Genomic DNA, 72,089 nt, shown 5'->3' with positions numbered 1-72,089 from the left:
TTATACTTATAGCACACAGTTTGTTGCATTAATGGAATTATAAAGCAACAAAAAGAAAAAAAAATAACTTTTTATTGCTGTTTTTACCTGTTATAACAAAGGAAAACCTCAAACTCTTATGAAGAGGAGAATAAATACTGGCTGTGTAGACCTATTTTTAAATAAAACACAAAAGAGGAGACAAAACACTGGTGTCTGTAGAACGACTTTGAAATAAAACCCTGAACTATTCAGGTATATTTGAGTCCTTCCCTTATTTGTGGAACATTTATAAAATAAAAAGTAGTCTACTTTGAAAAAACACTACCATGTGTAGACCTACTTTGAAATAAAACACAGAAAAGAAGAAAAAACACTGGCATCTGTAGACCTACTTTGAAATAAAACCCTGAACTATGAAGCTCTATTTGAGTCTTTCCCTTATTTGTGGAAAATCTATAAAATAAAAAGTAAAATTTCGCACCACATATCAGGCATACAGGTAAGCCTGCATTGTTAGTCGTGAAAGCAAATTAATCTGTCCACGCTGAATTAAACCCTCTATTTTCCTCAGACTTTCCTTTTTTTGGATTTATCCATGGTTAGCTTACTGGGGGGTCGGAAACTCAATATTAGCCACTTGCAGACGGCAGGGAGAGGCACGGGGTGTGACATACTGTATATTTTAGTTGATGAAATATTTTTCTTAACTAAATATTTTAGTTGATGAAATATTTTTTCATTTCAGTGTCACAGTATGACATCGATCTCCAAAATAAGAGAAAAAAAAAGTAAAAAATTTGAATAAAAAAAAGGTTTTGGGCCAGGGAGCCGCAGCTGATTGGCTAAAGAGCCGCATGCGGCTCCGGAGCCGCAGGTTGCCGACCCTTGCCCCAGGCCATCAGAACACTGAACACTGATCTCTCCACACACAAGCACACATGAACACACACACACACACACACACACACACACACACACACACACACACCACACATCCTGCACTCTCTCACACACAAACACACTACAGGTCACTTTAGGAAAAAGTAAAGGTCACTTTAAAAAACCTAACTGTATTTTTGTATAGTATAGTTACAGCATAACTGTATATTGTAGTGTGTATATAGGACTCATTACCTTTTAATTTGTAAGCTTAGCATTGTATTGTATTTTATCTTAGTACCTTTTATCATGTCTATTATTATCTATTCTATTTTATTCTATTATTGTATATTTTCTTTTTTGCACAATCAAGAGTCACTTTATTGTCCCATCAGCTGGGAAATGTGTCTTGGGCTTACACCCACTACAGCCACAGACGCATACATACATACAGACATGACACAACACAACTGACTCCAAACAGAGGATATACACAATATAAAATATACAGTAAAGTACCTGCACAGCAGGATGTCTGGCAACACCACATCAGAATAGTATACCCAAATATACTAGTATAATATACCCCAACAAAAAATATATATATATATCGGATATCGATAATATAACAACCAAATATCAGTTATTCGATAGTTGCCCTTTATCTGGCACTATTTAAAAGTTTAACTGAGATCGGGATAAAGGAGTTTTTAAACCTATTTAGTCTAGAGCGTGGAACTCTAAACCTCCTCCCAGAGGGCAGTAGCTCATACTCTGCATGTAAGACATGGGAGGGGTCCGAGACTATTCTATTGGCTGGCCTTACAGTAGCCTGTTAAAAAATAGACTGCAGGGATGGGTGACCTTTCACCCCTATGATCTTCCATGCAGTCTGCATCAGATGGACCAGTTTGGACTTTAATTGTACAGACAGGTTACCAAACCAAGCTGTAATACCGTATCTGATGAGACTCTCTAATACAGATTGGTAGAAAAGTAACAAATTTTTTATCTACACCATGCACTCGAAGGCGACGTAGAAAGTGCAGTCGTTGTTGTAGTCTGCTACACAGATTATCTACATGGGTGTTCCAGGTTAGTGTGTTATCGACAAAAATCCCAAGATATTTATATGAAGAGACCTGCGAGATGGACTGTGTGTGGATGATCACAGGCCTGTGGTCCCCAACACCTCTGGGGTCAAACACCATCTCCTCAGTCTTTTTAACATTTAAAACCAGACAGTTATTGTCGCACCAGTTTACAAACCTCTGGATTTCCGAATAATAGTCAGCTAGGTCACTGTCATTCTTAATTAGAGCTAAAATGGCAGTGTCATCAGAACATTTTATGAAGCGGTTGTTAGGATAGATGCTTCTGCACTCGTTTGTATATAAGGTAAAAAGCACAGGTGAGCTCCAGTGCTCAGGGTTCTAGATTCTGAAAGAGTGCCGTTAACACTGACCCGCTGTGTACGGTTAGTTAAAAAGGAATGATACCATTTTATAATGAGAGGGTGGACATTAAGCCCATTCAGCTTCTCAATTAAAAGGTGCGGCTCATTTCACTACATGTCTCGTAGTGACTAATAAATCTCTTGAATCTTGAATCTAACTATGAATGAAGACTACGACTAATTATGAATGAAGACTACGACTAACTATGAATGAAGACTATGACTAACTATGAATGAAGACTACGGCTAACTATGAAATCAAAACTACTATGATTAGGTCTATGAATGAAGACTGACTACCTATGAATGAAGACTACAATGAGCTCTATGAATGAAGACTATGACTAACTCTGAATGAAGACCATGATTGAATATTATGACTAACTCTAAGATTGAACTTTTAAGTTTAACAGCAAACGCCACACATTTTGTTGGCTATAGGGCAGATCTCGCTCTCACTCTCTCATAAGAAGTAGTGTAATTATCCTGGCCAAAAAGTTAAATTTCATATATATTCTGTGACTATATGAATAAGTCGGAGCTGTTCAGTGTCATACTCTGTACCCCGGATTGTACAATATTAGATAAATGATGGCCCCATAGCAAATTGCCTGTTGTATGTTTGTATGAAAAAGATTACTGCCATAAGATTAAAGACCCCTTGTTCAAATCAACTATGGCCACTTTGGTCCGTGTGAACCAAATTGAAATAACTCTGTATCCATAGTAAACTAGACAAGCTTCTCAAAAAATGCCCTTTTAATAATGATAATATTACATAATATATTTTACTCATATGCCAATGGTGATGGAGTAGATTTCAAATGGTATGAAGTGAATCTTTTGTAACAAACCTTTTTTTATTTTTATTTTGTATATAATTTTGTCTGACGACGAAAGTTAATCCACCATGTTTGTGACCTTCTCGTTTTAGTTACAATGTTGGATGCACAAAGCGCATGGGCCTCTTCCCAAACCGCAAAATCACTGTGGAGAACCTGAAGAAACGTAAAGAGTGGAAGGATGGAAACCACAGAAACTCAAGTTTAGAGTCTAAAAAGAAGGTGAGACAGCAGTCATGTTGCCATTTCTCATGATTAATGTCTTTAGGTTAATGGTTGGTCTTTTCACCTGGGCTCAGTGTAAGGGGACCGTAACTTAGCTTTTCTTTCCTTCCAGAATTTCTTTAACAGCTCAGCTAAAAGTTTGAAGTCTGATTGTCTGAAAAAGACAAATCTACTTCCAAATTTGCAAGTCGACTATGAAGGTTTTGATAGAAGAATGGACTATCCCTTCTAACTACTCTTATATTTTTAAAACCCCACATCCAGTGTTTAGCTGAGGAATGGCAATCAAATTCCACCACGACCCACTCTCCTTCGTCTGGCCTGGGTGGGTTTCACTCATCTTTCTTACCAACTATATGCTAGGAAAGTTACTCCATCATCAAACATTAATTTGGTCAAACTGTCAAATCGCCAATATGTGACCCATCATATTTCAGAATCTGCCATCTGCCATGAATGTATATGATCAGAACTTCAAAATGTGGAAATCAGTTGAGGTTGAGCAAATATTTTGCCTAATGCACATTTATGAGATTAATGCCTTGTCTCCACTGGCCAGGGTTTGGTCTGTCTCTCCATTATCTTTAGAACCTGGACAAACCGGTGAGATGGCTACCTTTCTCAACCTGGACAGACCTGGCCAAAACCGGCAGGGACTGTTGTATATCATGGTTTAGCTTGTGTACCACAGTTTGTGGTGTGAATTTTGAAAGGTTGCCTAGCAACCGGAGAATTTACAAGAAACAATGGAGACACAAACCTAACCATACCATACTAGACCATGGCTATGGAGACATGGCATTAGTTGATTGTCTGCCTGGGAGACCAATCTGTGTCATCTTTTAGTCTAAACTGTGCCTACGCCAGAACGTAGTTTGCAAAGAAAATCTTATTTTTGTAGCTAAAATAACATGGAGAAGAGAGATGCTCATTTTGGTATTGATCCTATTGATGCTGTTCACAGTATTGTTGAATGAGGCCCATTGAGCATCCTGATGGCCTGGGTATAGAAGCTCCTTCTCAGTACTGGCCATGAGACTCCGGTAGCGCTTGCCTGACCGCAGCAGTGCAAAGAGGCTTGTTTTGGTGACTAGAGTCTTTTCCACATTCTTTAATCCTGTGGTCCCACTCAGATAAGAAACCTTTCAGGAATGGCAGAATTGTGCCGGGAAGTTACGAGTTAAGAAGAAATTCTTGTGCGTTCGAGAATGAGGTCCAATGTTGGTTCACTTTGTTTCAAAGAAGCATCCTCTAATTTAATTTCTTCTCAAAACTACCTGGCACAGCTTTAACATATACATTGTTTGTTCCAGACTCCTGTCCAAAAGCCTGCTGCTGGCTCGGTGTCTTCAGACCACTCTGCCCACCCTGCTCAGGGCAACGTCAGCCAGTGTTCAGACATGTCCAGCTATGATGGACCCCCCTCGCCTCTGTCTGCCGCCAGCTCTGGCATCTCGCAGGATCATGAGGGCAGAGACCCGGAGCTCTCTGACTTGTCCCTGCTAGCTCACAGCTTCCTACCCAGCGACCCCGCCAAGTGGAACGTAGAGGACGTGTACGAGTTCATTTGCTCTTTGCCAGGTGGGGCACTGCCAGTTGCCAGAAAAAGAAAAACATGCGACAAAAGAGCATGCATAACAGCATGCATAATAAAATAGTTTAAAGTTGCGGTAAGTGGTATGTGTTTGTTAAAATAGGTGGTCTACATTCCGACAGCCATCACTGATATAGAGTGTTTGGTCAGTAACATGGGTCTCCCAGTCCCTCCGCTCTGCAGTAAACCATTCCCACTTTATGATTCAGGAGAGGGAACTCCACACTGCAAACATTTTCTGAAAAAAACTAGTTTTAAGCAAATATATGAATAAAATGTATTTCATTACTGCAGAGCGGAGAGGAACTAGGAGACCCATGTTACTGACCAAACATTATATAACAGTGATGGCTGTCGGAATGTAGAGCTATCTAACACTTATTTTAACAAAAAGAATACCACTTACTGCAACTTTATTACATTTAAAGGTTCATTATTAGGTTATTAATCTAATAATTACATTTGATGCATAGTACATTCAATACAAGTATAAGAAAATTGTTCCAAACATGTCATGAATTTTTTTTTTGTGTCCAAGTGTCTTAATCCACATTGGATCTATTTTGATTGGTATGTAGTGATTTAAATATAGCAGACTTAGGCTATGTGTCCACTCAAAGCCTTCTTTTTCAAGGCGGACCGCTTTGAAAAAAGAAGAAAAAAAAGCTTCTAGCGTTTTTCTGGGTCTCCCCAGAGCTTGCGCCAGCCGCGGCTCCGCCCCTTCCTCGATGAGTTACATTGATGAGCGCGCTCCTTTCCAAAAAAGTTGAATTCGTTTCGACTTTATGAGCTGGGAGCGCTCCGCCAAAAACGCTGCCGTCGAGAGCTCATAAAACGCGAGGCGCGGCTCTGGGAAGAGGAGCGCGCCTGACGCTTCTCCAGCATAGAAATTAATGACAGAAAGGAGCTGACAACTCATAAAACGTCAGCTATGGACACAAGCCCTTATAGTTTATATGGTACTTTTCTTTTTTATACCTTTGGAGCAGAAGTAATGCTACTACTAATGTGACTCAGAGCATCCATACAGAGAGCGTTATGCCATTGATATAACTGTGGCTTCAAAAGGTTAAAATAAACCCTGATTAAATCTTCAATATGCTCTCAAAGGAACATGCCAATTATGGGAAATGCGCTTACCATCTTCTCCAGAAAGCGATCTGGCTGTGAGCTAGCCTAGCTTGGCACAAATGAATGGAAGCGGATATGGATACCTGTTCCTTTTAAGCACACCTGTGATTATCATTGTTTTGTGACTAATTTAGTTCCAGTGAGATAAATATACAGCGCCACTGGGTCCTGCCAGTAAACGGACCCCAAGCATTAGATTTGGACGTGAGTTGGCCGTTAAAGTTAGCTAAAGGCCAAGAGGTATCAAGATTGAATGAGTGTCTTATAAAAAAGGAAATACAAGTTCAGCACAGATGTAATATTTAATAGAACCAACACAAAGTCCTGTGAGACTAAATCTGTTCCAGCCGTGACTAAATACAGTATATGACAGGGATCCCAAGTAACAGGTCCTCTGGTGTGACCGTGCTGCTGTGGCCTTGTCATCTCTGCAGGCTGCTTGGTGATCGCCGAGGAGTTTCGTTCGCAGGAGATCGACGGACAGGCACTGCTGCTCCTGAAGGAGGACCACCTGATGGGAACTATGAACATCAAACTGGGGCCCGCGCTCAAAATCTTTGCCCAGATCAGCATATTGAAAGACTCCTGAAAGACACTCACTGCCTTTACACCACTCACACACACTTCTGAAATACTTCCCTTTAATCCACAGATCACATACATCATACATACATGGAATAAAAATATTAACAGAGGTTTCATATGCAAGTGAGGACATCTTCTGCATGTAGAAAACATAATCTTGCCACTGCATGCACGCACACACACACACACACACACACAAAACCCTTACTCTAAGGCAGCTGTACTGTGAACTAATGGGGAGGCTTAGGACTCCCCGCTGCCTTGACCTCAGACGGTGGTTCCCAGCCATGTGGGAGTTTGACAGACTTATTTTTTAATGGCCTACTAACCACTAGGCCATCAGACCATTTTAGCTTCAGCTCACAGACTACCCTGATAAGAGCCAAAACAAGACTATCCTGTGTGAGACACACTACTTACCAGATAGCCATGTATTTTTAACTAGAATCGAGGTGCTAGTTAGGCTACGACACGATTGAGTGTCACATATGTATTACATGTTTGTATGCCGGTAAATTACACTGTCTCAGTGTTTGCATTGAGATGCTTTTATGTGATTGGTTGATTTCACTGGCACTACGTGTTCACAGGGGAGCCATGTTGAGGGTTCATGTCAGAGCTGCTCAGTTCACTTCATGGTACTTTAAGGACGAGCCTTTATGAAATGATCAGATGATTGATTGTGTTAAAGGATGCTCCAATTAATCAGCCACTGATCAAAATCATCCAATACTCAATTTGAATAGACCTCTCATGTGCCCGGTGCACTAACCCAGGGGGGCAGAAATTAACAATATTTTCCCTTCCCTAATTGTGTCCATGGTACTTCATGTGGGGTTAATGTGCGTTTCACCTAATTATTTTATGTTTTGTTAACGTTTCAATTTTTAAAAGCCAAATTGCTAACCCTAAATGACCTATCTGCAAAGCTAGCTTTGGCTAGTTTAGCATTAAACTGCTGCTTAAAATTCGGGAAAATACAGAAAATACCTCACCCGTGAGAGAGTCCATTCTTAGATCTGTTTCTAGTAGCTGATCAGAAGAATCGATCTGGTGTTGCAAAACATGTTGAAATATGGCTGAAATGTTTTCCTTCTATTCACTCACTTTGTGTACTAGACCCACTAGCATTGCTCCCACAGGTGGGACCAAGTCACTCCACACCAAGCTAAGGTCAAGTCTAGTTCTAAGGTAGTTCTTAGCTACTGTTACAATACTAATAAAATAGTTATATACTCTTTGAATAATGTATTATGGTTAAAGGGGCACTTCATCAAAAAACAATGCTCGCTTATTTTGCACATAATCTGACAAACATCCAAAAACTCTTTGCACACATTCGACAGTTATTGAGAGTGAATGAGTTTGAATATGGCTACCAGCGATGTCATCTGGGACATTAAATCCTTGTGTTGTGCTATGAAATGCTGTAGATGAAAAAATAGCAATACCTTATTTTATAGGGACTGCTACCATATCATTTCATGGAGCTGCAATCAACACAACACAAGGATTCAATGTCTCCGATGACATCACTGCTGGCCATATTCAAACAAATGTACTCGCAATAACTGCAAAATGGTTTTCAGAGTTTTTGGATGTGTGTCCGATCATGTGTGAAATAAATCTGCATAGTTTCGCCTGCTTTTAGTCAGTCTACAGTGTCTTTTTAGAAGTTGTCTGCACAGTCTCATAGGTTGGTATTGGAATTGGCTGATTCTGTTTTCATGAGATACTGTAGGCAGTTGGTATTGGCCCCCAAAATCTAGATCGGAGCATCCACAGTGTTACCGTAATAAAAAAATATTGTTGTCTCTTTTTTTTTTTTTTTTGTGATATTGTATAAAATTGGCTTTCCACAAGAAGAAACGTTCATAATGTGATAATCTTCGACCGTGTTTTTTTAAGGGTGGATATCAACCTTGTAGAGGAGTTTGATTGCAAGAACAGAATAATTTTTTTTTAAATCACCATTAGCTAGTTCTTCCTAGCGGCGAGAGGTCTATTGCTTGCATAACATGGGGCTGAGGACCACCCCGATAAACTATCTAATGGTGACAGACTGGAGGCTGAGGACCACCCGGATAAACTTGTTAGGTGTGGGGTGTGGAGATGGTGAAAGGACCCAGTAGCGGACAGAACAGTGAAGAAGCAGGCAGGACACGGCGTTACTGATTTAACACTTTCTGTGCCAACCCCGAGATTTCTCGGGTTATCTCGCCAGCGGTTGACCGCCAACACCCGGGTTTTCATAGTTTTTTCTTTTATTCGATTTTTTTTATTCTATGTAGTCTCACGGACCTCAGTGTATCATTGGGACTCATTCTGAGACGCCGAGAGTGCAATACCTTCCATATCCGTATACACAGACTAATGACAACCGAGACACATGAGGGTTGATTGGCAATGAGACACACCTGGGCCCCGTTCCCCGTACCTGGATAACTGAGTTAGCCGGATAACCTTCGGTCAAGCCTGACTTAAGCCGGACCTTCCCATTCCCCGACGCGCGATTGTCTAAATCACCATGACAACAGATCAAAAAGTTTGAGCCTGGTCGAGAGCAGGGTTAAGTTCAAGTTAGCCGGATGAACCATGGCCACGCCCCCGCAAAGAAGTGACAGCTCGTTTCCTGAAATGATTCTCACAGTCTAGGATCTGCATTATACCATTCTGAATTACGTTTTTGTGCTCCATTCTTCCAGAGGGGGCTTTTGAAATGTAAAATAGACCCAAAATGCTGATACTAAATTCACTTTGTCCTAAATAATGCACGTTATATATACCGTGGCGCTCGCTAGGTGCGATGTACACATGTGGTTATTTTAACAACGCGCAGCATTGCAAATGTGAATCCCGCGGGGATATCCTTAATGATTGAAACCTATCGCTCGTTTGGCTCTGATTCCTTTCATATTCTCGGCTGTGGATGAGGAGCGAGGAAGGAGAGGAGCGCCTGGATTTTGTTTCATTCAAGCATAAAATTGAAGTGTCTATGCGTGGATTGTGGATTTTGTGTGATATTGTAACTGGGATTAAAATGTCTGATGAGATGCGCTGTTTGACGGATTTGAGAAATTGAATGAGCCGTTGACATCACATTAATGCATTTAAGAATAAAGAGATAAAACTTCATTCAAAAGAAAAAATATTCTAAACACGGGTCTCTCGTTCATTAATGTATAAACAATGAATTTATCCCATCTGGCACAGTGGCGCAGCGGTAGTGCTCAAACCGGGCGACCGGTGTTCGAAACCCCGCGTTTCCAATATAGTTTTTTGGAATATAATATTAATGATTATACGCAAATGTAGCCTAGTTTTAAGTTAAAATATTATAAATCTACATGCATTGAGGATGTCATTCTTTATATAGCTCTCAACGTGCACCAAATTGAATTATTCCTACATTGCAAAAAGAAGCAAAAGACTAGGATTCGAACCCCGGTCGTCTGCGTGAAAGTCAAAAGAAGAAACCGTTACACCACAGTGCAGATAAGTAAAAGATCCACCATACATCAATCAATGGGTAAGAGAGCCGTATCCTTATTCTGTATAAGAGTTTAACTAATTATTTTCGCTAGCAAGATCTCATTTGATTATTCAATCCATAAACCTACTGCCAGCAGGCAAGTTTAAAGAAATATAATCTGATTGATTGAGGTAATGAGGGACTTAAAATTAGCCTATAGATAACGCATTTAACTTGTCGGCGAGGCGATTGAGCCGTACTGCAATCTGATAATAAAGTTTTAAATCAATTAATCAATCAATGCCGTTAGAAAATCAGGATCTCTGCTATCGATAAGTGCTGGCTTTTCAACTGAAGCGGCCGCGCGCACTTATCCTGGGTCTCAAGTCTGGTTCGAGTTAACGAGACTGAATCCACCTTCGAGGAACAGGAAAATCCCGGCTTCAAACATCGGGTTAACTGAATCTGGATAATGGGACTCTTGATCGACTTAGTTGAACCAGGTACGGGGAATAGGGCCCTGGGAGGGGATACAGAGTGGCAGACTAAAGTGACGCTAAATACAAGACAAGACTGAACACTAGACAAGAGTAACACTTGAAACATAACATCAACACAAGGAATCTAACACACTAGGACCATAACACTAACAGGGGAACATGAAGGGCGGGAGACACAGCAAAAGGGGGAGAACACAGGAAGACAGAAACACTAAAGATGCACCAGGAAGGTATGATCAAGTGAGGGTAATTGTCCAAGAGGAGGTGAAGGGAATTGTCCAGCAGGTGGAGGAAGAGGACCATGAATGAGTGTGGGATGATGTGGATGAACAGGAGGAGCAGGTACAGGAGGGACATAACAAAACGATCTAATGGTGACAGACTGGAGGCTGAGGATGCCAACTGACGAGCCCTGTGCATTTATTTCCCCACCTATGGCAGAAGTATTTTCTTTGACTGTTTAACTGTCATTTTGTCCTTGATACTGCATGTGGGGTTAATGGGGCAATTGCGTTTCACAATTTTTTATGGTTTATGTTTAGTTAACATTACAATTTAAAAACCAAATTATTAACCCTAAATGACGAGCTGTTACAGAGAATGCACTGGCGCTGGTGACGTCAGGTGACCTGATCTGCAATGCTAATTAGTTTTGACTTGCGATTTTTCCCTTTTTTTAAACTGCCACAAAAAAAATCTAAATCCCCTGCCTTATCCTTTATCAGAGAGAAATATATATTAGAAATCTGGTAATCCGGAGGTTCCTTGCTAGCATCATAATGCAACATTCTCCCAGCTTGCTAGCATCATAATGCAATGTTCCCCCCAGTTTTTTTTATATCCCTCTGATAACGGTGTGCTGGCGCACCATCCGTCGTTCACAGGCCCCAGTAGGCTAATTCTGTAAGGTAGCATGAAGCTAGTGATATTGTATGAAGCTAGAGATTGTGAGGAATCCATAGGTACCAACCACATCATGCAAGCGGAACTTTGGTAAATATTGCTCCAAAGTTAAATTAAATGGGAATAACTGGACTGCAAGTGCTGTACAGATCTCAGGACACATCTCAGGTTAATATTAAACTCTTAAGTGGCCCACTGTCTCCAAACTAATTATTGTAGTGTTCCTCATCTTTTGTAGTGTCCCACTGGCCTTAAGGCTGAATTAGACTTTTACGTGGGCTGTCACGTAAAGACCATTCTCTGACCATAATAGCCTACCTGTCTGCGTCACCCGAGGCACAGTTAAATTTTTGTCCAGCTGCCTGTAGGTTCCTTGGCTTTGGGTGCTATTGACACTACTCTCAGCCAAGCAATGCCGTAAATTTGATGCACAAGTTTAACTTGAGCTTTAGGTTTGCTCCTACGGGATGTGGTGGACTCCTGCCTGAAACGCATCTGGATATTATAATAAAGAGAGTTAAAGAGTTGATAGTGAAAATGCAGTGCAATTGACTTAGACTACACAAATCTTTAATTCCAATGCAAATCCATAGCTAATGTGGTGAAAATAATTGTTTCCAGATACCAGATATCCCAATAACAAGACATGTGATACGTTGAAGCTCAGCGGTTAAAGAGGACATAATGCATATTTTCAAAAATCTTATACGACTTCCTTGAATCTGAAGTTTATATATTTTTTAACTAGTCAGACTAAATCTAATTTTCCAGCACCTCTTTCCTGTCTTATAATATATTTGGTGAGTGTATCACAGACTTTATTATCGGGTGCGACCCCTGATATCCTAGATTTGTCCACCAGAACCAATCTGGTCCCTTGAAACATCCAAATCCACACTTTCATGTTGGTGTTGTAAAAACCCAAATTACTCTGGTGGATGCAGTTGATTTCGCTATGCTATTAAGAATCACTTAGCTACAGCTATATTTTAACTAAGTTATTTTGAAAACCACCATAAGTTGTCAAAACTAAACATTTTAAAGGAGACATACTATGTATATTTTGTACAACTATATTATTTCCTTGAATCTGTGGGGCATGTTACATTTTAATAACATTTCAGACAAATCCTATTTATTTATAATTATGTTCTTTTCTGCTAGTGTGAACAAGGCCTTTCTGCTACAGTAGTGTGAACAAGGCCTTTGTGCTACAGTAGTGTGGACAAGGCCTTTCTGCTACAGTAGTGTGAACAAGGCATGTCTGCAGGGCTTGACATTAACACCTGACCACCGGCCAAATGCTGGTAGAATTCAGCTGTGGCCGCTAACTCTGTCATTCTACCGGCCACTGTGGCCGGTGACTTTTTTTCTATGAAAAAAAAACATTGTAGTCTACAAAAGGCATCGGCAATAATTAAGTCAATCCAAGTGATACTACATAATACTACAACTCCCACAACAATTCGGAAAAGTGCATTACCGGCCAGATCCTGGTAGTGGTGCTGTCTCGAGAATGGAGTACTCCTTGTTTTCAGACCAGATGTAAATTTTTTTCATTCAGGCCTACTTTTTCTGTTAGCGTGAAGCTATGCCTTCATCAGATCGCATGGAATACCTTTTGCGACGCCGAATTCAGTATGCAGTAAAGGAATATAGCATCAGCCAATGGACATATCGATCTACCAGATCGATAACTGGGAAATCCTTTTTGGGATCCAACCGGCCACAGGTAAGAACGATTTCATGCTGATCAGGCCTTGTTAGCATAGCCAACCAGCCGATGAATGAATGAAAACTTTATTTAACAGATTGCAGAATGGGTACAATACAGTACGGCTCAATACACACAATTGTTAAGGGGATGCAGACCAGAGAAAGACATTTGTCTTGTTTACATCAGGGTCCCCCATTTTCAATTTATAGTGACATTTATGACATACATGACATCATGACACATCAGTGTATGATGCTACAATAACGAATGCCGTTATTGGTAATCAATCAGAAACAACGTCCCCCGCCCCCTTTCATGCATTCATGGTGGAACATGATACCTGTAACTGAGGGGTTACAAAACCCTGACTGTATTAAAGATTGTGATAGATTAAACCACTGCTAATTATGTACTTAGTATTACTTGCCAGACAGTACATCTAATTATGGCAGACACTCATAATAACACGGCACGGGGACAAATAAATATCATTGAGGGTATTTATTATTATGCAGCAAATTGTACAGATATGAGAATTAAGGTCGCACTTGTATGGCGAAGAATATGCATAAGTCAGTCAGTAGCAAAAGTCAGTGGGAATAGAATAATTCCTACGATGGGGTACTAGGCTAACGCCGCCTGGCGTAGGATGGCAATTATAGGGGGAAACGCTGGTACCGCTGGAGACAAGGGGTTTCCTCCCAGAGATGTAAGCTCTGGAGGAGAGAGGAATGTTCGGATACTCAGTCTGATCAATTGAAGAAGAAGGGGGTTCACGTACAGAATCCAGTCCTTGTAATCCAAAGCTCAGCCACAAAGCAATAACTGTAATCCAATTGCACGATAGCAATGATGATAGCCAGCTAGCCTCAATGCACGAAGCCAGCCCGAAGTAGGTCCTCACGGTGGTTAAATCCAAACGACAGTGGGTATTAACGAGGCTCTTCTCCAAGGGTAGTACGTTCCACAATCACTATAATCCAACCAATACTGGTTCTGCAATCGCCGCCGTCGGTTCCAATATGCACATGTCCAGTAGGTTCTCCGACTAGGCCTCCTCGTGTACTGGCACCAATGTATTTAGTCCACGCACACTGGCTGGGTAATGCTGCACACGAACGAACTGCTGTTGGCACGATACACAATAAATTAACGACTCTTTACTTCACATTAAGCTAAGTCGAACTTGACGTTACTGCATTAAATCTGACACTTTTACTATTCACTTCGCACGTGGTTCTCAACGCTCTGTTAGACGAACTGCTTCTCACTACATTAGAATCACACTGAACTTGATGAACTCTGCTGCTGCTCGCACCTGCCGCGATATATATACTACTACTATATATCTTCGCAAACTGCATGCTACCATGTCCTCCCTCCTCACTCCCCCCCCCACCCCCCCCCTCCCTCATCTTTCTCTGCCGAAGACTTTGCGATCTTCTTTGAAGAAAAAGTGGAGAACATCCGCAGCTCCTTCTCCCAACCCCCACCCATTCCAAATGCTGAATTGAGAACCTCATCCTTCACTCTGTCATCTTTCTCTCCCATTACAGAAGCCGAGACCCTGACACTGGTAACGTCGAACCGTCCGACTACCGGCTACCTTCCCCACTCCTCCAGACCATAGCACCAGACATCCTCCCATTCCTAACTGCAACCATCAACTCCTCACTCAACTCGGGGGTGGTCCCCACCTCCCTAAAACAAGCCAGAGTCACGCCCCTAAAAAAAACATCCCTGAACCCTACCGTCATAGGCAACTACCGTCCTGTCTCTCTTCTCTCCTTCCTTTCTAAAACACTTGAACGTGCTGTATCCAACCAACTTACTGCTTATCTCTTACAGAATGACCTCCTAGACCCTAATCAGTCAGGCTTCAGGACTGGTCACTCAACAGAGACAGCCCTCATTGCGGTCACAGAGGCACTTCACTTAGCAAAAGCGAAAGGCCTCTCCTCTGTCCTGATTCTCCTAGATCTATCTGCAGCCTTCGACACAGTCAACCACCAGATCCTCCTCGCGGCCCTCGCAGGAATGGGAGTGGCTGGCTCTGCGCTGACATGGTTGTCATCATACCTCAATGACCGCTCCTACCAAGTGTCATGGAGAGGGACCCTGTCGGCCACCTGCCCCCTGCGGACGGGTGTCCCCCAGGGCTCGGTTTTAGGACCCCTTCTCTTCTCCCTCTACACTAAATCACTGGGTAACATTATCACGTCTCATGGCTTCTCCTACCACTGTTATGCCGACGATACTCAACTCTTCCTCTCCTTCCCTCCCTCAGATATCCACGTCTCTGAGCCGATCTCGGCCTGTCTGTCCGACATCTCCGCCTGGATGACGACCAACCACCTCAAACTGAACCTAAGCAAAACAGAATTGCTCCACCTGCCGGCCAAATCCTCCCCCCTGACGACCTTTCCATCACAGTCGAGAATGCAGCTGTGACCGCGTCCCCGACCGCCAAGAACCTTGGTGTTGTCCTCGACGACCAGTTGAACTTCTCTGCTCACATCGCAGCGACAACCAGAACCTGCCGATTCCTCCTGAGCAACGTCAGAAGGATCCGCCCCTTCCTGACAAAAGAAGCCACCCAACTCCTCGTCCAATCAACAGTCATCTCCCGCCTCGACTACTGCAACGCACTGCTCGCTGGCCTCCCGGCCACTGCCACTAAGCCTCTTCAACTCATTCAGAACGCAGCGGCCCGCCTGATCTCAAACCTACCGAAGTCGGCCCATGTCACCCCACTTCTTAGGGACCTGCACTGGCTCCCCATTGCTGCACGAATCCGCTTCAAGGCCCTCGACCTAGCATACCGTGCGGCAAAGGGAACTGCTCCCGCCTACCTCCGGTCAATGGTCTCTAACTACACACCCTCAAGACCCCTACGCTCTGCATCTTCTGGCCGCCTCAGACCTACTCCTATCCAAGCTCCGGGAGGGTCATCAAAGAGAAGTCGCCTATTCTCAGTCCTTGCCCCACAATGGTGGAATGAACTACCCACCCCAGTTAGGACAGCCGAAACACGTCCAATCTTTCGCCGTCGACTAAAGACGCACTTCTTCAACCATTATCTGAATTAAAAAAATTTAAAATAAAATCTAACCCTAACTAACCATACTGTCATGCACTTGTCCTATTAAACTAACCTACACTGTAGCACTCAACACTTTGATGAACATTGTTACTCAGCTGATAGAGTTGTGCCCTTCCTGATGGCTTGTCGTACAGAACTTGTAAGTCGCTTTGGATAAAAGCATCAGCTAAATGACTAAATGTAAATGTAAATGACTAGCTCTCTAATTATGCTTTGTCCAAAATTACAAGCCTCATTCCTATTGAAGGGAATCCAATGGTGCATGAAATGGCTGGTATTTACAGATTATCCCAAATCTCAGTTTCAGGTGATTTCACTCAGGACGGTGAGTGCAAGAAATGGCTCTTCGTGACACATGATTGTGTCATCGCACTATGGCTGAGACTATAAGGGACTAGCCATAACCAGGTGTCTGCATTCTATGGTTCTACCCTTATAGCACTAACAAACTAGCCCCTACATAATGTTCTACATATGAGGGGCCTTTCAGTGACGTGAGTACGATATCTGTAGGCTACACCAGCACACACTGGATTTGAAATGGGCAACATTCTGCTCATATTCCAGGTTTGGAGACAATAACCCTAGTGTCTGATATTTAACAATCTGTTTCCTCTCTGTGCCTCACTCCCGAAAATATAGTGACCTTTAAATGTATTTAAAAACTCTCTTTTATACTGTATATGAAAAAGAAATTTTTCAATGATTTTCTGTTATTTTATTGACATTTCAATATTATAATGTAAATTGAAGTTAAATTACCCAATATTTCAGTGCAGCTATGAACAGATACAAAAATAAAATATGCTGGTCTGTTGAGAACTTTGAGACTTTGGTAATAATAACCAATAACCAGCCATCGTAACAGAAAGACACGCAATACAGAAAAACATTGAATGACTGTCATCCAGAACATGTATTGTACTGCATCTGCACATTCATGAATCCAACCATCAAAATCAATGCGCAGACAAAAACCATCACTCAAAGGTCATTATTGTTTCTGTCATGCGGTTGGGCTCCATGACGCAGGGTTCGTCTTCAACAGCCGGTGCAGGCGACGGATTCACAGATCTCACATGCGTCCATTCGGGAGGCTACCAGCGCTGAGGAAGCAAGACAACACACACGCACCAGTCAGATCGTTTTGGTTGATATATATTTATCTCAGTGAGACCCCTTAAATGGACATTATCCAAAGCGCTTCACAACTTACGCCTCACATTCACTCACACACCGTCGGCGGAGGCAACCACACGAGGTGCCAACTTACTTACCGGGAGCAATTAATGTAGGGGTTAAGTGTCTTGCTCAAGGACACTTCAACACGCTGCCCGGAATCGAACCGGGAATCTTTTGATGACCAGATGACCACTCTACTGTAGCTGTATGCTATCCTTGAGAACCCCTGCCACCCCCTACATGATGCAATTCGGTCCACAGACTTATCCCCCCCCCCCCCCCCCCCCCCTCCCGACATACCACAAAGCGCTTTGGGCAGTCCCGTCACCTAAGCAAAACAGAATTGCTCCACCTGCCGGCCAAATCCTCCCCCCTGACCGACCTTTCCATCACAGTCGAGAATGCAGCTGTGACCGCGTCCCCGACCGCCAAGAACCTTGGTGTTGTCCTCGACGACCAGTTGAACTTCTCTGCTCACATCGCAGCAACAACCAGAACCTGCAGATTCCTCCTGAGCAACGTCAGAAGGATCCGCCCCTTCCTGACAAAAGAAGCCACCCAACTCCTCGTCCAATCAACAGTCATCTCCTGCCTCGACTACTGCAACGCACCGCTTGCCGGCCTCCAGGCCACTGCCACCAAGCCTCTTCAACTCATTCAGAACGCAGCGGCCCGCCTGATCTCAAACCTACTGAAGTCGGCCCATGTCACCCCACTCCTTAGGGACCTGCACTGGCTCCCCATTGCTGCACGAATCCGCTTCAAGGCCCTCGACCTGGCATACCGTGCGGCAAAGGGAACCGCTCCCGCCTATACCTCCGGTCAATGGTCTCTAACTACACACCCTCAAGACCCCTACGCTCTGCATCTTCTGGCCGCCTCAGACCTACTCCTATCTGAGCTCCGGGAGGGTCATCAAAGAGAAGTCGCCTATTCTCAGTCCTTGCCCCACAATGGTGGAATGAACTACCCACCCCAGTTAGGACAGCCGAAACCTTCAACCATTATCTGAAAAATGCATGCACTTGTCCTAATAAACTAACCTACACTGTAGCACTCAACACTTTGATGAACATTGTTACTCAGCTGATAGAGTTGTGCCTTTCCTGATGACTTGTCGTACAGAACTTGTAAGTCGCTTTGGATAAAAGCGTCAGCTAAATGACTAAATGTAAATGTAAATGTTTGTGCCGGTGGCAATCAGGCTCCACAACCAGGCAGGGCCAGGACGGGCTAACTGCCGTGGATTGGAGGAGCTGGGTTGTGGACTGTAAACAATTAATTTAATTATTTAACATCACGATTGGCCTTTTCTTCCATTCACCACTTTTAGCTCTATTTTATCCCTATTTTAGCTCTTCTTTTAGCCCTATGTATTTGTCCATCTTATTTTTAACACATACTATTAACTAAAGTTGAAATTTCTTTATTGGGAATAACCCCTTGAGATGAAACCATCTCGTTTTCAAGGGGGTCCGCGAACTGTTTCCATTAACTGTTTTAAAATTGTTGTTATGCTGTGATGGACATCTGAATCTCCCCTCGGGGATAAATAAAGGTTTTCAATTCAACTCAATACCTCCTGAGCCACTGTTGCCCCTCCTTTTCAGGAGGTAGACTTTAACTGTCTCATTTGAGATAAACAGATCAATACAACTGGGCAAACAGTTGTCAAGTCACTACCCTCATGTGGACGAGCTCATCTCCTACCATGGAGTCACGTGACCTGACCTACATCATTAGCCTTGTGTGCCTGGGTTTGTAGTAGCAGTTGAGGTAGTAGTACTATTAATAGTAGTAATAGTAGTATTAATAGACAGCATTGGGGGATGACAGTGGCTCAGGAGGTAGAGCAGTCGTCTGGTAATCCGGAGGTTCCCGGTTCGATTCCCGCTCCTCCCGGGCAGCATGTCGAAGTGTTCTTGAGCAAGACACTTAACCCCAAATTGCTCCTGATGAGCAGGTTGGCTCCTTGCATGGTTGCCTCCGCCGTCGGTGTGTGAATGTGTAAGTGAATGGGTAGGAAGTGAGGAACAAATTGTAAAGCGCTATATAAATGCAGCCATTTATAGTAGCAGCAGAAGTATACATGTTGTTATTGTTGCAGCAGCAATATTCATAGTAGTAGCAGCAGTAGTAGTAGTAGTAGTATCAGTTAAAGCAGTAGTATTATTAGCAGCAGTAGTAGTAGTTTTATTGGTAATTGTCAAAAACACAGAGGTTTGTAATGTCACATAATATCAGTCCTGTGTAAATACTAAGAAACTGAGTTTGTCGGAGAGCAATAATATTATATTAACTATATTCATTCAAACACTATGTTTGTAGTCTTCCTTTGGCTCAATCCAGCTTTTTTCTCTTTCCTCAGTCCATCTTCCACTCAGTGTTTTCCATCATCTTAGTTCAAATTTGTAAAAGAAAAGGTTTGTTTAGAAGAAAGACATTATGTTTACCCAGCCTGGCGAGGGAGAGCCCAGCATTTCTGCTCAGGCAGAGAGGCTGGAAGTCTGCTGGCAGAGCAGGGCTGGCACACAGAGCCTGTGCTCTGACCTCCACCAGGCGCAGGCTCAGCATGGCTGTGTCCACGCCGTCCATCAGCCTCCCCAGCTGCTTCACTGACTCCAGAGAGAACTCATAGTCTCCCTCCTGCAAAGACACGAGACAGTGTTTCCGTAGTGCTAAAGCAGCATTATAATAATTGTATAGTATTAGTAATTAATACTAAAGGGCACTTCACACAAATTAATAAATAAAATAAACACACTTGAGTGATGGTTTTGGTCTGCACTTTGATTTTGATTATATTATTCAAAATATTAAAATGACATTTAATTGAAATTCCACCTGAAAAAAATATTAAATTTTCCTTCAATATATAATGTCATGTCAATTTGATCAGAATTCATTCCATATAGTCCGAGAGGTATACTGAGCATGATTGGGATTTGTGGATTTAATGCTTGAATTTGTACCTGGAGAGACTCGGAATTCTTTATATTTATTTTAGTAAGTAAGTAAAATATTTTGATTACAGGTCAACAAAAATGATGTAGATGAAACAACATGATTCAAAGATTCAATAAAAGATATCGTTGAGAAACGTTATAGGGGAGGAAATATCTATCTATTGAATGCCGGACTGCAGTGGAAATATTTCTAGAGGAATCAGTTACACCCAGATAGTGTACTCGCATCACTGAAAGGCTCCTTTAATTAAAGCATAATAGACCTTTGCTCAGTGTATTCTCCATAATTCTTATTATAAGACCCATCCCTCACAAAGGTACTATTTGGAATTAGTTTATATACCACTGTATGAACACATTGTATCCTTGTAGGTCTACTGTATATTTCACACTGTACATTGCACATCTTAAGGAATAAAACAGTTGATTGAACAGCAAGGCAAATGTAAAACAAGGCATAGATAACAACGATAAGAGACGATAAAGATTGTTTGAGTTTTAACGTTTGAAGGATATTTTAGTAACTCTTACCGTGACCGTTACAGCACAGGAAAGCTGGCACAGGGCAGCTACTATGAGGGAAAAGGCGAGGACAGTCTTCATCTTGTCTTTGGAGTTTTTCTTGAGTCTCTCTGTCTCTCTTGCTTGCGAGGAGTGGTTTGTACACAGCCCTCACTGGACTTATAAAGGATCTGGCTGATTGGCCAGGTTTGACGTTTAGTTAATGATGAACGACAACAATAAACTTTGGACTTTATGGCGCTGTAAAGGCCACACTATTCCCAGGTGTTGGGGAAACAAAGGAGACACAATGAGGGGGTGTTAGTCTTTTAGTCACTTTTATTGTATGTGTCTGATTGTTTTCTTCTTGATAATGCATACTCTGTGTACATACTCTGTGTACTGTTATCATATGTTCATAAATACCCGTTAGTTGAAAGATAATTCAGTTCAGATCCACCCAGATAATGTTAGGTATAGGTCAACACTTCTCACATGCCAAGACTCAATGGGCCATTTTGAGAATGTTTGGGACATTCTAAAAGGCTTTGACGTGAAAATGGCTTGTCATTGCCATGTAAACATATACTTCACCACCATTAGATTATTATTATTTTATTTATAAATTAATTATTAAAGTGAAAAACAGCCCAAAAAGGGGGCATAACATTTACGTTTACATTTAGTCATTTAGCTGACGCTTTTATCCAAAGCGACTTATAAGTTCTGTACGACAAGTCATCAGGAAGGGTAGGAACTCTATCAGCTGAGTAACAATGTTCATCAAAGTGTTGCGTGTTACAGTGTAGGTTCGTTTATTAGGACAAGTGCATGACAGTAAGGTTAGTTAGGGTTAGAGTTTTAATTTTTTTATTCTTTTTTTATATTATTATTTCAGATAATGGTTGAAGAAGTGCGTCTTAAGTCGACGGCGGAAGATTGGACGGGTTTCGGCTGTCCTAACTGGGGTGGGTAGTTCATTCCACCATTGTGGGGCAAGGACTGAGAATAGGTGGCATCTCTTTAATGACCCTCCCGGGGCTTGGATAGGAGTAGGTCTGAGGCGGCCAGAAGATGCAGAGCGTAGGGGTCTTGAAGGTGTGTAGTTAGAGACCATTGACCGGAGGTAGGCGGGAGCGGTTCCCTTTGCCGCACGGTATGCTAGGTCGAGGGCCTTGAAGCAGATACGTGCAGCAATGTGGAGCCAGTGCAGGTCCCTAAGAAGTGGGGTGACATGGGCCGACTTCGCATAACAAGGCTTAATGAGCTATTAAAATGAAACATTTTAAAAATATTATCATGAATTGGGAAACATAACACTTCCCTATCCAGAATGAAAAGTGTAAGAATTTAGACAAAAACAAATGCTTGATTTTGTTTGGTGATGTCTGATGACTGGCATGGTGCCACTCCATGCCCTGTAGAGTTAGACCCACTTAAAACTGCAGTAGCACAATAGACCTGTTCGCTGTTTACAAACATACCATGTTTGAGCCAATCAGCTATACCAACTGAGTCACATGACTAAGTTGCCTCGGACCTGCGTGAACTGCGACCTGTCATGGTCGCTAAACACTGACGTTTTGGTGAGGAAGTCATGGCAGATACTGTACCACCTCAGACGTCTGAGGAAATTCAGAGTGCCCCCCCCCCCCCCCCCAGTGTTACGGTCAGCAGAACATATCACAGGGTGCACTTCCTCACCTCCATGATATCTACACCAGGCAGTGCAGGACAAAGACTCACGAGAATCACGAAGGACCGCAACCACCCTGATATCAGAGTCTGCTGCGGTTGGGGAGAAGGTGCTGCATCCATAAGGCCATGAAGAGAGGCTCAGGGGGAGAGGCTCAGGAGGAGAGGTTCAGGAGGAGAGGTTCAGGAGGAGAGAGGCTCAGGAGGAGAGGTTCAGGAAGTGAGGTTCAGGAGGAGAGAGGTTCAGGAGGAGAGAGGCTCAGGAGGAGAGAGGTTCAGGAGGAGAGAGGCTCAGGAGGAGAGGTTCAGGAGGAGAGGTTCAGGAGGAGAGAGGCTCAGGAGGAGAGAGGTTCAGGAGGAGAGAGGTTCAGGAGGAGAGAGGCTCAGGAGGAGAGAGGTTCAGGAGGAGAGGTTCAGGAGGAGAGAGGCTCAGGAGGAGAGAGGTTCAGGAGGAGAGGCTCAGGAGGAGAGAGGTTCAGGAGGAGAGAGGTTCAGGAGGAGAGGTTCAGGAGGAGAGGCTCAGGAGGAGAGAGGTTCAGGAGGAGAGAGGTTCAGGAGGAGAGGCTCAGGAGGAGAGAGGTTCAGGAGGAGAGAGGTTCAGGAGGAGAGGTTCAGGAGGAGAGGCTCAGGAGGAGAGAGGTTCAGGAGGAGAGAGGTTCAGGAGGAGAGAGGCTCAGGAGGAGAGAGGTTCAGGAGGAGAGAGGTTCAGGAGGAGAGGCTCAGGAGGAGAGAGGTTCAGGAGGAGAGAGGTTCAGGAGGAGAGAGGTTCAGGAGGAGAGAGGTTCAGGAGGAGAAAGGTTCAGGAGGAGAGAGGCTCAGGAGGAGAGGTTCAGGAGGAGAGAGGCTCAGGAGGAGAGAGGTTCAGGAGGAGAGAGGTTCAGGAGGAGAGAGGTTAAGGAGGAGAGAGGTTCAGGAGGAGAGAGGTTCAGGAGGAGAGAGGCTCAGGAGGAGAGAGGTTCAGGAGGAGAGAGGTTCAGGAGGAGAGGTTCAGGAGGAGAGAGGTTCAGGAGGAGATAGGTTCAGGAGGAGAGAGGTTCAGGAGGAGAGAGGTTCAGGAGGAGAGAGGTTCAGGAGGAGAGAGGTTCAGGAGGAGAGAGGTTCAGGAGGAGAGAGGTTCAGGAGGAGAGGTTCAGAAGGAGAGGTTCAGGAGGAGAGAGGTTCAGGAGGAGAGAGGTTCAGGAGGAGAGAGGTTCAGGAGGAGAAAGGCTCGGGAGGAGAGAGGTTCAGGAGGAGAGAGGTTCAGGAGGAGAGAGGCTTAGGAGGAGAGAGGTTCAGGAGGAGAGGTTCAGGAGGAGAGGTTCAGGAGGAGAGAGGTTCAGGAGGAGAGAGGTTCAGGAGGAGAGGTTCAGGAGGAGAGGTTCAGGGGGAGAGAGGTTCAGGAGGAGAGAGGTTCAGGAGGAGAGAGGTTCAGGAGGAGAACGGCTCAGGAGGAGAGAGGTTCAGGAGGAGAGAGGTTCAGGAGGAGAGAGGCTCAGGAGGAGAGAGGTTCAGGAGGAGAGGCTCAGGAGGAGATAGGTTCAGGAGGAGAGAGGTTCAGGAGGAGAAAGGTTCAGGAGGAGAGGCTCAGGAGGAGAGGTTCAGGAGGAGAGAGGTTCAGGAGAGAGAGGTTCAGGAGGAGAGAAGTTCAGGAGGAGAGAGGCTCAGGAGGAGAGAGGCTCAGGAGGAGAGGTTCAGGAGGAGAGAGGCTCAGGATGAGAGGTTCAGCATGAGAGGTTCAGGAGGAGCTTCTACCACCAGATCATCTGGCTCCTGAATAAGGACATTGGGTCTCATTCCCGAACATTTTTCAAAGATATATTCTGGAAGACTTATCTTGGAACCACTGAGACATAATCAGTGACAAGTTCACTCTGAGTCCTGAACGTGCTGGTAATATGTCTTAAGTGGCTGAAAAGGTAGCACAAATTATATGATCTGATATCTGCTTGGAGAATGGCATTCTGTCTTAAACTCGAAAGCGCGTTCCCGTTCAGGTCATTTGCATACAAAACACAGCCTCCAGAGCTCCTTATAAGGCAACTAGTGACGCAGCTGTGTGCAAATTAGTTGGCGGAAGTGCTTTGCGAGTCTTGTGAGCCGCGTAATTACGAAACCTAGCGTCAGTCAGTGCCAATCAGAGAGCGTCTCTGAGAAATGCGGCTAGGTTTCGTAATCACGCTTGCGTGCCATCAAAACTAGATTAGATTAATGTATTGGCATCATATACAGCTCGCGGTACACACACACACACACATGCGCGCGCGTGCAGTACTGTATATGAATGAATGAAATATAATATATATAGCCTACGGCGGGCGTAATGAATGAACGCAGTATGGCTTATTATTCCATAATTAAGCCTATAGGCTACTGTTCATTCGTAGGCGCACACAAGACTTGTTATGGAATATTAATGCAGTCTATTTCCAGTGCACCGATTAGCTTTAGTTCTTATTTATTTATCCACTGTCATTTCAGTGTTGGTGTATAGGCTATATAGTGTATTTCAATATACGTTTAATTGATTAATGATATATTCGAAGGAATGCAGGTTTATAGCTATATCAACCCCCTCCAATGTACAGTAAATGACCAAGTATGGTTTTGTCAATATTCCAATGTACAGTTTTGCTTGTACAGTGTAAGTCTATCCCCCACCCACCCCCAACCTCCTCCAACAGTTTCTACGTCAAATGTACTCTCTTTTCTGGACTCTTTTTGTATCACAAACAGTACTGTATTTGCAAATCTGGTATGTCATAAATGTATAGATGTAGCAGTACTGTCTATCTGTGTCGTGTGTGTCATATATGTTATGATGAATTGAAAATGGGGGACCCTGATGTAAACAAGACGAAATTCTTTCTCTGGTCTGCATCCCCTTATGTAATTGAGCTGTACTGTACTGTACCCATTCTGCAATCTGTTAATAAAGTTTTCAATAAATCAATCAATCAATCAATCAATCAAACAAAGGTCTGTCCCATTGTATACCAATCAATGGGATACATTGCATGTTGACCTGCATTCTTTCAAATGTATATAATTAATCATTAAAACAGATGTGTAACAAATAAGAAATACAAATTCCACAGAAGGCATTAAATAATTATTATTTTCAATCATTTCACAATAATTGCATAATTGTGTTTGAATATCTGAGTAATTCAAGTAATTATACATTTGTCCAAAATAGCTGGTTCAGATATGGTTAAGCAGCTGCCCTGTGATCAGATGAATCCATATTATTAATTTTTTCCGACATCAAATGCGTAATTTCTTATCGTACAAATATTGTCATATTTATTTTAATTATGATTAAGTAATTAATTCCAAGGAGGCCTGTAGCGTTGACGTGAAGGAATCACTCTGTCAAGTTATAATGACATTTTAAATTAGTCAATCAATCATGAGATTTGATCGTGGCTGAGAGCAGATTTAAGAGTGCTCCTCAGCACTCTTAAATCTGCTCTCAGCCACGGTCAAATCTGATCTCAGGAACATTTGGGGACTCCCACTCCCAGCCCTAATATGTCTTAAATGGGCCGAAATCTGGCTAAGACTAAATTTTTTGTCGTAACTTCGTTCGGGAATGAAAGGACATAAGACAAAAGATCAGACAAAATTTGCTCTTAGGGCCACTTAAAATATTTTCTGGACGATTTTAGGATTCACCAACCATCCCTTGTCTTTGATTCGGCCCTAACTAAGAGCAGGATTTAGGAGCGCTGAAGAGCAGTCTTAACTTGACAGACTGGTGTGCTCCGTGTTCTTAAGAGCTTTATTTGGGAGGAATCATAGGGATTCCTTCATGTCAACTCTACAGGCCTCCTTGGAATTAATTAATCACAATTTAAATAAATATGACAATATTTGTATGATAAAAAACGACGTTTTATATTATGTTTTATATGCCTCAATGACACATTTGATGTCCGAAAATAAATAATATGGATTCATCTGATCACAGGGCAGCTGGATTAACCATTATCTGAACCAGATATTTTGGACAAATGTGTAATTACTTAATTACTCAGATATTAAAACACAATTATACAATTATTGTGAAATGATTGAAAATAATAATTATTTAATGCCTTCTGTGGCATTTGTATTTCTTATTTGTTAAATATCTGTTTTATTGATTAATTATACATTTGAAAGAATGCAGGTTATAGCCAACATGCAATATATCCCATTGATTGGTACAATGGGACAAACATTTCGTCGTTTTATATAGCTATAACCTGCATTCTTTCAAATATATCATTAATCAATTAAACAGATATTGAAATACACTATGTAGCCTACTACACCAACACTGCAAATGACAGTGGATAAATAAATAAGAACTAAAGCTAATCGCATGGATATATCTATTCCATAAATCTTGTTGCGCCACACACACATGTACACACGCACACTGTATAGCCTACGTGTCTAATGAATGAACAGTAGGCTTATATTATTCTAATGACTTGTTTCAGGATTTAGTAGATACATGCTCTGCCCTATACGTACAGTAAGTACAGTACACATTAAGGCCGCCAGAGTCGGGCGTACCATGAGCGGACTGGACTGTACTAGGGCAGTGCAGTATCTGTGATCTAATAAAACAAGTCATTCGAATAATATAAGCCTACTGCGTTCATTCATTACGCACGTAGACTATACAGTACTGCGTGTGTGTGTGTGTGTGCAGCAGGTGGCCACGAGCTGTGTGATGACAATACATTAATCGAATCTCACTTTGATCTGTCGCAAAGCGCTTCCGCTAACCATATCGGCCACCATTTCCACACGGCCCATCATAGTCAGTTGCATTATAATGAGCTGGACAGGTGTGTCTAACTCTTGATGTCATACTTTTTGCGATTTCATTTGCACACGGCTCTGTTGGCTGGCTTCATAAGGAGCTGCCGGAGGCGTGTCTGTATGCAAATGAACTAAACGGACTTACGACAAAAAGGGCTTTCTCTTAGGGCCATTTGAGACCTTTTCGGGCAAGACATGAATATAGACAATATATTATAATATAATATTCATTATATATGTTTTATTGGGACGGTTGGTGAATCCCAAAATCGGCCCGAAAAGGTCTCAAATGGCCCTAATAGAAAGCCCTTTTTGCCGTAAGTCCTTGGTGAATGAGACCCATTCATCCCCCCTCCCCACCAGAACAATAACACTGAACTTATTACTTTGCTCACCTGGTCAATTACGCAAACTGTTTAGATCCTGTGTATCTCAACACAGTTGCGCTACCATTCATTTTGTCATTTTAAACATTACCTATTATTTCATACAAGTGGTAATAGGCTACACAAAATTATCAATATATTAATCTCTATACAAGATGCAGCGTCAACCTCTGTAGTCAAGTATGGCGTGTTCAGGAATTTATACATTTCTCTGGTATTAAACTTTTAATTGTTTCAAGATAATGTACACAAAATGTATGCTAAATAGTAGACAATGGTTGTTTATATACATGCATGTTAATATTCAAGATAAAAGTATATAACATAACATTAAGGTCTTGGGTGTTTTACAAATGTCAAGTATGTCAATATTACTATGGAAATGGAACATACACAGAATGCACAGAAAGTGTTCATATTCAGTCTTTACATCATTGTGACATGATGGGTTTATCTCTGTGTTTACACCAACTCAAAGCTAGAATACTAGAGTATCCTGTATAATATTGCGAAAATAATATGTATAATAATATGAAAATAACAAACTGGATTTGAACTGTCAGACTCGACTCGACCACAGCATCCACCGGTCCAACACTGCTTTGTGATGACACTAAAATGCTGTTTTGTGTTGTTTTACATTCAGCTGAAAAATATCTTTTCAAGATCCATGAGCACTGACAAAGTGAAATGATACAACGGTCAACAGGCATTAAGATTCACTTGCATTATTGGCTCAGAGTATGGAGAGGAAGCTCCTCTGATACAAAAAGATACATTCATACTGTACATTCACTTTCTACTCATGACATCATCCATAGCCGAACATAGGCATTCGTAAGAAAAAACAACCTAAACAACTAGAAAGGTGCACTCAGTAGAGCACAAATCTCCACCAGGCGGGACGCTGGACACACAGAAAAAGACACAAAAAACATTATAGTTATTAGCATTAGCGTAAGCATGCTAACGCTAACAAACACACTGACCGACAAACACAATGACCACTCTCCAATTATAGTTATTAGCATTAGCATTAGCATACGCTAGATGGAAAATATTTTAGAAGGCATATGAAGGCTGATAGGAAGCATGTTAGGAAGCATAGGAAATATGTTAGGATGCGTAGGAATGGTTGTAGAAAGCATGGGCTCTCTGGCTCATGTTCTAAACAGCTGATTCCCTGAGGCTCTGAGCAGTGAACCAATGTAGTATCGCCCTCTTGTGTTCAAAAGGTGTAACCTTATTCTAAATATCTATTTGAATGGACACTGTAGTGACAGTGATGGAAATGTATTCAAATACTTGCCATTGACAGATTTGGCTGGCCTGCTGTGAGCTGTCAGCCTGTGTGCCTGTAGTTGGTGAGATTATCTCCGGATAGATAGACATACACACCCCCCCCCCCCAGGCTGCCACCTGATGGAGACAATTAAACAAAAGCAATCCAAATAGCAAAAGAAAAATGTCTCTCACTGTGTCAGTCATAAAATGTCTCCCGTGGAAGAAATCGTCATGACTTTTAGGACATAAAAACCGGCCTGCGAGCGATCCTGATCACCCTGTACGTGTTGAGGCCCGGGGAGTCGAACCCTGGCGACACGCCCTTCTTGCTGAAGGGGTAGAAGTTGAAGAGCTGTCTGTCCTGCGCCTCCAGAGATATCGAAGCACTGTTCACCTTCAGCTTGCAGGGGTACTCGCTCTCAAACACCACCCGGAACACCCTGTCCTGGAGGTAGTCCAGCCGGATGGTGCGGTATTTGGACGGCACCGAGGTGTCCACCTGCGGCCCGAACTGCTGCATCACCAGCACCCCATCCAAGTCAACCTTTATCTCGTAAAAGGTCATGTTCCTGTAGGTGTAGAAGCCCACGTACGGAGCCGGGGCGGGGGGCGGCCGGAGCATGCGCTGTGCTTCCCTGTAAGCCGTCTCCACGGCGGGGATGAGGTAGCTGTAGGCCCGGCTCACCAGGTCCGCGTCCGCCGGCCGCATGCCGGCCATCAGCACCACCAGCCCCAGCTTGAGCCGCGGCACCAGGGAAAGGGTGGCGGCGTAGCCGTCCAGGTCCCCATCCTTCCTCACCACGTCGTAGCCCAGCTGCTCGTTGATCTCCCAGGGTGTACCGGTGGCGTTGGCAAAGTAGCCTTTGTGGCAACGGAACAAGGGGGTCAGCATGGTCTTCAAGGTGTCATGGCGGAGCACAGGCCGGCCGGACGCTCCCAGGAGGCCCATGGCCAGCTTGGCCATGTCGGCCGCCGTAGAGTACATCTGGCCCGCGGGCCGGTACCAGCCCAAGTCGTAGAGGGGAGCGACCTGACCGCTGTTGTACACGCCCACGGCCATTCGGCTCCGGAGGGCCGGTGTGATGTCGAAACCTGTGTCCTCCATCCCCACTCGCTCCAGGATGTTCTCCCTCACCCAGCTCTCATAGTCAGAGCCCACCCTCTGCGCCAGGATGTTGGCCAGTAAGGAGAAGGCCACGTTGCTGTAGTGACATCTGAGAGTAAGCAGATGAAATGGCACAATGTCATAAGTTAAGAAGCAAAAAACACTAGAGTGATATCATGCTGGTGTTTCAACATACAGAGTCAGAGACATGCGTATGACATGACAGCTAGATAATGTGTATGATATGTAGGGTTGCAAAACAAAGGTGGAAACTTTCCATGGGAATTAACGAGAATTCGATTCAATCTTTATTTATAGGATACAATGATGTCAAGATTTATGATAAATCTAAATTTTTTCCTCACATTTTACCCATTCACTCACACATTCACACACCCATGACAGAGGCAACCATGCAAGGTGCCAATCGGAAGCAATTATGGGTTAAGTGTCTTGATCCAGGACACTTCGACACACTGCCTGGGAGGAGCGGGAATAGAACCGGGAACCTCTGGATTACCAGACGACTGCTCTACCTCCTGAGCCACTGGTAAATGACTGACAACACAGAATGGTTAAGTTGGTCAAAAAGGACAAGACGGTAAGGAGAAGACGGTAAGCGCATTTCCCATAATGTTGGCGTGTTCCTTTAAATCACAGTTTGAACAATGCTTCTCTCGCACAGGCCTCTGAAGAGGGACTTTATTTATTCATTGACTTTCTTTCTTTTGTTTATTTACACATATAAAAACAATTACATATAATACAATATAATCCACAAAGAAATGTGAAGGAGAATTGCCTAAAAAGCCTCTAGTCTAGGGGCTTATATGTGACATTCTCCAAGAAGCAAAATTATAGTCAGATTATCAATAGGAAATTCCATCAATATAAAATCCCCCCAATCCCCCCGCACACACACACAAGGAACATTCATTCATAATACATACAAGCAGCCGGTCTACAGATAGATACTGAAGTAGGCACTTATGCCATACGGCTTCATGTTTAGTGAAAATAAAAGTAAAGAAACTACAAATAATGAGATTTTACAAAATACAACAAAAATAAAACAAGCTCTATGAAAAGAAAGCCATCAGACCACAGTTTGTATAGGGAGCCCATATGGAAAATATTGGTGACCTAGGAGATGTGATTTCAGTGCTCTTTTAAACTTCAGAAAAGAAAAATCCTAGTTTTTTTTTTATTTAGCCTTTATTTAACCAGGTTTGTCCCAATTGAGATCCAGGATCTCTTTTACAAGGGAGACCTGGCCAAGAAATAGCAGCAACACAAAGTCTCAACATACACACATAGACATTACAGATAAAAGTAACATTACAAAATGGTAAAATAAAACATTTGCACACAGAAAACATGGTTACAATAGGCTTCACCATAGAGATTGAGATTGGGAAGTGCGGGAATGGGGTGGTCTAAGAAAACAGGAGCTACGTGTGGAGTAATTATGAAATTGGTAATTGTGGGCAAAGTTGAAACATGTCATGAAAGAAAGGGGCAAGGGCTCTTTTCAAAGAACTTAAACCAATCTGGAGATGATTCACTTGATAAACACTGGAACTTAATAAATAGAGGCTGAGAAGAATGACTTCGATGTACACAGCTGATTATTCTTAGAGCTTCTTTCTGCAGACGGTATGGGCTCAGGTTTGGTCCGGTACTACCAAGTTTGGTCCGGTACTAAATTACAGTAATTGATATATGGGTAAACCATAGAGTGATATAACATATCACTTGTGTCTTTCAGACTTTTTAACAGACGTGTCTCTTGCTCAGAGTTGCATCTTTGTGAGACAACCTGAAAGCAGCCTGGAGCAGAAGGGTAACAGCGAGTCCTACCTGGTGCCTGGCTCTGCCACGAGGACTAACTGCAAGTCCTACCTGGTGCCTGGCTCTGCCACAAGGACTAACAGTGAGTCCTACCTGGTGCCTGGCTCTGCCACGAGGCCTAACAGTGAGTCCTACCTGGTGCCTGGCTCTGCCACGAGGACTAACAGCAAGTCCTACCTGGTGCCTGGCTCTGCCACGAGGCCTAACAGTGAGTCCTACCTGGTGCCTGGCTCTGCCACGAGGCCTAACAGTGAGTCCTACCTGGTGCCTGGCTCTGCCACGAGGACTAACAGCAAGTCCTACCTGGTGCCTGACTCTGCCACGAGGACTAACAGTGAGTCCTACCTGGTGCCTGGCTCTGCCACGAGGACTAACAGTGAGTCCTACCTGGTGCCTGGCTCTGCCACGAGGCCTAACAGCAAGTCCTACCTGGTGCCTGGCTCTGCCACGAGGCCTAACCGCGAGTCCTACCTGGTGCCTGGCTCTGCCACGAGGACTAACAGTGAGTCCTACCTGGTGCCTGGCTCTGCCACGAGGACTAACAGTGAGTCCTACCTGGTGCCTGGCTCTGCCACGAGGCCTAACAGTGAGTCCTACCTGGTGCCTGGCTCTGCCATGAGGACTAACAGTGAGTCCTACCTGGTGCCTGGCTCTGCCACAAGGACTAACAGCAAGTCCTACCTGGTGCCTGGCTCTGCCACAAGGTCTAACAGCAAGTCCTACCTGGTGCCTGGCTCTGCCATGAGGACTAACAGTGAGTCCTACCTGGTGCCTGGCTCTGCCACGAGGCCTAACAGTGAGTCCTACCTGGTGCCTGGCTCTGCCACGAGGACTAACAGCGAGTCCTACCTGGTGCCTGGCTCTGCCACGAGGCCTAACAGTGAGTCCTACCTGGTGCCTGGCTCTGCCACGAGGACTAACAGCGAGTCCTACCTGGTGCCTGGCTCTGCCACGAGGCCTAACAGTGAGTCCTACCTGGTGCCTGGCTCTGCCACGAGGACTAACAGTGAGTCCTACCTGGTGCCTGGCTCTGCCACGAGGACTAACAGCAAGTCCTACCTGGTGCCTGGCTCTGCCACGAGGACTAACAGCAAGTCCTACCTGGTGCCTGGCTCTGCCACCAGGACTAACAGCAAGTCCTACCTGGTGCCTGGCTCTGCCACCAGGACTAACAGCGAGTCCTACCTGGTGCCTGGCTCTGCCACCAGGACTAACAGCGAGTCCTACCTGGTGCCTGGCTCTGCCACAAGGACTAACAGCGAGTCCTACCTGGTGCCTGGCTCTGCCACCAGGACTAACAGCGAGTCCTACCTGGTGCCTGGCTCTGCCACCAGGACTAACAGCGAGTCCTACCTGGTGCCTGGCTCTGCCACGAGGACTAACAGCGAGTCCTACCTGGTGCCTGGCTCTGCCACAAGGACTAACAGCAAGTCCTACCTGGTGCCTGGCTCTGCCACGAGGACTAACAGCAAGTCCTACCTGGTGCCTGGCTCTGCCACGAGGACGTCGTCCTGCAACAGCTCCATGGCAGCCTGTGTGTCTCCACTCCAAAGGAGGTTGGTTGCCCTTAGTCTTCTGGGCAGTCCTGAAAATAAAATTAAAATAAAACATTTTTAACATGTTATCAAAGAAAAGAGGAATCTATCACACCAAGGTTTGTTTTCTCTGTAATAAATCACAGGATACAGCATAACTTCCTGTCGGATCGACGCCAGGTGGTGAGGATGGGCCCTCACACCTCCACCCCCCTGACTCTCAACACTGGAGCCCCCCAGGGCTGCGTCCTGAGCCCTCTCCTCTACTCACTGTACACCTATGACTGCGTAGCCACGCACAGCTCCGACACGGTAATTACATTTGCCGATGACACCACAGTGATAGGCCGAATCACCAAGAGTGACGAAACGGCCTACAGGAGAGAGGTTGACAACCTGGCAAAGTGGTGCAAGGAGAACAACCTGTCCCTCAATGTGGAAAAAAATAAAGAGCTGGTCATAGACTACAGGAGAGGGGGGGAGAAGCTGGACCCCATCACCATCGACGGGGCTGCAGTGGAGAGAGTCAGCAGCTTTAAGTTTCTCGGTGTCCACATCACCGACAAACTCACCTGGGACGTCCACACAACTCATGTGGTAAAGAAGGCCCAACAACGCCTCTACCACCTCAGGAGGCTGAAGAAGTTTGGCAAGACACCCAAGATCCTGAAGGCATTATACAGAGAGGGGGACAACAGAGAGCGTCCTGACGGGGTGCATCACTGCCTGGAGGGGGAACTGCACCGACCTCAACCTCAGAGCACTGAGCAGAGTCGTGAGGACAGCTCAAAAGTTCTGTGGATGTGAGTTTCCCTCCATCCAGGAAATATATGAGAGCCGGTGCATTAAAAAAGCCCATAAAATGATCAAGGACCTTAATCACCATGGAATGTTCCAGCTGATTCGGTCTGGAAAGCACTACCGCAGCCACACAGCCAGAACCAACCGTCTGAAGAACAGTTTTTTCCCCCAAGCCATCAGACTCGTCAACAGAGCCCATTGATGCCCCCCTAATCCCCCCCCCCCCTGGACTACACTTGAGAAACACTGTTGCTGACAATAAAAAAAACTGTATTGCACATTGCATTCTACACACTGCTAAAATGTGCACATTGCTCATTACACATCACACAACATACTTTTTTGGAACTGTACATAGCCATTTTGTTATTCAATTTCATAGTATAATATCTACATCCTGATCTGCAATGCACACTTTTTAGAACTGTATATAGTTATCTTTATTTTAGTCATCTTATTTTATTCTATGCTAAAATTATTGTATTTTTATTATTGGAAGCTGCTATAGTCGAGGGACCACAATAAATAGATTTTCACTCTTCTTGCTGTAAAGTACTGAAATAAGTGACAATAAAGAAATCTGAATCTGAATAAACACATTCCCTCCTCACTCTGTCCAGTTGCAATGTATTTAATTACATATTTCATATTTCTGGTCTTTCTCTCCTGTATGATAGGGTGGGTTGGCCTTCTCTTGCAGAAAGGTGCAACAAACATTGGTATTTGTTTATTTCTAAAGCCTGTATTGGTGAGCAATCTTTTTTTATATCTCTTCACTGCTAGATTGGAATTATTGGAAGATTGTGACTTGACGAGGGAGGATACAATTACCATTATTTATCATAACCATAACAGACGTAGTGGCAGAATAATGAAGTCAATTTAAATGGATATTTACAGTTATCGATTATCCCTTTCAGAATATACTAACTAGGCTGTTTTAATAATTGTCAAATGGAAATACACCCGACTCTGTTTTCATTGTCCTTTTTGTACAGGTATGTAATTGAGGTCCATTCTTACTCTCTGTCAGTCTACATGCCTGTTTACATGTATACATACCTGATACTTTATCTATATCTGTAAATTCTGTATATATCCCTCTTACTAGTTATACCACTGGCCAATATGGCTTACTACCATAGTGTATTTATACTTGTATCACTGTCCATAATAATATTGTATACATCAGATTAGCATATATTACTCAGTAGCTTCATTATATATATATTCCATTTAGTCACTTGTTACACTGTATATTGTTAATGCACTTTACTGTTAGATTTGCACTGATTATTTACGTTGTACTGTACGATAACAATACATTTTAACCTAATCTAATCAGTTTTTAGGGTTAGGAAAATACATGCTGTATTGACATTCAATTCAAGGGTTTCATATTCCTGAATTATTTAATTAGAGTACAGTATTATTAGGTAGGTGTCATACTACCTCTGCTCCTACATTCTGTATGTACTAAAAATACTAAATGTTACACAAGCTGAGGCCAGAAGTAGGCCAAACCTCGGGACGCCCTCCTTCACATCACTGTGAATCAACGTTTGAATCGTGCCAACTATTCACAACAGTTAATCTTCTAAGTGGTTCCCTTTCGTCATCGGTTTCCTCCTGTCATCCCACATCAACCTGTGACGCGGGACACTCTCTCCGCGGGAGACACCTCTGCTCCTCTAAGCCGGCTGCCCCCCCTCACTGGGGTTCTCCCGATAAGGGGCAACCCGGGTTACTTCCTCCCTTTTTGCTTTTAATCTGGAGTGTTGCTGGTCTTGTCCAGACTGAGAAGCTCACAGGGATTAGCTCTATATTTACAGACCAGCCTCTCTACTCAATATAGACGCTCTCTATTTGTGTAAAGCTGAGGTTAGGTAAAGTACAGCGTTGTCCCGTCTCGCCTAAAATGTGTAAATAAAGTACTAATCGACCACAGGAAAAAAGGTACATAATTATGTTATGTTATAGCCATAAGTAATATATGTATGTATTGTATTGAAAATGTAACATGTGTACTTATTACAAATGATCTAACCCTAACCTTAACCTTAACTTTATGTTTTAACCATAACCGTTAAGTGAATGTTAAAACTAATCTCAACTCTAATTAATCACAGTTAGATAGTGGTGAGAGCACTCGCCCACGACTGCAATGATTGTTGGTGGTTGCAGTGTTTGTTTTGGACTTTTGCTGATACAAAACGTAAATATATGACTTATGGCTATAACATAATGTACATTGTGTAAATGTTTCCTTGTGGTTGATTAGTACTTTATTTATATTTTCTGATGAGACCGTGTGGTTTGGCGGTAAGGATGTGTCCTTAAAGAGTCACTAAAGACATGGTGGTTTTGCTGTGGTTGATATTTTCACCATGCTGCACGTTCTGGCCCTCTGATCTAAGAAAACAAAAGACATTCTGACAACACAGATAGTGTGCAGCAGGGTGAAAATATCAATCGCTAGGGCAGCAAAATTACCATGTGTTTAGTTACTCAATGAGTAGGCTGTACCGCTTTAGAACGTAGAACTAGATTCCATTGCTAACTAACCCAGCAAGGTTGATTACATATTTTCCTTTGTTCCAATTCAACTGAATTTGAGAAAATCTTTGAAAGAAGCTTCTGTAACATGTGAGAATCAATACACAATAGGACTCGGAGTCAATACACAATAACTAGTAGAAGGTTACTCAGAGAGATTCTACACCTACATGTGAGCAGCAAAGAGATTTGATTGTTACAGCCACAGCCAGGGCTTTTCTCTCCCCTGTCTGTCAGCAGGTCCCCATGCCCATACATGGTTCCCTTCCTGTTCCTGTCTCACCATCAACCTACTCACCTATGCCAGACTACACACCTGCCGGCTATCACACAATCACCAAACCTGGATAAGAGGCCGGCACTCCTGCCCCGAGTGTTATGTTATGTTTCTGTGTGCTCAGTGACTTTGCTCAATACTAATTGTAACTGAGGGGTTACAAAACCCTGACTGTATTAAAGATTGTGATAGATTAAACCACTGCTAATTATTATTATTATTACTTGCCAGAAAGTACAGTTATAATATGGCAGACACTCAGAATAATACGGCACGGTGACAAAGAAATATCATTTAGAGTATTTATTATTATGCAGCAATTGTACAGAATGGGAATTAAGGGTCGCGCTTGTATGGCGAAGAATATGAATAAAGTCAGTCAGTAGCAAAGTCAGTTGGAATGAATAATTCCTAAGCTGGGATACTAGACTAAACGCCGCCTGGCGTAGGGTGGCACTATAGGGGGCAAACGATAGTACCGCTGGAGACAGGGGGTATCCTCCCAGAGATGTAAGCTCTGGAGGAAAGAAGAATGTTCGGATACTCAGTCTGTTCACTTGAATAAGAAGGGGTTCTCGTATAGATCCAGTCCTTGTAATCCAAATGCTCAGCAACAAAGCAATAGCTGTAATCCAATTGCCCGATAGCAATGACGATAGCCAGCTAGCTTCGGTCCTCGAAGCTAGCCCGAGGTAAGATCTTCAAGGTGGTTAAATCCAAACGACAGTGGGTATTAACGAGGCTCTTCTCCATGGTAGTACGTTCCACAATCACTATAATCCAACCAATACTGGTTCTGCAATCGCCGCCGTAGGTTCCAATATGCACATGTCCAGTAGGTCCACGACTAGGCCCTCCTCGTGTACTGGCACTAACTACTAAGTCCACGCACACTTGCTAAGGTTGCACTAGTTACTAAACGAACGAACTGCTTGGTAATGCCGCACACGAACGAACTGCTGTAACACGATTCACACTAAATGACGACTCTTTACTTCACATTAAGCTAAGTCGAACTTGACGTTACTGCATTAACTCTGACACTTTTACTATTCACTTCGCACGTTAGGTTCACAACACTCTGTTTAGACAAACTGCTTCACACTACATTAGAATCACACTACTGCTGCTGCGCCTTCCACGATATATATACTTAAGTGGCTTTCTAGTGCCAAGCCTCAGCTCTCGTCTCGAATCAATGCGCCGGCACCAGGCATGTTCCAACATGCCCAGACTCGCCTTTGAACCTGACTTCAGGGGCGCGTTGTCTGGCGCCAAGAACGTCAAGGGCGTTATCCAATGAGGAAAGTGAATATTACTAGGATTCAAACGCCGGCTTAAAGGGATATAACTTATATATATAAATAATATACAAGGTATATAAAACAATAAACGTAGATTCTCAGCTTTAATCTGGCCCTTCACAACAGCCGCCTCCTAATTAGTCCGCACCTAATTAGTTAAGGGAGACAGATTAATTGCTCCATTGGTGCTTGTTGTGAGGAGTAGGTCAATCTACAAAGTCAGTGGGTCATGGTCGTCATCAGGGGAGTCAGGGAGCTCCGGCAACTCTATCAGCTTCGCCACAGGTCGGGTGTAAGTCCGCCCTTGGACTATGACTTCTGCCGCTCTGACCTTCCCATCGGCACCAGTAATCACTCTGCTCACGCGGCCCGCCGGCCACGTAGCTCGGGGTAGTGACTGGTCTATGATCATAACGACTGTGTCCACCTTCAGGCTGTCCCTGTCCTTTACCCACTTCTGACGGGCTTGGAGGGATGGTAGATAGTGGAGGAGGAAACGGGTCCAAAACTGGTCAGCCAATACTTGGCTGTATCTCCACATTCTTCGGCCGTTCATCTCATCATGTCTGTACACCGCCTGTGGAAGGGCAGGGTCCAGCCGCCCCATCAAGAGATAGTTTGGGGTGACTGGGTCGAAGTCTGCTACATCACTTGAGACGTAACCGAGGGGCTTAGAGTTCAAGACGCCCTCGATCTCCGTGAGGACTGTCGTAAAGACTTCTTCCACCACGGTCTGGGCCCCAAGCACGGTGTACATAGCAGTCTTTATAGAACGGACTTCTCTTTCCCAGGCTCCCCCGAAATGAGGGGCGTTCGGGGGGTTGAACTGGAATTTGATCTGAGCGGGAGCGAGGCGTGTCTTAAGTCCTTCACCCATACCCAGGAAGCTCTCTCTCAATTCTCTGTCTCCGCCTTTGAAGTTTGTCCCTTGGTCGGACAACAACACAGACGGGGTTCCTCTTCGGGCTTGAAATCTCCGGAAGGACATGAGGAATGAGTCCGTACTCATGGTCTGGAGGATTACTATATGAACAGCTCGGGTGGTCATACATTTGTACACAATGCCCCACCTCTTCTCTGTCCCTCTTCCTTTCTTGACGTTGAATGGGCCGAAGCAGTCCACGCCCGTGAAGTGGAAGGCCCTCTCGCCGAGTCGGAGGCGGCAGGGAGGCAGGTCGGCCATCATCGGTATACTGGGCTGTGCTCGCCACTTGCGACAGGTTAGGCAAGTCCGTTGGAAGCGACGTACTGCTTCTCTCCCTTGGAGTATCCAGAAGCGTCGTCGGATCTCAGCGAAGACTCTCTCTGCCCCCGCGTGGTGCACCCCCTCGTCGTACTTCTGTATGATCAGCTCGGTTATCTTGTGTCGGCTGTTAAGGACGATAGGATGCTTGACATCGTCAGTCACGTCCGGGGCCCGTCTCAAACGACCACCCACCCTGATGAGGTGCTGGGCGTCGAGCTCTGGGGCCAAAGTGAGAAGTCGGCTGTCTGAGGGAACTGGCCTTTTCCCTTCCAGGCAGTCTAGTTCGTCTGGAAATGAGTCTCTTTGGGCTCTCCTTAGCAGAAGGAGTGCGGCCTCTTCGTAGTTCGATGCGTCAAGGTCTGTGGTGGGGGGGACCTCAGGGTGGTGCCACAAGAATGTCCTTTTCTGAGCACTCTCAAGGGTTAAGCAGTCATCTAAGTTTGGGTCCGTAGGATCCGGGGCGTGCGTCAGCCCGCAGAACATAGACTTCTTGATCTCTGCCTCCTCTTGACTCGCCTCCCGTGGTGTGGGGGTAGGCCACTCCTCCTCCGGGAGCTTGAGGAACTCAGGACCGTCACTGTAAATGTTAGGACGTGTGAGGTCGTCTAGGGACATCCCCCGTGTGATGACATCTGCTGGGTTCTGCTTGGTGTCAACGTATCTCCAGCACGCTGATCCTACCAAGTCTTGAATCTCGGTGACTCGGACTCCGACGAAGACTTTGTATCGACAAGAATCGGACTGGATCCATGTGAGCACAGTCATGGAGTCTGACCACAGGATTGTCTTTCGCACCGTTATGGTGAGTTCACGTTGTATCAGCGTGGCGAGTTGCGCGCCTACCAGAGCTGCGCAGAGCTCTAGACGCGGGATAGATTGTTGCTTGCGGGGGGCTATTCTTGAGCGAGCCAGGACGAAGGCTGTGTGTACTTCTCCTCCCTCCTCTCGGGCTCTCAAGTAAGCCACCGAACTGTAAGCTACTTCTGAGGCATCACTGAACACGTCTCCAGCCGCACTGTGGGTGGGAAGTAGCTCCGGCGAATGTTCACATTTTGGAGCGAGTCGAGTTCTCCCTCCCACTCTCTCCAGGTGGAAGCCAGGTGCTCGGGTATGGGGTCGTCCCAGCCCTGCTCCTTGTCCCACAGTTCTCGCACCAGCATCTTCGCCCGAGTGGTGTAAGGTAGGATACACCCCAGCGGGTCGTATTGGCTTGCGAGTGTTCTGTATACGCTCCGTCGAGTGGTCGGTAGAGGGGTCGACCTTCCCTGCTCCTTGGTCAGGGGTGTGTGCTTGTAATGGAGCGAGTCTGTTTTGAAGCGCCAGACGAGGCCCAATGTCATTTCCTGTGCTTCACCTGGGGTGGTCGCCATCCAGGTCTCGCTGCTTGCTGCCTTTGTCTCTGGGGAGAGGCTGCGAAGTACTTGAGGGTCACTGCTGGCCCATTGCCTAAGGTCGAAGCCGCCTTTGACCAGGGAGGCTCGGAGCTTAAGCAGGATGGCTTCGGCTTCTTCTGGCGTTGATACGCTCTGTAGGCAGTTGTCCACGTAGAAACTCCTCTCTACGCTTTGTCTGACCTCCTCGTCGGCTCCAGGGTCTTCGGTCACGTGCTTTTGTAGTGCGAACGTGGCGCAGCATGGGCTGCATGTGGTGCCGAAGGGGAGGACCTCCCATTGATAGATGCAGGGTTGTTCATCGTCGATCCTCTCTCTCCACAGGAACCGCAGCAGGGGCTTGTCTTCCTCCATCAGTCGCACTTGTAGGAACATCCCTTTGATGTCGCCGCTGATGGCTACTTTGTCCTGGCGGAAACGTAGTAGTACGCCGAGGAGGGAGGGGCCGAGTGTCGGGCCGGGTAGGAGCAAGTTATTCAGGTTCTGTAGTCCGATCTGATAACTGCAGTTGAATACAATGCGGTTCTTGCCGTTGTGGTGGACCTTGTGGTGGGGCACGTACCAGGATTCAGTCGTCTGGTCTGCCTCTTGGTCGTCGATTTTCTTTATATGTCCAGCTGTGATCAGTTTGTCGATCTCAGGGCGGTATATCGTTGCTTGAGGGGGGTCTTTAGCTAGACGCCGCTCTGTGTTCAGCAGATAGCGTTGTGTCGCTTCCTTTGATGCGTGGAGGGTGGGCATCCCCTCTCGCCTCAAGAGTGGAGTTGCGTATCTCATCACTCTGTCGACCTCGACCCTCTTTGTCTTCTGCTCGAGGAGAGCTATGGCATACTTGTCTTCCTTGGAGCGAACTAATGTCCATAGTCTCTCGACGTGCTGCAAGAGGGTGGTGTCGTTGTCGCTTACCCTCGTGTAGAGGCAGCGTGTGGACGTTGGCCGGTTGGAAAACCCGGAGAGGGGGCCTTGGAGCGTCCAGCCCAGGCGGGTCTTGACCGCGGCTGGGCAGCCTCTGGGTCCGATGTGGACCGCGTCCGTTGGGACGATGAGGTCTGCGTGGTCGGAGCCTATGAGCAGGGTCGGGGTGGCGCCGTCGATGAGCGGTATAGGCAGTCGGCGTAGGTGCACGTATTTCTCCATCAGCTGTGGGATGGGGTAGTTATAACGTGACAGACCTATGTCATGGCTTGTGAAGGCATTAGTGATGCTGTACCGCTTCTCGGGCTGCTCGACCGCTGCTATTGTGAATGAGACGTTTTCGCCCTTTATGGTCTTTAGATCTCGCCGAATAGTACGGATTGTCATTGTTTCTTCGGTACCCCGCAGGCCCAACTGGGCTGCGGCGGAAGCGAGGAGGAGAGTCTTTTCAGACCCATCGTCGAGGACGGCGTAAGTGTCCAGGACCTTGTCCTCGTAGCTTAGGAGCACTCGGACCACTTTCAAGAGCACTCGGGAGCTCCCGCTCTTCGCAGGGTCTATATACAGGACATCTGCTCTCGAGCTGCTTTGTGGTACGGGTCTCCGCTTGTTTCTGTCGTGTAGGACATCCAGGTGGGCGCCGTCGCACTTGCTGCATCTTTTCTTCAGGCGGCACTCAGCTGCCATGTGGCTGCGCGCGCAGCGGAAGCAGCGGCGGTTCGCTTTGATCCACTGACTCACTTCGTCAGCAGTCAACTTCTTAAAGGTGTCACATTGAGACAGCCAATGTTCATGTTCACAATACTGGCAGGCAATCTTCCACTTTCCCTTCGCGGGGGGGGGGGGTGTTATGACTCGGCCTGGTGCATAACGGTCACGGACCGGCGGTTGTCATTGAACCTCCTCGGTCCATCTTTAGGGTTAGAGCCACCCCACACGAACGTGTCTAATCATAGACTGCTGACCTCCCTGGCAAGGAAATCAGCCAGGTCTAGGAGGGATGGTTCTGGGCCGTGGGGGTCACGGTGGTCTCTCTGCCGCCGAAAACGCTCTTGACGGGCTGGAGGGAGCTTCTCCAGTATCCGCTCCACGTTGGAATTTGCATATAGTTCATATCTCCCCTTCTCCTTTTGTGACCCCAGCATCCCCACAAGGGATTGCACCTTGATAGAGAGGTCATCTAGTGCTCTATTGTCTTTGGCTGGGGGGAGGCGGTCGATATCTCGTATTTCTTGGATTACGTAATCCCATATGCGTCCATAGCGTGCGTCGAGGGCCACCAGAGCATCAGAGTAGAGGGTTCTTGAGTTCGAATATGCCAGCGCTATGTTATGCGCTCTGGGCACTTTAAGGTGCTTGAGGAGGATGGCATATTTATAAAACTCGTCGTGTACCTCGGACATGATAGTCTCTAAACACATGCGTAGTTCCGTATACTGTGCTCTGTCCTCACGCGTAAAGTCTGGGAACGTGGGTGTTCCAAGGTAAGATGCCATGGATGGCTGGGACACAGATGCGCGTAGGGGGAGAGGCCTCCTGGGCGAGTCTCCCCGTACGGGTGGTCGTGGGTTAGTGCTGGGTGGGTACCAGAGGCCGGGCCCCCAGGTACTGCTCCTCGGTGCTGACTGTGTATTAAACTCACCCATGGGTTGGGTCGGGGGTTCGTAACGCAGTGGCTCGGGGCTGAGGTCGGGGCTGTACTGGGCCTCCTGGTCCAAAATAGGTTTGTGCTGGTGGGCTTGATGTCCTCCCTCATCCTCCGTTAGGCCTTGAAGTCTCTTAGTTAGTTTCTCGGCGACGTAGGTGGGGTCTTCCCGGTGGTCGGGTCCCGTATGGACTGATCGGGGAGGGGAAGGTGCCCTCGACCCGTGTAGAGATGATCTCCGGGAGCTTCGGGTGGAGGAGTGGGGGGTCGCCCTCTGGAGTAATTGTTACATCATCTGCGCCTGCAGGCGGTCCCGCTCCATGTCGCGCTGTGCATTGGCGGTGTCGCGCTGTGCATTGGCGCGGTCTCGCTGAATGTTTTCTTCAGCCTGGAGGCGCCTCTCTTCCAGTCTGATGGTCATCGCTGCGTCAGCCTGGAGGCGACTCTCTTCTAGTCGGATACGTTCTCGCTCGCTCTGTTGTTGCGCTTGGAGACGTTCGCGCTCCACTGCAGACTGTTCGCGCGCACTCTGTTGTTGCGCTTGGAGACGGTCTCTTTCCGTGGATGCTGTTAGCGTGGCGATCAAGGCTTGTGCTAGTCTCTGGTCAGCCTCGCTGGGGGATGACACTGATGAGGGTGATCTGGCGCTGACAGGACTTGGTGGTGACCTGTTCTCTTTACGCGCTCCGAGGTCCATCTCGGTGGCGCTGTCTTTATCCTTTGGCGCTCCGGGGTCTATCCCGGTGGCGCTGTCTTTATCCTTTGGCGCTCCGGGGTCTATCCCGGTGGCGCTGTCTTTGGGTATAGTCACGTCATGTCCCGCTTGTTCCCCCCCGTGAGCTAAGTCAGTTTCGTTTGAACCCACTGGGGTCTCTACTGGTGGGGCCGACAAGTCGATTAGGTTGGACATGCTTAAGCTATTAGTTTTATCCGCGCTTAACGTCTTTTTAGATAAGCTAGGAGGTAGAACGACAGCGTAGTCCTCCAAGTGTGGAGGGGGCTGACGTTGGCGCCTAGGGCGCTCTAGTTTGGGAGAGCCGTTTGGAGAGTGTCCGCCGCTGGCCATATCACTATTAATATGATATTAAGATTACTGATACCCTCCGGCTCGAAGGACCAATTGTAACTGAGGGGTTACAAAACCCTGACTGTATTAAAGATTGTGATAGATTAAACCACTGCTAATTATTATTATTATTACTTGCCAGAAAGTACAGTTATAATATGGCAGACACTCAGAATAATACGGCACGGTGACAAAGAAATATCATTTAGAGTATTTATTATTATGCAGCAATTGTACAGAATGGGAATTAAGGGTCGCGCTTGTATGGCGAAGAATATGAATAAAGTCAGTCAGTAGCAAAGTCAGTTGGAATGAATAATTCCTAAGCTGGGATACTAGACTAAACGCTGCCTGGCGTAGGGTGGCACTATAGGGGGCAAACGATAGTACCGCTGGAGACAGGGGGTATCCTCCCAGAGATGTAAGCTCTGGAGGAAAGAAGAATGTTCGGATACTCAGTCTGTTCACTTGAATAAGAAGGGGTTCTCGTATAGATCCAGTCCTTGTAATCCAAATGCTCAGCAACAAAGCAATAGCTGTAATTCAATTGCCCGATAGCAATGACGATAGCCAGCTAGCTTCGGTCCTCGAAGCTAGCCCGAGGTAAGATCTTCAAGGTGGTTAAATCCAAACGACAGTGGGTATTAACGAGGCTCTTCTCCACGGTAGTACGTTCCACAATCACTATAATCCAACCAATACTGGTTCTGCAATCGCCGCCGTAGGTTCCAATATGCACATGTCCAGTAGGTCCACGACTAGGCCCTCCTCGTGTACTGGCACTAACTACTAAGTCCACGCACACTTGCTAAGGTTGCACTAGTTACTAAACGAACGAACTGCTTGGTAATGCCGCACACGAACGAACTGCTGTAACACGATTCACACTAAATGACGACTCTTTACTTCACATTAAGCTAAGTCGAACTTGACGTTACTGCATTAACTCTGACACTTTTACTATTCACTTCGCACGTTAGGTTCACAACACTCTGTTTAGACAAACTGCTTCACACTACATTAGAATCACACTACTGCTGCTGCGCCTTCCACGATATATATACTTAAGTGGCTTTCTAGTGCCAAGCCTCAGCTCTCGTCTCGAATCAATGCGCCGGCACCAGGCATGTTCCAACATGCCCAGACTCGCCTTTGAACCTGACTTCAGGGGCGCGTTGTCTGGCGCCGAGAACGTCAAGGGCGTTATCCAATGAGGAAAGTGAATATTACTAGGATTCAAACGCCGGCTTAAAGGGATATAACTTATATATATAAATAATATACAAGGTATATAAAACAATAAACGTAGATTCTCAGCTTTAATCTGGCCCTTCACAACACTAATCCTTGTTCTCTCGGATGTCCAGGACCTCACCTCTCCGGCCTACACCTCGACCACGGATCCTCACCAGCCTGCACCCTCATGGACCTCACCTACAGTACACACCATCGGCCTGTCACTCATCCACTCCTTGTTCCCCAACTCTAGCTCCTCTCATGGCCCTTGGACCCTTCTTCTCCCCCTCATGCTTCAATTAAACATTCTAAACCGCTCTATTCTCCTGTGCCTGTGTTTTGCTCCTGGGTTCTAGAAAACACCTCACCCTAACATTGATAGAAAATATTGAATTCTGTACATAGATCACTAGATTTATCAACTCATAATAATATGTATTTCACATGGGGATTTCCTGGTCTATAACAAGAGAACAGGGGTCAAATGTCCAATAGTGAACCTTAAATACTTTCATACACATAATATACATACACAATACATATATCTATGTAACTAAGAGATTCCCTGAACAGCTACAGCATGACGTTCACACAGGGGCGTGTCACAAAGCTGATTATCGGCGTCTTGTCTGTGTAGGTCAGTATTGATTTCAATGAACAATGGTGGAAATTCTAATAGAATACTTGATAGAATATCATTGACTGATTAGAAAAAGAAAATTGGCTGACACAGACACACAGAAAGACAGACGGACACACACATGGAGTGATTGCAATACTCCTCAGCGACCTAGCATTGTTAAGACAAGTTTTGCAGTGTATGGAATGGAAGTGATCAGAGGTGGAAAGTAAGTATTGTACTTAAGTATAATTTTGAGGTACTTGTACATACTTTACGTGAGTATTTTCATTTTAGGAAACTTTGTACTTTTACTCCACTACAGTTCAAAGAAAATATTGTACTTTTTACTCCACTACATTTATCTGAACCCATCAGTTATTAGTTACTTTGAATAAAAATATTTTGCATAGAAAACATGGATTGATTGAAGAATTTATTATGTGCTTTCAAATTTGAAGTCTGCCAACTTCAGAGTTGTTGAACATAATCAGAGCAGCATAACTGGACCACATACCACTTTAACATGACCTTTAATCAGAGCAGCATAACTGGACCACATACCACTTTAACCTTTAGAGGTCAATAGTTCAAGGTACAGTATGAATGCTCCCAAACACTGGAATACACAAACATCATGTAGAACGTGTACTTTTACTTTTGATACTTTTCAATATCAAATACGTCTCTACTTTTTCTTAAGTAGAATTTGGAGGACTTTTACTTTTACCAGAGTACTATTTTATCTCGGTATTTCTACTTTTACTTAAGTAATAGAACTGTGTACTTCTTCCACCAGTGGAAGTGATGAGTGGACTGGCCCATCCTTTACTCAGTTGTACTTGAGCACTTTTGTACTTACCAGAGAGTTGGCTGGCCATCCTGCGCAAGGTGAGTGAGGGGTACCGTGCGCTGGGGGCCCTGGCAGAGAGGGCAGGCTCCTGGCTCTGCCCCAGCGGGTTCTTGATGGTGAAGTTATCCACATACTTCTCCAAGGGGTCGTCCAGGGACTCCACCTTGTTGTCCTCCCACAGCTTGTACAGCATGAGTGCGGGGAAGATCTTGGAGAGGCTGGCGATTCTGTCATTGGATATCGTTAACATTCATGAGATTTAAAACCACATCGCGAATATTTCCGTCATTAGTAAAACAGGTCTATAGGCTGCCATTAGTAAAACAGACATATAGGCTGCCATTATTAAAACAAAGGTCTTGCATATCACATCTATCTATCCTTCTACTGATACTACCATTCAATATTCTCAGAGGCAAATGTAACCTGTCACCTAATTCCTCTATTTAGATATACATTTGCAAGAGGTTTTAGATGGGAGTTGGGGTTTGGCTTAAGGTTAGGATTATATTCATCCATACCAAAGCCATGGCATCAACATTTAGGGCAACATGTGGCAATGCAGACATAGAAGAGATTGAAGTAATTACTATATTGGACGCTCCCTCTTATCAAGTCATACGGAAGCTACAGTTTGCATTGTCCATTCCATGAACATCATTAAAATGAGTACAATCTGAGTGGAATATACTGTAGATAGACAGACAGACAGACAGACAGACAGACAGACAGACAGACAGACAGACAGACAGACAGACAGACAGACAGACAGACAGACAGACAGACAGACAGACAGACAGACAGACAGACAGACAGACAGACAGACAGACAGACAGACAGACAGACAGACAGACAGACAGACAGACATATAGATAAATACACACAACAAGCAAATGACAAATGATATTCCATGTACATTATGATATTCCAAATAGTCCCATTTCTTTGTCCATTCTCTTGAAAATGTGATCACTGTAATCTCTACAAGTCTCTGTGTTGTGTTTTTAAGTGAACTCACCTGTAAATTGTGTACTTGTTGTGTTTCTAAGTGAACTCACCTGTACAGTGTGTACTTGTTGTGTTTCTAAGTGAACTCACCTGTACAGTGTGTACTTGTTGTGTTTCTAAGTGAACTCACCTGTACAGTGAGTACTTGTTGTGTTTCTAAGTGAACTCACCTGTACATTGTGTACTTGTTGTGTTTCTAAGTCACCTCTACAGTGTGCACTTGTTGTGTTTATAAGTCACCTGTACATTGTGTACTTGTTGTGTTTCTAAGTGAACTCACCTGTACATTGTGCACTTGTTGTGTTTCTAAGTCACCTCTACATTGTGTACTTGTTGTGTTTCTAAGTCACCTGTACAGTGTGTACTTGTTGTGTTTCTAAGTCACCTGTACAGTGTGTACTTGTTGTGTTTCTAAGTCACCTGTACAGTGTGTACTTGTTGTGTTTCTAAGGGAACTCACCTGTACAGTGTGTATTCGTTGGGCGGAGGCGATGAGGGGTCACTCCCATTTATTTTGCCGAAATTCCCATTCCACAGAATGGAGTCGTTTAAAACCACAATAGCCGAAATCGCCGGTAGCCTGGTTTCATGAATGCTGGACCTTAGAAGCGCATCTATCTATATAGTAAGGGAGAAGTATATACATTTGTTAATGATTTTGTTGGATGATGGAAATGGAAATGGAAAAAAAAGAAAAAATGTCAACTCACTTTAATAAATCAATGTGAAGGTGATATTGTGTGATATTGAGGTGATATTTAGGTGGTATTGTGATATTGAGGCGATATTGTGATATTGGGGTGATATTGGGATATTGAGGTGATATTGTGTGAGTGGAAATGTACCTTTTTCCTTTGGATTTAAAAGAAGGTTTTACACACCTTGTCTTAATAAATTACTAGTGGTGGAAAGTAAAAGCAATTAGCTAATGGATAATATTGATTACTAGCTCTCTTGAGAGTGGGATTGTTTGTTATCTTTTTAATTGATTAATACTTTCAGACAGCACAATGTTTGTGTGCACAGTGATATTCAGATATTATTGGATATATATTATAGAAAAGCAGTCACTGAAAAACATTGAATCTTCCCCAAGCAGAGACTGACCTGTTCTAAGACCTTCGTTCCCCAAGCAGAGACTGACCTGTTCTAAGGCCTTTGTTCCACATGTAAAGACTGACCTGTTCTAAGACCTCCACTCCCCAAGTGTAGTAGACTGACCTGTTCTAAGACCTTCGTTCCCCAAGCAGAGACTGACCTGTTCTAAGGCCTTCGTTCCACATGTAAAGACTGACCTGTTCTAAGACCTCCACTCCCCAAGTGTAGTAGACTGACCTGTTCTAAGACCTTCGTTCCCCAAGCAGAGACTGACCTGTTCTAAGGCCTTCGTTCCACATGTAAAGACTGACCTGTTCTAAGACCTCCACTCCCCAAGTGTAGTAGACTGACCTGTTCTAAGACCTCCGCTTCCCAAGTGTAGACTGACCTGTTCTAAGACCTCCGCTCCCCAAGTGTAGACTGACCTGTTCTAAGACCTCCGCTCCCCAAGTGTAGACTGACCTGTTCTAAGACCTCCGCTCCCCAAGTGTAGACTGACCTGTTCTAAGACCTCCGCTCCCCAAGTGTAGACTGACCTGTTCTAAGACCTCCGCTCCCCAAGTGTAGACTGACCTGTTCTAAGACCTCCGCTCCCCAAGTGTAGACTGACCTGTTCTAAGACCTCCGCTCCCCAAGTGTAGACTGACCTGTTCTAAGACCTCCGCTCCCCAAGTGTAGACTGACCTGTTCTAAGACCTCCGCTCCCCAAGTGTAGACTGACCTGTTCTAAGACCTCCGCTCCCCAAGTGTAGACTGACCTGTTCTAAGACCTCCGCTCCCCAAGTGTAGACTGACCTGTTCTAAGACCTCCGCTCCCCAAGTGTAGACTGACCTGTTCTAAGACCTCCGCTCCCCAAGTGTAGACTGACCTGTTCTAAGACCTCCGCTCCCCAAGTGTAGACTGACCTGTTCTAAGACCTCCGCTCCCCAAGTGTAGACTGACCTGTTCTAAGACCTCCGCTCCCCAAGTGTAGACTGACCTGTTCTAAGACCTCCGCTCCCCAAGTGTAGACTGACCTGTTCTAAGGCCTTCGTTCCACATGTAAAGACTGACCTGTTCTAAGACCCCCGCTCCCCAAGTGTAGACTGACCTGTTCTAAGGCCTTCGTTCCACATGTAAAGACTGACCTGTTCTAAGACCCCCGCTCCCCAAGTGTAGACTGACCTGTTCTAAGACCTCCGCTCCCCAAGTGTAGACTGACCTGTTCTAAGACCTCCGCTCCCCAAGTGTAGACTGACCTGTTCTAGCGCCTCCTTGAGGATGGCGATGGGATGCTGCAGAGGCACAGGTTCAGGGAAGCGAGGGCACATCTTCTCCTCTCTGACCTCTGCCTTTACAACCACTTCTGCATGGAGACAGAAAGAGGAAGGCGACGATGATATACTGTATCACACATTATTATGCGTCGGCACAGGAAGACTATCAATCATGGTAGAACAACCAAGGAGATAAGATAGGGTTTATAGCTATAGTCATTGTCTTGTTTTTCTTCCTACCCTTTTGAAACTAGGGTTACATCAGACCGACAATACGTCACCTGCACTGAATTTTGATCACCACATCTATATTTTGATCGCCATGGAATAAACGGATTAGATGGTGTTTGATCATAAACTACAACTTTAGGACAAAACACAGGGATATAAATCATGCCAAAGACTAACAAGGCCCAGAAATAATCATTACCTCTTAGTTTTAAGTCACTTGGATATTCATAAGTGTGATATTAAATGTCCAGGTAGGGAAATGAGGACATATCCTGCAGCTGACTGGGGAAATACCATAGAGACTGAAGGAGCCTGGAAACAGATCAAACCTAACTTTTCACAATGGTGTGAAATTGTGAATGCTGTTGGAGTAATTGCTTGATGCACTAACAAAACAAATGTTTCAAACAATGTACGTGTCCTGCCAACATTGTTATACAGGCCAAATACAATGGCGGTCAATAGGTACAGTGTCTGTGTTTCCCCCAAAAGTAGTTACAATCACGGCCAGAGCCGTGGATGGCTTAGAGTAGACGACAGAGTACAGCAACTTGCAATGGGCCTGGTCTACAAGATACACTACACGACCAAGGTACCCATGTACATGTCAAAATACTTCCCAAAGGTCAGTGAATACCACGATCACAACACCAGAGGGAGCTCCACAAATCATGTTAAACCCAGATTCGGCTCAAACAAGGGACTAAACACGTTTCGCAATTATGCCACATCAATGTGGAACGACCTACCCAAAGCTGTAAAGGAATGTGAATCACTACCCACTTTCAAAAACACTCTCAAAGAACACCTACGGGAGACTGCAATTCGAAACTGGCCCCTACAAATGTCCTAACCCAGTTGTACAGTAAATGACCAAGTATGGCTTTGTCAGTATTCCAATGTACAGTGTACAGTGTCCCCCACCCCCCCCTACCGACCCCCCCCCCCCCCCCCCCTCCAATGTACAGCCCACCCACCCACCCAACCCCACCCCACCTACCCAACCTCCTCCAATGTACAGTTTCTACGTCAAATGTATATACACTCTTTTTCTGGACACTTTTTGTATCACAAACAGTACTGTATTTGCAAATCTGGTATGTCATAAATGTATAGATGTAGCAGTACTGTCTATCTGTATGTCGTGTGTGTCATATATGTTATGATGAATTGAAAATGGGGGACCCTGGTGGAAACAAGACGAAAGTCTTTCTCTGGTCTGCATCCCCTTAACAATTGTATGTATTGAGCTGTACTGTACTGTACCCATTCTGCAATCTGTTAATAAATTTTTCAATCAATCAATCAATCAATCAGCCTCTCTCTCTCCCCCTGCTTCCATGCCCTTATATGGGCAGCTTCCTGTCGCTGTTTCCACATGCTGTCAGCCAAGTCCTATCTGCACACCTGAGACTCGTCAGAGACCAGCTCTGATATGAGCCCTGCGGTTCCTGCCACTCACTGTCCGAGTGTTGCTACACCTACCTAGGTACGAGGATGTAACCTACCTGCTGCTCTGTCTGTTTCCCTGCCTTGCTCTAACCCCTGTCTCCCTGTGCCCAGGAATCCAGGATCATCTGCCGCCGGCCTACGCTGTCTCACGAGACACCACCCGCCAGGACGTTTCTGTGGAGCACGAGGAGTGCTCCTGCTCGCACCTGTCGAACATTCCTGTATTCACTATAACCCTGTCTGCATGGTACCTATTGGATTAAACAACCTAAACTGCTCCATTCTCCTCTCCCTGTGTTCTGCTCTTGGGCTCCAGTTAAACGCTACCCTAACACAAAGTACCTGGATGTGCCGGTCTGATGTATATGGCTAGGAAGACAGATATAGTGAATTCCAGTATTGAAATGGCCTGAAATGGTTGAAAAGTCAGTAGTTCTCGGTGTGGGGGACCCAGGAGTCCTGGAGGAGGTTCCAGGGCAAAAACAGGGCAATGGCTTAAGTGCTCAATTCTGATGTATTGCTAATTTATTGTTTGGCTCTTCACATCTTGTTTTAAAATGTGGCTAATATATATAATATTTACGCTCCTGAACTGACCTGCATGCGCAAATGAACAATAATGAAGATGGACGTAAACATGGAAGACACTGAAGTCACAGTTTATGGTTTCATTTATAAGTTGATGTGCAGTGAAGGCCAGCTAATTTGTGGGGAGATGATAATGGGGTGAGGAGGAGGTGAAAGAGAGACTTTCTTTCTTTCAATATGCTTTTAAACACTGTATGTCTCCTCGTGTTTTGCTGTCCCTCCACTGACCAACTCCATCACAGCTGTCCTCCATGTTTGTATTCACAAAGTGACTCCCGCCAGCAAAGAGTCAATCTAGAGTGACGTAAAAGTCGCATGAATTCTGATATGACTGAGGTCACATTGCAATAAAACCTCTATCTGATTTAGGACCACATATGAAAGTGGCCCAAATCAGAATAGAAAAGAACAGATTCCATGTGATTTGTACTGTTCACACTGTTATGAAAGAAAAACTCTGATCTGAGTCACACACTGTATGAGCAAAGAAATCAGATTTGGGCCACTTTTGCCTGTAGTGTGAAGATAGCCTTAGAGGTTAGAGGTTAGAGGTTAGGGTTAGGGTTAGGGCCCAAAGAGAGAATATACTGTGTAAGAGTTACTATTTTGATTGGTTTCACTCTCTACTCTGTCACCTATACATTATAGACTTATATAGGAATTCTGGACTAAATCATATCGAACAACAAAGTATTCTCAGATGGAGGTTCTTGATTCGACAAACTCTAATCAAAGGGGAGGCGGGCACGGGTTGATGTGTATTCAATTCTGGGGTCCTCGATGTGAACTGGACTAAGTTACCAACTGTTGCACTAAATTGATTTTGAATCCACATTGAAAACGAGGCCTGTGCATAAAGAATATCCATACAACAATCCTAACCTGTGGGATTGTTATCAAAATATGCCACCTCTTTGATTATCTTGAGGCTGTGGAAGTGGACGTTGTTGTTGTTGTTGTTGTTGTTGTTGTTGTTCTTCTTGTTCTTCTAGTTCTTCTTGTTCTTCTTGTTCTTCTTGTTCTTCTTGTTCTTGTTCTTGTTCTTGTTGTACTATTATCATCCATTGCTACGCACAACAGGTGAAATATAAACAGATAGGTATTGTACCTAAACCAGGACTATTCAACAGCAAGTGGGCCAAATAGTAAATATTTTAATTGAATGGCTACAAATAACTCTTACAGTATGTTCTTAACACATCAAGTGCCATTCAGCAGGGGGCACTGTGGGCCTTTAGTGCCAACGCTCTGTTCAATGAGATAAATGCTGGTGTTTTGCAGTGCTAAACCTATATTAAATATTATAGCTATGGATCTAATAACGCCGTCGATTGTCAGTGAGTTTCTTCCGGTCAACATGCAAAAAACAGATAATTTTTTCATCAATTCGTTTCCGTTTTATACCGTGGTGAATACGAGCATAGTTCCAGAGCGATTCTGTGTAATCCCAGGGAACGCAGCCAAAACAGCCCTTATCTGCCTTTCACTATTTATCGTGCCATTTCTCGCTTGATTATTAAATCGATCTGAAATCAACACTAGATTATTGGTATTATGTTTCCTCGTGCATCCACGAAAGGGTGTGTGTGTGTGGGGGGGGGGGGGGTTCTATGCTTCGAGTGCCACCAACGGCATACATTACACATCACATTACAGACACACGCTGCAATCACGGCGAAAAAATCATCAGATCAACGCAAGATTGGTAACATATAGTCCTTACCTTGTATCTGATGTACTGCAAAAAGAATAATCCAATTATCTGATCGCCATTCCAAATTTTAATCGCGATCGTTTGTCCAACGTTATCCAGCATTGCAGATGATCTGGCGGGCGGGGACCCTCGTCGAGAGAACTGTCGTGGACGCTTGTCTTGCCGGAGTGTTTAGAGCCCGCCCACACGCCGCAGCTCGGCCACGAAAACAAACCACATCGCTTCAAATGGAGTGCAATAGCGGCCGCAAGGCGCTAGGCGGCGGTATTTGCCGTTTGCGATCTCAGACACATTCAGGACAGCATGCACAAGGTGCCTCGATGGATTATGAATGGCAATAGCGAATAAAAGAAATAACGAAACAGAAACGTAGAACTACGTTTCTGGCACTCAACGGTCGGGCCACAGAAACGTAGATCTACGTGAACGGCACCCAATGTGCAGATATATTACTACATGGAATAATGCATCTCTTTTCTTTCACTTTTATGGTGTCATCATTGAAATCAATTACAGACGGCAGCCAGTCCATACAAAGCAATAGGAAAGATATCTAACAGGCCAGATTAGCAGGCGGCCTCTTGTGGGCCATAGACAAATGAAAAAGGACTGTATCTGGCCCACAGGCTGCTAGTTGAATAGGCTTGCCCTAAACTGTCTTTGGAACATTGTGCTTTGGAGCCAAACAAGGACTTCTAGTAAGTAAGAGCATCACTGCCAGCAGACTCTCTCTCTCCGCTGCCAGGGCTCCCTAGCGTCATTCAGGAATGCCCACTGCCACCCAGGTCCACCTATCTCCCTCTGGGGGTTAAAGCCTCTTTAGAGAGGGCTGGTAATCCTGCTGTTACTATGTCCAGCTTTGTGTAATCCTACCACAGCCCCTACAAATGAGCAATTAAGCCAAAGAAGCTAAGGAAGCCAAATGTCCAAAAGGGGTTCCGTTTTCAAAGGATAAGGCCGGTGTCATTATCCTTATTGTCTCTGTTGCCTCTACTCAATTTATACCTGCCTACTGAACTTACACTGTAATCATAACTACCTACAGTACCTCAAACTATAGTCTACCTATATAATTCTGTATGATAGCATGTACAATAATGCTGTATATACCGTGTATATATATATTTAGATATTTGTATTTACTATAATATATATGTATATATATACACACACATCTGTCTTAATATACCTGCATATAATCCTTTTTACATACCTATATATACTATATCTATATCTATACGTATCCCTTACCTACTGTATAGTTATACCACTGGCCAGTATAACTTATTACCATAGTGTTTCGTTTTTTTCCTTTTTTATACCTGTATCACAGTACATAATAATACTATACATACATCTGTTTTACATCCCTATAACACGAGAACACATAGTAGCATACTACAAAAACCTAGGAGTCCACAAATACGACTTCAAACTTGAAATGGTAACAACCGATGAGGTACTCAAAAAATGTAGCGCCCTCCAACCTAACAAGGCCACTGGCCATGACAACATCCCCTCCAAATTCCTCAGAGACTCAGCAGCCGCCATCACCCCAGTCATCACACACATAATAAACCTCTCTATAAAACAGGGACACGTCCCCAAGGACTTCAAAATTGCGAGAGTGACCCCTCTGCACAAAAAGGGCAGCAAATTAGACCCAGGCAACTACCGCCCTGTTTCTATTCTTACCTCCATCTCGAAAGTCATGGAGAAAATAGTCTACGAACAGGTCGAAAAGTACCTGGCGGAAAAAAATCTAATCTACGAATTCCAATCTGGCTTCAGAACGTCCCACTCCACTGACACATGCCTCCTCTATTTGAACGACCACATCAAACAAGAGGTGGACGCGGGCAAATACTGCGGCATGGTCATGCTGGACCTACAAAAGGCCTTCGACACTGTCAATCACTCCATTCTGATTGACAAGCTAAAAACAATTGGTTTTGATAGTTTATCAGTGAGCTGGATGCAATCCTATCTGGAGGGGAGAGAACAGATGGTAGAGGTAAACGGTACTCTATCCCCCCCCCTCACAGTGAGCTGTGGTGTTCCACAAGGAAGCATACTAGGACCGCTACTCTTCCTAATTTATGCAAATGACATGTCGTCAGCCTGTGACTGCAACTTGTTCCTGTTTGCGGACGACTCAGCCCTGCTGGTCTCTGACAAGAACAAGTTGCAGGTTGAAAAAACCCTCAGCTCGGAACTAGGCAAAATCTGCATATGGCTCGCTGATAACAAACTATCATTACACATGGGCAAAACAGAGTCCATTCTCTTCGGTTCAAATAACAAACTCAGCAAGACCGACGGCTTCTCAGTTGCAGTGGGTGACAATATTGTCACAAGGAAAGACAAAATTACCTACATGGGTTCCATCCTAGAGGCAAATCTTTCCTGTGACAAAATGGCATCCAATGTAATAAAAAAAAGTCAACCAACGAACTAGATTCTTGTACCGGATCTCCTCTCTGGTAAACCAGAATACCTTGAAGACTCTGGCAGGAGCACTCATTCAAGGGTACTACGACTATGCGTGCACCTCATGGTACCAAAGCACCTCAAAGGCGCTTAAAACAAAATTACAAACATCACAAAACAAACTGGTCAGACTACTACTTGACCTTACCCCCAGAACCCACCTCACCCCTGCCCACTTTGACAACCTAGGATGGCTTAGAGTAGACGACAGAGTACAGCAACTTGCAATGGGCCTGGTCTACAAGATACACTATACGACTAAGGTACCCATGTACATGTCAAAATACTTCCCAAAGGTCAGTGAATACCACAACCACTACACCAGAGGAAGCTCAACAAATCATGTTAAACCCAGATTCGGCTCAAACAAGGGACTAAACACGTTTCGCAATTATGCCACATCAATGTGGAACGCCCTATCCAAAGCTGTAAAGGAATGTGAATCCCTACCCACATTCAAAACCGCTCTTAAAGAGCACCTACGGGAGGCTGCAATTCGAAACTGGCCACCGTAAATGCCCAAAACCCCCACCACCTCCTAATAGACAGTCTCCTCCCCACCGCATGTATATATTCCCTCCCCGCCGTACGTATATTTCTCTCCCACCCACCCACCCCCTCCCCATCATATGTATATACTCTGTCAGGATCTAGGGGTAACAGTACTCAATATTTATATAACGTTTAAGTCACAAATGTATCAGTACTAAATACCTATATGTCCCTATGCCATAAATGTCATGTATGTTGTGTATGTCATAAATGTCTATATGAATTGAAAATGGGGGACCCTGATGGAAACAAGACAAACGTCTTTCTCAGGTCTGCATCCCCTTAACAATTGTGTGTATTGAGCTGTACTGTATTGTACCCATTCTGCAATCTGTTAAATAAAGTTTTCATTCATCATTCATTAATTCATTCATTCACCATATTTCGCTAGATGTTCCCCGTGTTAACACTTCCTTCGGACAATCCTCCTTCCAACTTGCTGCTCCCAGCAGTTTGAACAAAATGCTAAATACTTTGAAGATGGACAAATTGATCCCCCTCACAGACTCTATCGCAGAGTTGTTTACAGTACACACACCTGTCACCCAGCATTTTAACTGTTCTGCTTCGTGTATGCCCCTTTGTAATTTGATTGGGTTGTTTGATGTGTGTTTTAATTATTTCCCTTACCTCTGTGATGTATGTACCATCTGTCTCTTTTCTATTTATTTAAATTTAAATTTTTGTTGTCCCCTTTGACTGTTACCCTTTGAGGGGACCTTTTGTCCTCTCGCCAAGCCGTCATTGAAAATAAGAATTTGTTCTTAACTGACCTGCCTGGTTAAATAAAATAAAAATACGAAACAAATTGCATTATTACTTAGTAGTACTCATTTATATATAAACCAGTTTAATCACTTGCTATTGCACTTTGCTGTTACACTTGCACTCCAAATGTAGCGAAACTTATTTCCGTACTGTACTTGTGCTGTATAATGACAATACATTTGAATCTAATCTAAATAGTCAACATAGCCTATGAAAAGACCAAACCCCACAATGCATTTATTCTACTCTCAATACTCTTCCTACTCTCTCTTACCCTTAGGGAGTTCTCAACCAGGAAGCCATACGTTTCCATTGTATGGTAAGATCATTAAATACAAACATTATGCATTACGTATTACACTCAGGTCCAGTGAAACTCCCATGTTCACATTCATGAATGATGCCGACCAAAGCAACAGTACAGCTCTGTTACTTGTTTTAACCCTTTCGCCCTTTTTCGACAATATGACATAGTCGAGAGTCGAGAGACAACCTAAACCGAGACCAAGTCAAGACCAAGTCCAGAGTGTATCAAGTCCAAGTCAAGACCAAGTCCAGAGAGTATCAAGTCCAAGTCAAGACCAAGTCCAGAGAGTATCAAGTCCAAGTCAAGACCAAGTCCAGAGAGTATCAAGTCTGAGTCAAGACCAAGACCAGAGTGTATCAAGTCTGAGTCAAGACCAAGGCCAGAGTGTATCAAGTCTGAGTCAAGACCAAGACCAGAGTGTATCAAGTCTGAGTCAAGACCAAGACCAGAGTGTATCAAGTCCAAGTCAAGACCAAGACCAGAGTGTATCAAGTCCAAGTCAAGACCAAGACTTTCCTCTCTAGATATACTCTTCAATACCTGGCCAGGGTACTCCTGGGTCCTAGTTCCCCCCCATGTTACACTATGTCATGCACATGTATTTTATATGTTAATAAAATTGCATTTATCTTTAGTCCTAATTCTGTCACTGTTTGATGTCACAAAGAAGGGTGTATCCGAAAGCTGTCTACAACATTTGTAACATGTGATGAAAAAGTAAACAAATAATTAACTGTATTAGACATTTGTTAATGATGAATAGGCTTCAGTTCAGATTAGGGCACACAATAGCATCTGCAAATGATTTATAGATTGTTTTATGAATGTCTTAACAAATCATTTGTTGAACATGAAAAATAAATGGAGATACAGTATAGTCGTTTTTTCATATCTATTTTTCAAAGCATCTACAAATGTGTTACTACTACACATTAAACAACATTATTTAATGATGAACAAATCAAGTACAAACAATGTTGATAATGAGTTATAAATAATGTAGAACTAATCTGTAAATGTTATACAAATAATTATAGTTATAAATGATTTAATAATAATTTATGAATGTATATAATGGTTTGTTCATGATTAGTTCATTATCTACAAATACCATATAAATGTATTATAACAGGGTGTTATTATAAAGTGCTACCAAACTTCCTTGAAATGGTCACTAGATGGATCATGTGAACAGCATATAGGAGGAGTATGGAACAAAAGATGAATGTAAATGGTGGTCATATAGTTTTACGTGTCACAACGCTAGGACATCACAAAGTAACAACATCGATATCAACATCAAATAACATCATGATCGGGGCAAGCCATTGATGAGTAATTCATGTTTTTAGTTTTATGAGAATAGCGCCACCATGAGGACAGCTGACTCAGAACTTCACGGACCCCCTTGCTAAGGCAAACATATAGTATTATGTTTGGAGGAAATCTAACAGTGCGTTCACAAGTAATGCATCACTTCCTGTAAAACGGGACAATGTAGAATAACAACAGGACCTCATAGTGAGATATTTTGCAAAAGTGAGTTGTTGGAACAATTAAGCATGTTTCTTAAGGGAATCTGTGTTTAGAAGGTAAATGTTGTATTAAGAAATTATGCAACTTACCCATTTCCAGCTTTGGCATGCGGTACTGCCATATGAAGCAGCCACTCATGACACAAGACAGAAGAAAGAAGATTACCATGCCCAGTTTGGCCCACTTAACCTTCATCTTGCTGGTTTGGTTGTTTTCACAAGTTAGGGCAGACTGGAAAATAGAATATGCATGGGAAAATGTCAGTAACATTGGTGATAGTATCAAAGAATGAGAGCATATTATAGTGAAGAGGACAACCGAGGCTAGCCTTCATTCACTCAACAGATAACATTGTAACCACATTTGTAGATGTGTTTTTCAGTCTGCTATAAAATTGTGCCCAGCTAAACATTCCCAGTTGATCATTAATTTGCAAGCATACCTCTTATAAGTTATATATAAGCAAATTCACATGAAACATTATCATCATGAAAGTACTTTCTTAAACTGAGACCTGTTGACTCTAGTAGTTGGGAGTAAAGATTACATACATGGCACCGAAACAGGCTCACCTAAGGAATGAGGAGAACAGCTTTTGTAGAACGGCATCTCGCATCTTCGATCGCCTTGTCTTCAGAACAAACCTCCTCAGAATGGAGATCCTCATTTTAGTTACGGCAAAGTCTGCGTTGGGGAGATGCCATGGGGATGTCCGGAGCTCAGAGCTGAGCTGGGCTTCCTGAGCATTCGGTGGACGCCCGCCGTCACCTACACACACACACACACACACACACACACACACACACACACACACACACACACACACACACACACACACACACACACACACACACACACACACACACACACACACACACACACATAATCCTCACCACCATGATCCCTGGATAGAGGAGATTCTATTCCCGTTCCACAGGCCTGTGACATCATAATCTGCGGCGGTGAGAGACTCAACCACAAAGAGCCGGCAGGCAAGTATACTGTAGGTTTGTAGGAGGGAACGGCATCATCCTCAGCAATCAAATCATCTCACACCGGCCGGGGTGGGGGTTTTTATTCCATGCATGCTATCACTTAACCTCCTCTTAGTTTCTCTTAATTATACTACAGACGTAGTCAGGGTGGGCTGTGATCAACCGGATTGTATAGAGAGATGTTTGTCAGACAACATTCATAGAAGGAGGCCAATTACCATACATGTATCTCCATCTATCCTCACTCTACAGATTTACACTAAACTTGGTATAGACATCCATCTGTCCTCACTCTACGAATTTGACCCAAAGTCCGCCATATTGGATTTTTTACCATTTTGAATATTTTTAACATCTCTTCCTGAACCTTAGGTCCATTGACACCAATTATTCTGTAGATCATTACTGGAACAAGTTTAACAGTTGTATAAACCTGTTAAGCCTGTAGGTCCCCCAATTGGGGTACCCTGCTTTTCTTTATCATAAATCGATCAATAGAGACCGTATTAGATCCCCAATTATCATATCATGGGGTACCATTGGAAAGCCACACTCATTGGCCACAACCCTGTCCAACATTTTTCGAGATCGGCAAATGATTGACGGAGCTAGAGCCCCCGGAGGTCGGGGGTGGTAATGTGTACTTTGGTGCACGCCTCACATATCGGCATGTAACTCGAGAACCGCTGAACCGATTTTGTCACCTGAAAGGGCAATCGACAGGCAACAAATAGGGCTATAATTCTATCTATATATTGTATTAAAAGAAATGCACACCCGCTAGAGGTCAGCAAAGTGGCGCGTCGCGAATCGTCCTCATGAGGGCCCACAGTGGGCCCTTGGATGTTAAGAGGTTTTGTTTTTATTTAAAAAAATAATTTAGCCAAGAGTAAAGACCATAACCCCATCAAAACAGCAGTCAAAGTGTATATTTAAATTTTTACCGATGTTTTGTAAGATTGACCGAAAATACGAATTTATCGGAAAAATGCTAATTATATCTCTTTTATCGTAAAACCGTGAGGAAATGACTAAATCCTGATTTAACCCTGCCATTGGAAAGAGGAGCCTTTTCCCTATCCATAGATGTATGATTTGGCCATAATAAGGTCAAGGTCAAGTTCAAGGTCAAATATGAATTTATAATTAAAATCGATTATCATTTATTACTGTATCTACAAATCCTTCTGTTTAGGCCATGTTTAGACGGAGAGAGTCTGAACAGAAACCGCAAAAGTCGACTTGCGGTCTCACTTTTAATGTTGCGTTTAGACTAGTGTTTTGGGATGGAATTCAGCGTGCAGACGAGGCTGTAACGACTCGAGACGACGGAGCCCCGCTGTCACACGATTGGCGCATATGTCACATGACGTGCTGTGAAGACCCGCCCTACTCTGCCTCTGATTCGCAGACTGTGGGTGGGGGAATGTGATTGGACCAAAGCAGAGTCACTCACAGATAGTGGCTCCAGTCACTAATAGTTGCGATAGCCGCGGGACAGATTCTTGTGTATTTAAAAGTACTGCCAATGTAGCCTTCAGGTGATCGCCATGGATAGAATCAGACATGTTTTTTTTACGCTTCTAGGCTACTGGCGAATGCCTGTGATGTAAGCAGTACGTGCGACAAGAGCCTTGAGAACCCTTTCGTCATAGGTTTATGCGGTTTGACAGTTTAGATGATAGCGCAAAGGTTTATCGTTTCTAGGAATTCCACCCAGGAAGGTGGTCTCACTTTTTTGCGGTTTCTCCCCGTGAAAACGCTGTTGCCGTATAAACAAAAGGCACATCCGAAAAAATATTTTTGCGGATTCACCTGCTAGCGTTTCCGTCTAAACAGGGCCTTACTCATCTTCCCTTTATTCATTTGCTCAACAAAGCCATGCGTATTTCTCAGGCATTATTAATGAGTTTTATTTTCCACCATTGAATGTCTTTTAAATCCCCCCCAGTCCTACAAGCAGTCGCTCGCTGCCACTAAAGATAAGTGTAATGAGTTTGCATCCTTTTTTGATAATACAATTCTTAACATTCGTGCTAGTATTGTGAGTGATGCTCTTAGCACAAACTCTCAAACTACAAATGCCGCTAGTAGTGCTATATGCAACAGGATAAATCGCTCCAGGGGAAGTCTAGCATCGTTCTGTGAAATTGATGAAAAGGAACTCCGCAAAACCATATCGCAAATGTCATCATCCTCCTGTTCTTTGGATGCCATTCCCACCCCCATCCTCAAAGAGGTTTTAGACAGTGTGGTTGGAGATATCCTCTCTCACAGCTCTCTCAAATCAGGCATCTTTCCAGACTCACTAAAAATGGCTGTAGTTAGGCCCTTACTAAAGAAACACAACCTTGATCCCTCTGTGTTGAGTAACTATAGACCTATCTCTAATCTCCCTTTTTTGGGCAAGGTCTTAGAAAAGACAATTTTTTATCAACTGGATGCGTTTTTACAGAAAAATAGGGTCCATAACAAATTCCAATCTGGTTTCCGGAGGGGCCATAGCACTGAGACAGCACTTGTAAAGGTAATTAACGACCTTAGGGTGTCTGCGGACAATAAAGAGGTATCCGTTCTCCTACTCCTAGATTTAACGGCTGCGTTTGACACAATTGACCACACAATTCTAATGCACCGCCTCGAGTATTGGATAGGTCTGTCAGGCACGGCCTTGTCCTGGTTTCATTCCTACTTAACAGGTAGAAGCTACTCTGTCAATCTAGCGAATTATGATTCCGACAAACACACCATCTGTTCTGGTATCCCGCAGGGATCCATTCTTGGCCCTTTATTGTTCTCCCTGTATATACTGCCGCTGGGTGGACTTATTACCAATCATAGAGTTAACTTCCATTTATATGCTGATGATACCCAGCTTTACCTCTCCGTAGCTCCAGACGAGCCCTGTGCTCTAGACCCGTTGTTGACCTGTTTGTCCAGCATAAAAGGCTGGATGAGTGAGAATTTTCTCAAGCTAAATGAGGATAAGACAGAAGTTCTCATAGTGGGGTCTAGTGAGCAGAGAGAACTGATAAAAAGTAGACTGGGTAACCTGAACGTAGAAAATAACACTGCAGTAAAGAACCTGGGGGTTATTATTGATTCTGAATTGAATTTTAATACACACATTAATCATGTCACGAAGATTGCCTTCTTTCATCTTAGAAATATTGCACGAATTAGAGCCTATGTGTCCCTGGATGATGCAAAAACGCTAATCCACGCTTTTGTTTTCTCTCGGCTTGATTATTGTAATGCACTTTATTCTGGCCTTCCAAAGAAAACGACTGACAGATTACAACTTGTCCAAAATTCGGCAGCCAGAATTTTAACTAGAACTAAGATGAGGGAACATATTACTCCAGTTTTAGCTTCACTGCATTGGCTCCCGGTTGTCTTTAGGATTGATTTTAAAATTCTCCTGCTTGTTTTTAAAGCTCTTAATGGTCTGGCACCATCTTATCTCTGCGACTGCTTACATAGATATGTTCCAAACCGCCCCCTCAGGTCCTCTAGTGCGGACCTGCTCAAAGTGCCTACAATGAAATATAAAAAATATGGCGAAGCAGCCTTTTGTTTCTATGGGCCGACGGCGTGGAATAATCTCCCACTACATATAAAACAGGCAGCCTCTGTGGATAGCTTTAAAGCACAGCTCAAGACATATTTTTATACTCTTGCTTTTAGCTGATTTTAAAATGCCTGTTGTCATTTATGCTTTTTAGCTATTTTCTTAATCATGTTTTGCTGGTCTTAAAATCCTGCTTTTCTTTTCCTTACTTTTTTTTTGCTTTATTGTAAAATGTTGTGTTTTTATTTCTTTGCTCTGTTAAGCACTTTGAGCTGCACTCCGTGTATGAAAGGTGCTATATAAATAAAGATTATTAATTGTAACATAGTGTTATTCACCGACACAGATGCAAAAAAATATCATCATCTATATTCTCCTTTTTTTCATTACAATTTACTCAAGCCTAGTAACAGACACACTATTTCTGACACTGGGAATACATACCCCCAGGTCCCTAGATGTTCCTAGAACATGCAAATTACCTTGTAGAAGTGGATCAATCTTCCATTTACTTAGGCATGTACCTTTAGGTGAAATTTCTGAAAATAGGGCTACAGCTTAACAGGATAAAGCTTGTTGATATCTAATTCACCTCTGATCTCTGATCTAATACTGGACAACAACCTTGACCTACTCCTCCTCACTGAAACCTGGCAACAGCCCCTGGACTTTTACTCCCTCAACCAAGCTACCCCCCCAAACTACAGTTGCATTGCCAAGCCCCGCCTCTCTGGCCGAAGGGGGGGTCTTGCCGTTTTTCACAAACACTCCCTATCTATCTCCCTCCCATGTCATCCTTCGAATACCTTGCCTTTTCCCTCCCCAACTCTACCACTGCACTACTTCTCTACCGCCCTCCAAAGCCCCACCCGTCTTTGTTGACAGAATCAGGCTATGGGGCGACAATAATGTGGTCAAGAGACATGGTTTCTACCTTGAGCCCTTAATCGGCATGGTTTATTATTTCCAGTGGATCATAGCACAGCAGTACATGTGGTCTCCTCTCCGTGAGAGGCAGATGTGTGGAGAGGAAGAAGAGGGAGTCGACATGAGCTCTTATACTCTCTACCTGGTAGTAACAGTAAAAGCTCCGCCTATAGCGCCCTCCAGTGGAAACAGTTATATACAATCAATGGAAGCAGTTATGTTCAGTTAGACAGTTAATTGCAACCCTACATATAACATCTAACTTTAACATTATTTCCTAACAGAATTTTTCCGATCTCCTGACCATAGCCTCCACTCTCTCCACCGCCTCCTACTCACTGGTGACTTTAACATCCATGTTGACCAACCTAACTCAAACCTTACACCTGACTTCCTCTCCCTCCTTGACTGTTTTAGCCTCACCCAGCACCAACTTCCCCACCCACAACAAAGGCTACACACTCGACCTTGTCTGCTCTGCCTCCCTACCCTACCCATATCCAATCCTCACCCTATCCCATTCCCACTCTCCGACCACTACTGCATCCTCTTCGCTCGATATTGTGAGTGAGTGAGTGAGTGAGTGAGTGAGTGAGTGAGTGAGTGAGTGAGTGAGTGAGTGAGTGAGTGAGTGAGTGAGTGAGTGAGTGAGTGGGTGGTTGAGTGAGTGAGTGAGTGAGTGAGTGAGTGAGTGAGTGAGTGAGTGAGTGAGTGAGTGAGTGAGTGAGTGAGTGAGTGAGTGAGTGAGTGAGTGAGTGAGTGAGTGTGCGTGTGCGTGTGCGTGTGTGTGTGTGTGTGTGTGTGTGTGTGTGTGTGGCTGGATGTGGGCAGTGACATTACCGTTGTGAATTTATTGCTAAACACCTGTATGCACTCTGCAGGTCTGTAATGGGATTGATTGATTGAAAATTGTATTAACAGATTGCAGAATGGGTACAATACAGTACGGCTCAATACACACAATTGTTAAGGGGATGCAGACCAGAGAAAGACTTTCGTCTTGTTTACATCATCAGGGTCCCCCATTTTCAATTCATCATAACATTTATAACATACACGACATACAGACATACAAGATATACAAATATGCAGTACTGTTTACTTACAGACAGAGTTTCTAAAAGAATAAATACATTTGAGGGGGAGGAAACTGTACATTGGGGGGGGGGGGGGGGGGGTTTGGACATTTACAGGGGCCAGTTTCGAAATGCAGTCTCCCGTAGGTGTTCTTTGAGAGGGGTTTTGAAAGTGGGTAGTGATTCACATTCCTTTACAGCTGTGGGTAGGGCGTTCCACATTAATGTGGCATAATTGCGAAACGTGTTTAGTCCCTTGTTTGAGCCGAATCTGGGTTTAACATGATTTGTGGAGCTCCCTCTGGTGTTGTGGTCATGGTATTCACTGACCTTTGGGAAGTATTTTGACATGTACAAGGGTACCTTAGTTGTGTAGTGTATCTTGTAGACCAGGCCCATTGCAAGTCGCTGTACTCTGTCGTCTACTCTAAGCCATCCTAGGTTGTCAAAGTGGGCAGGGGTGAGGTGGGTTCTAGGAGTAAGGTCAAGCAGTAGTCTGACATCACTGTGTACTTTATGATTTGGTTTCCTGGTCTTTATTAAGCATAAGGAGACAGCAGCATTGGGGGCGGCTACGTGGCGTAGTGGGCAAGGCCCTCGCCACGAAATCTGGAGACGCTGGGCTTGCCTGTTCGAGCCCAGCGCTCCACATTTGCTTTCAGTTTAGCTGGTCGTCCGTACTAATACACATTGGCCGTATTAGGGGGTGGGAAACTGATGGGTGGGGATCGGGCGTTGTGGACAGCGACTCCTACAGGTCGGTTGGTGCGCCTGCGCAGTAGAATCAGGAAGTGTCGGGGGCAGCGTGAGCCTCCCACGCGTTACTCCTCGCCACTGAGAGATCGAGCTGCGCAGGTGAAAAGATGCGACTGCTGTTACCTCAAGTACCGGAGTTTTGCAAATACAGTACTGTTTGTGATACAAAGTAGTAGTAGATAGTAGACATAGCAGCATAGTGTAGGTAGTAGTAAATAAAACGATATGCAAAGGAACGTGACGCGTCGCTACTGTAACTCCGCCATCACAACCATTGAACTATTATAACTCTGTTACACCTATACACGGCTGGCCCATAGTAGGTAGTAATAGATAGTAATACATACTGTACTGTAGTCAGAAATAAGACGTTACCAAAATAATAACGTTTAGGCAAATCACAGACGCGGATACACAGTGTTGAATGAGGAAGTCAATAATCAATAGACCGCCGCCGCGCCGGGCGACTTTGCGCCTCCTGGCGGCATAAAACAGAACAGCACCCTGGGTTCCCAATTAATTAAAACGACGTGATATAACCGTGCGCGCGTCGCGGCAAAGCGCCCAGGAATACTAAAAGCTTCATCTGTATGTATGACTTAGTCCACATTGCAGCCGGCTTGTGGGAGGCAAGAAACAGCGTTCGTGACAGGGGAGGGTTGAATTGGATGTTACGAAATTGGGATGGGAGAAAATATATAGAAAATGGGAGAAAAAGTGGATAAAAAAAAAAAGGAGACAGCAGCATTGGTATATTTATTTTATTTACAAAGCCATACTGGGTAAACTCCCTGTATATCTGTGTAATCTTCTATCACTCACCATCAGCTGTTCACTGTAAAAATTAACCAGCATTTCACAACATTTAACAGTATTATCTTACAGTAACATATTGTAATTAAGGCCTCCTGTAATATCCCAACAAATACATGTAAAAAAGACAGTATCCTTTGATTTCACATTATATTATTCTTATTTCACAATAAAATACCGCAATCAAAATCCTCTGTAATATCACATCAGATGTTGTAATCTCACAATAGCATATCAACATATCACATTATATTATTCTTATTTCACAATAAAATACCGCAATCAAAATCCTCTGTAATATCACATCAGATGTTGTAATCTCACAGTAGCATATGAATATTTCACATAATTTATTTATTATTTCACAATAAAATATTGTAATTTTATAAAAAAACAAGACGAAAGTCTTTCTCTGTAATATCACATCAGATGTTGTAATCTCACAATAGCATATCAACATATCACATTATATTATTCTTATTTCACAATAAAATATTGTAATTTTATACAAAACAAGACGAAAGTCTTTCTCTGGTCTGCATCCCCTTACAGTTTTTCTCGATTGCTAAAGCACAATTTCTAGATCTCTGAGCACAATGACCTGTTGCCTAAACACATTTAATAAATCAGGCCCCCAGGACACCTCAATCTCAGATTTTACAAAACTCTGAACACATTGGCATTTGCCAAAACACACGTTGCAGAACTCTAAACACATTCGCACTTACTCTAAACACTTCCGCACTTGCTAAAACACACGTTGCACAACACATTCTCATTCACTGAACACATTTTGCTCACACGATGCAAAATGGTAGACTCAATCATCAAAAGTTGAACACAATGAAAGCACGGGTGTCATTGCTTAAACACGGTGACTCAAAATTGAAGACACCTGCAAATAATGTGACAACATCCATATTGGCCAGTTTAGAATGCACAACCTCATTGCTTAAACACAATGACTCAAAATTGAAGACACCTGCCAATGATGTGACAACACCTATATAGGCCAGTTTAGAATGCACAGTTTGCTGAAAGTGCCAAACAGCCGGCATGCCAGAGCTTTCTTCCCCCGCTGCCTGGGAAAACATAGCCTGCGATGTCAACGAGGTCCTGTGGCCTGACCCCGCCCGACGACGTGATGCACAGGCCCCTCCACAGGCCCCCCCACAGGCCCCTCCACAGGCCCCCACACAGACCCCCCCCACAGGCCCCTGCACAGACCCCCCACAGGCCCCCGCACAGACCCCGCCACAGGCCCCCGCACAGACCCCCCCCACAGGCCCCCCACAGGCTCCCCCACAGGCCCCCGCACAGACCCCTCCACAGGCCCCTCCACAGGCCCCCCCACAGGCCCCCCCCACAGGCCCCCCCACAGGCCCCTGCACAGGCCCCCCCACAGGCCCCCCACAGGCCCCCGCACAGACCCCCCACAGGCCCCCCCACAGGCCCCCGCACAGACCCCCCCACAGGCCCCCCACAGGCCCCCCCACAGGCCCCCGCACAGACCCCTCAACAGGCCCCTCCACAGGCCCCTGCACAGGCCCCCCACAGGGTTGCTATGGTGTTTCTAGGTGGTTGCTAGGGTGTTATAGGTGGTTGCTAGGGTGTTTCTAGGTGGTTGCTAGGGTATTTCTAGGTGGTTGCTAGAGTGTTTCTAGGTGGTTGCTAGGGTATTTCTAGGTGGTTGCTAGGGTGGTATAGGTGGTTGCTAGGGTGTTTCTAGGTGGTTGCTAAGGTGTTATAGGTGGTTTCTAGGTTGTTATAGGTGGTTGCTAGGGTGTTATAGCTGGTTGCTAGGGTGTTTCTAGGTGGTTGCTATGGTGTTATATGTGGTTGCTAGGGTGTTTCTAGGTGGTTGCTAGGGTGTTATAGGTAGTTGCTAGGGTGTTTCTAGGTGGTTGCTAGGGTGTTATATGTGGTTGCTAGGGTGTTTCTAGGTGGTTGCTAGGGTGTTATATGTGGTTGCTAGGGTGTTTCTAGGTGGTTGCTAGGGTGTTATAAGTGGTTGCTAGGGTGTTTCTAGGTGGTTGCTAGGGTGTTATATGTGGTTGCTAGGGTGTTTCTAGGTGGTTGCTAGGGTGTTATATGTGGTTGCTAGGGTGTTTCTAGGTGGTTGCTAGGGTGTTATATGTGGTTGCTAGGGTGTTTCTAGGTGGTTGCTAGGGTGTTATAAGTGGTTGCTAGGGTGTTTCTAGGTGGTTGCTAGGGTGTTATATGTGGTTGCTAGGGTGTTTCTAGGTGGTTGCTAGGGTGTTATAAGTGGTTGCTAGGGTGTTTCTAGGTGGTTGCTAGGGTGTTATATGTGGTTGCTAGGGTGTTTCTAGGTGGTTGCTAGGGTGTTATAAGTGGTTGCTAGGGTGTTTCTAGGTGGTTGCTAGGGTGTTATATGTGGTTGCTAGGGTGTTTCTAGGTGGTTGCTAGGGTGTTATATGTGGTTGCTAGGGTGTTTCTAGGTGGTTGCTAGGGTGTTATGGGTGGTTGCTAGGGTGTTTCTAGGTGGTTGCTAGGGTGTTATAAGTGGTTGCTAGGTTGTTTCTAGGTGGTTGCTAGGGTGTTATATGTGGCCCCCCTGTCTTCGGAGGTCTCGTAGTGGTGACCGGAGTGCCGGATGTCCCGCGATGATGTCGGGGAGTTCGCGACCCTCTCTGCGCCACCCCCCTTCCCCCTGTCTCCGGCTGTCCCTGAGCAACGACCGGAGTGTTGAATGTCCCGTGACTAAGACGGGGAGGACGTGACCCTCTTGCGCCGCCCCTGTGCCTCAAATAGATCCGCTATCAACTCTATCTTTAATCTTTCAAAATGTTCAGTTGCTATCGCTATTAGCTCTATCTTTAATTTTTCAAAATGTACAGTTGCTATTGCATGCACTCATCTGTGTTTCACCACACACATGAGTGCATGCTTACCAACTGTCCGTCTGCAACACTACTATCACCGACATCTAAGAAGGGAGATCCCCCCTTGAACGGCCCTTCTAAGGTTTCTCTCCTCCACATTGCCTGTGGAGCTTTTTTTCCCTATTGTTAGGTTTTAGTGAGTTTTTCCTTACCTTCGCGTGGGGTATGTCTGGGAGTGCTTGCATTCTTTCATTTATTTGCATTCATCTAAAAAATGTTTGGACCCTATGGTGTTCTTGTTCTGTTCTTGACTTATTGTTATGTTGTCTTCTTGACTTGTTTAAAGAAGACCTGTACGGCCCATGGGGACATTAACGTGTGTTGTCGGGCCCTATAAATAAATTTGATTTGATTTGATTTGGTTGCTAGGGTGTTTCTAGGTGGTTGCTAGGGTGTTATGGGTGGTTGCTAGGGTGTTTCTAGGCGGTTGCTAGGGTGTTATAGGTAGTT

General features: G+C 44.5%; 3 protein-coding genes across 3 annotated transcripts in view; 1 reads left to right on the top strand and 2 right to left on the bottom strand.

The window, feature by feature from the left end:
- The window catches only part of phc2a (polyhomeotic homolog 2a), a 19,093-nt gene extending 12,351 nt beyond the window's left edge, over nucleotides 1-6,742 (top strand). Inside the window, exons 5-7 of the mRNA XM_084333420.1 lie at nucleotides 3,252-3,381; nucleotides 4,698-4,965; nucleotides 6,544-6,742. Of these exons, the coding sequence (XP_084189546.1) occupies nucleotides 3,252-3,381; nucleotides 4,698-4,965; nucleotides 6,544-6,698 (553 nt within the window). The 3' untranslated portion in view covers nucleotides 6,699-6,742. The remainder of the gene's footprint in view (nucleotides 1-3,251; nucleotides 3,382-4,697; nucleotides 4,966-6,543) is intronic.
- Nucleotides 6,743-17,430: 10,688 nt separating this feature from the next.
- LOC311244010 (guanylin-like) lies at nucleotides 17,431-21,140 on the bottom strand (the record flags this gene model as incomplete). The annotated part of the gene is made up of 3 exons (XM_084333419.1): nucleotides 17,431-17,495; nucleotides 20,025-20,217; nucleotides 21,069-21,140. The coding sequence occupies 3 exons, from the start codon at nucleotides 21,138-21,140 to the stop codon at nucleotides 17,431-17,433; spliced, it is 330 nt and encodes a 109-aa protein (XP_084189545.1).
- An 8,295-nt stretch (nucleotides 21,141-29,435) lies between these two features.
- LOC311243491 (putative beta-lactamase-like 1) lies at nucleotides 29,436-60,796 on the bottom strand (the record flags this gene model as incomplete). Its single annotated transcript, XM_084332727.1, has 6 exons — nucleotides 60,688-60,796; nucleotides 50,943-51,049; nucleotides 49,066-49,223; nucleotides 47,607-47,824; nucleotides 33,633-33,738; nucleotides 29,436-30,411 (listed from the first exon to the last, which is right to left on the bottom strand). The coding sequence occupies exons 1-6, from the start codon at nucleotides 60,791-60,793 to the stop codon at nucleotides 29,436-29,438; spliced, it is 1,671 nt and encodes a 556-aa protein (XP_084188853.1). The 5' UTR covers nucleotides 60,794-60,796.
- Nucleotides 60,797-72,089: the final 11,293 nt, after the last annotated feature.

Source organism: Notolepis coatsorum (assembly GCF_963971535.1).
Source record: "Notolepis coatsorum genome assembly, chromosome: 17".
Lineage (NCBI taxonomy): Eukaryota > Metazoa > Chordata > Actinopteri > Aulopiformes > Paralepididae > Notolepis > Notolepis coatsorum.
Note: the sequence above shows the minus strand (reverse complement) of the source record. Positions and strands in the feature narration are given on the sequence as shown.